The sequence below is a fragment of the Nuphar pumila genome, chromosome 13, assembly GCF_984573655.1.
Source record: "Nuphar pumila chromosome 13, dmNupPumi1.hap1.1, whole genome shotgun sequence".
NCBI lineage: Eukaryota > Viridiplantae > Streptophyta > Magnoliopsida > Nymphaeales > Nymphaeaceae > Nuphar > Nuphar pumila.
The window spans coordinates 13862406-13918172 of NC_143261.1; the positions used below are offsets into that span (position 1 = coordinate 13862406).

Below are 55767 nucleotides of genomic sequence, written 5' to 3' on the forward strand. Positions count from 1 at the left end.
AGTTATAAAAAAATAATAACCAAATCAAAAAAAAGAAAAATCACTCTAATCAAAGTTCAAATGACTTCGATACGAACCAAACAAGGAGTCAGACTATTATAATCCTCACAGACACCCAAATGATTATTTTCTTGTTTTCAAACCAATTTTGATAGTCAAAACCAATTAATCATTACATATGTTAAACATATAAGTTATAGCCACAAATGTAAGCTTTCCAAAAAGCTATCATACGCTAATTTTTATGTAGTAAAATAAGAGTTATGCCTCGAATGATGTGCACAAAACCGAATTGTGTTTACATGATTTAACAATAAATTTAGTTTTATTCAATTTTAATCTTTGGGGTTTACTGTTTAACCTGCACACACAAACACTTCTAATTGTATTTTCTCTAATGTCACAAACTCTTTCACCTTATCCCAAACTCCGGTTAGTCTAATAGAAATCAAATCACTATTCAAGTTCTAAAGAAAACTAACTAGCATAAGATTTTTATAAGATGCAAGTTCAAAAAAATGTTATTTCCTTATCAATCAAGATATTAGATCTAATGGAAAATGAGTGTATATATTTTCAAACCGGATTTGAAGAGGGTTTGTCAAGATCCTTAAATAAGCTATGGTTCACCGCAGTAGTCACGTGCACATCTATGAGAACCTCACCCAAGTGAAAGGCGAAACAAGATGACAACAATTTGACAGGGACCTATACAGGGTTAGGACAACACATGGTATAGTACAACAACTCGATGGTGAGGTCTTTAAACAAGACTTCAAGAGAATATGGTTGGTTCTTCAACAACAATACACAATTTTTAGCACACAGTAGCACAACCACAAGTTAGCTATACACCCTATAGTATCATAAAATAATCTTACCGGACACTAGAACTGTTCAAATCCATAAGATTCACCACCTAAAAAAATTCAAAAGAAAAATAAGAAAAAATACACAATTGATTCTAATATTCGCAAAAATGGAATCGCCATAAAAGGTAATTTATGAGAAGTTAAAAAACAAAATTCTCATAAATTGAGATGTGCTAAAATGATGGATTTACCCCGAAGATCCATTTGGATCTAAATAGGTTTGAATAGACTGGGATCTTCTAGGGTATCATATCTCGGATCGGGTCTAGAGAGTTGGATTCACATCCAACTCATCTTCAATGCCCTAGTCATCTGGGTGCTTTGCATCATCCCCTCCTAGGTCGAAAGGCTTCATCCTCAGAGCATTGTACTTCTTATGCAAAACTCCATGATCCCTACAACAATTCAAAATAAAATCAACCCAGAATCTATTCCAAGAATAAGAAATGAACTATGCAATACAGACAAAATCATATATATATGATGATAATTATGTATACAATGTAATTTTACAAAAAAAATTTGATCATCAATGCATCTAAATTTTGATGAGATAATGCAAAAATAATTGGATATGCATGCAAATATTCAAATTTGTGCTTCCAAATATTTATGGTTTGATAAAAAATATACGAGTCAACATTCTTTTTAAAATATAATTCATAAAGATTTTCTTGAAGCACAAAAATTATCTAAGACATGATATTTAATAAGTTTGCCTTGAATGAATGCTCTAATGATTTCAACAAAATTTAGATCATCGACAGATAAAATGTTTCGATATATCATGTTATACAAAAGATAAAATTTGATATGTAGATCATGATAATCAATTGTGAATAATTTTTTATTAGGGGCAATGAAGCACAACAACAAATTCAACGATTCAAACCTATTATATGAATGTTCCCAAGATTCAAGCAATTCTTGATGAGCCCCCAAAAAAAATTGGGGCTTTCGCACTCAAAACGCCTAAAGTGTTCAACTTGCATTTAGGACTGTGATGATTTTCTAATGACTCAACTTTAGAAATTTTAATTCATGTTTGCTTGATGGCACATGTCTTGATAGAATTTTCATTATTAAGATTGGGCTTTCTAATTTTCAAATCTTCCTCGAAGATGGGTTCAATAACGACATGCGTGAGATTATTGTTGAAATTCCCATATCCTGATATGAATGGTTCTTCGATGTACTCATTGGATTCTTCGAAGAACAGATTATCATAGATTAGTTTATCCTCGCACATGGATAAACACTCCTTGTGATCCTGCATGAATATTAGGTTGTCAAAAATGACACGAGAAAGTTCTTCTCGTTATTCTATTTCACAAAATAAAGAAATTTGGGTCATTTCTTTGAACACCTCATTGATGATAGGTTCATCAACAATCTCTCGCATAGCAACATCCTAAGTTTCAAGTGATGGATCCTCTTTATCCTGCTTATTGACCTTGTCGAATATTGGATCTCCAATGATTTCACGAAAAGGCTCTTCTAGGAGTTCTTTCACAAAAATATCCAATGTTGGATCATCCTCTTCGCAAAGAGGCTCCTCTTCCAATGATTTCATGCCACGTATACTATGCGGAAGTGACAAAACCTAAACTAGACATAAACTATGAACACTTGATATTTTTTTTTGTTCTTTAAAAAATGAAATAAAAGAAATAACTATACGAGACCAACTAATGACCATACACATACATATACATATATGCATACACTCTGATACCAAAATGATGTGGATCCAGCAAGAGGGCATCCAAGATCCAAATGGATCTTGATGCGCATAAGTAGATTGTCAAATTTTAGTTTAGGGTTGTTTGGACTCTATTGTGCTCCAAATTGAGGGGCAATGCCAAAGAGAATTCTATACATGATAGATTATCCTTTCTAACGATTCTGAAAACAAGAAAATCTGACAACTAATGGTCAAGATACGAACCAGACACCAGATCTAGTGATCGGTGTTCACAGGTGGGTTTGTTGGACCTATCCAGTAGAGACAGTCAAGAACAAGATTGTTTCCTATAAATTCAGTCAATGACCTACACACGAAAGTTGTAGAAAATTTAGTTTTAAAATCATAAAAAATGAAATCACTCAAATCGAACATCGTATGACTCTGATACAACCCGAGCAAGATGATGAACAAATAAAGTCTTGAACAATCACTCGTGAGACTGTTTTGTCCATTCCAAGACACTTTTAACCATACTTACGATCGATTCAGTAATTTTGTCAAACATTAAAGTTGTAAAAAATTTAATTACCAAATCATAAAAGTAAAAATCACTCTAATCGGAATTCAGATGACTCTGATACAAACTATACAAAGAGTCAGACTGTTACAATCCTAACAGTCACCCAAATGACTATTTTCTTTGTTCCAAACCAATTTTGATAGTCAAAACAAAAGAATAAAAAAATATGCTAAACATATAAGCTGTAGCCACAGATGTAAGCTTTCCAACAAGCTACCATACATTATTTTTTATAAAGTATAATAAGAGTTATGCTTTAAATAGTGTGACTATGTCTGACACACAAACAATCATATAACCGAATCATGTTTACACGATTTAACAATAATTTTAGTTTTATCCAATTTTAATCTCTGGGGTTTAATATTCAACTTGCACACACAAATACTTCTAATTGTATATTCTGCAATGTAAACAACCCTTCCACCTTATTCTCAACTTTGGTTAGTCTAATAGAAATCAAATCATGATTCAAGTTCTAAAGAAAATTAACTAGCATGAGATTTTCACATGATGCAAGTTCATAAAAACACTTTTTCTTTATCAATCTAGATATTAGTTCTACTAAAAAACCAGAGTATATATTCACGGAACATTCATGTCAAATATCTAGGATCACCCTTATATTTGAGATCCAAAAGACTCAAGTGACACGTGAGTTTATATAAGCTTTAGGGCTTGTCCATGATTGGGCGAAATGAACGAACAAAACAGACATAACACACGTTCTGTCTGTTATGTAACAATTATACCAATTCCAATATTTGTTTGGACAGTACATTGTGTTCGAAAGTCCAACGTTCGTTAGATCCGTTCACGTCGAACGTTTGTTAGAAAATGTGTTCCAAACACTTTTTCATCTCGCAACTCGCAAGAGGCGGCATCAAACAAACCCTTAAAGACTAACAAGAGCTCTTATTTTATCATCGACCAGCCTTTCAAAGTATATTTTGTTCGCATGCCCAAGGCAGGATCAGGTGCAATCACATTGCACAAATGCAATGTGCCGCTCCTGATCCCATCACCGTCCACGCGGTGTATACCTCAGACCGCGTCAATCCATGTGAAAGAGATTCCTGAACGCCCAAAAATCCGCGCCCATTCTTCCCATTCAAAATCGGAGAACCCGAGAGAGAGAGAGAGAGAGAGAGAGAGAGAGAGAGAGAGAGACGAAGCTTCTCCTCCTCACACACAGACGGGCGGGTGCATTCGTTCGTTATGATGGAGTTCGTGAGCCCTCCGACGACGGTGAGACGAAATCCTCCTCGCAAGGCCAAGACTCCCGCTTCCAGACCCCCCGAAACCCTTGCTCCCTCCTCTTCTACCGCTCGACCTGCCCTTCGCGCGATCCATCCCAACCCCGAGAACCCCGCCGCTGACAAGAAGAAGCCTCTCCAGAAGAAGCCTGCTGCCGAATCTGCCGCGGAGGCTGAAACTCTCCGTGTTTTCCTCCGCATTCGGCCGCTGAAGGAGACGAAGATCAAGAAAGACGGTGCCCTGGCCAAGCCAGGAGCAAAGGTGGAGGTGGAGCGCGCGTGCTTGGTTGCCAATGATTCGAGATCGGTCACTCTCACGGCTCCGTCCTTGGTTAAGGATCCTAAGAGGATCAAGAACGAGATCTTCGACGGCTTCAGTCATGTTTTCTCATCTCAATCTTCTCAGGCATATCTCTTATGCATTTCCAGATCGATCGCTAAATTGTTTAAATGATCACTGTTTCTTTATTCGATCGTACTGGCCAGATGAAAATCTAATGTTCTTTGCTATCTTCTTTTTTAATTCCCGTATTTTCGGTTAATTGAAGGTTGAAGTCTACGAAAAGGTGATGCAACCTCTGGTTATGGACTTCCTTGGAGGAAGTAGTCGGCTTCTGGTCGCAATGGGGCCGACGGGGTCGGGCAAGACGCACACAGTCTTTGGGGATCCGGATAAGCCTGGCCTGGTTCCTCTCGCTCTTAGGGAGCTTTTTAGGCATCCGAGGTAAAGTGAATCTTGCTTCCACTTGCTTAACATTCTATCTTTCAAACTTCAGTTATGATTGAAAATTTTTAGTTTTCGAATGAAGAATTTTAGTTTCTGTCTTGGTTTGATATCTTTTGATTGAGGATTTATGTTTTAATGTTTCAACAAGTAGGGTAGTGAAAGAATTATCCTAATTCCTTTGTTGCTTCTCATAATTATATAATAGGTACCTAATTAACTAACTATTTGATGGGACGGACGGCCTTACTTTCTTTTAGCGAATAGTATATATGTATTTCGCTCTCAGTTCCCAACCAATGAATTTTACTAGATGTTTGGTTTGAGGACCTCTGGTTTAATGTTTCAGCAGTTATCACTTAGAAGTAGAACTGAACTCCATTCATGATTTCTGTTTCTTTTCACCATTTGACAATTAGTTTGCTAATATAGAAATGGTTAAGAGCGAGCAAGAATTCTCTTTGTGCGTTCAAGGATGAATGTGTATCTCTCATTTTTGCTTTGTAAATGATTGCTGACCAAGGTGGACATCAACATTGTGATATATTGCCCACATTCACTCCCATATATATATATATATAACTTTTTTTTGCATATCTAATTGTTATTTATTGCTGCATATTGATCTATTTCTTTTTTGTCCACTTCCTACAATAAAACATTCACCATTACCTTTAATATTGGCATATGTTTTGATGATCTTATCTGTAGTTTTTGGTTTGGAAAAATCATGTATTATGTGATAAATTGTAGTATCATAGGTTTGCAAGTTACAAAAATGCTCCCTATATCGTGGACAACATAGTCACTGATATTGTTGATATTCTGAAAATCTTGTGATAATATCAGTGAGTTAGGTAAGCTGAGATTATTAACAGTATTTACTATGCGATAAATTGAAGTATCATAGGTTTGCAAGTTACAAAAATACTCCATATATTGTATAAAGCATTGCCACCAATATTGTCAATATTTGAAAATAGCATGATAATATCAATGATTTAGGTAAGCTGGAATTATCAACAATATATCACAATATTTTCAAAATATGGGTAGAATTCAAAATGTCATGGTAATATCACAATATCTTTACAATATTTTTTGGAAAAATTTTACATTGTAAGACTTTTTAACTTTTTATTATTTTTTGTTTCCTTTACATTTTAAAATCTTCGAAATCTTGTTTCTTATATTTTTGCAGGAAAAACATTGAAAGACTTTTTATTTTCTTATATTTTTTTTCCAAAATGTTAAACTCTCAGGATTTTCTTCAAACGTTCTTTAGAAAAACCACTTATTGAAAAAAAAACTCTGAAAAAAACCCTTGGAGAGAAATTGCCTTGAACAGTACAGGTAACTATGGTATAGAGGGTGTATTTTACTTATCCTATAATATTGGGCATATCACAAATTACGACTCTTTTAGGGTGTTTCAAAACCAATTTTTTTGGGAAACATTTTTATTTTATCTTTGTACAAATAGACCTTTATTTTGCTTTTGATGAAATTGGTGAAAATTATCGATATTAGAAATAAAGAAACATTTTTTTTCTTGTTTGTTAACCTATGCGCTTAATAGTCACCACAATTTATTATATTTTATACTGTTGATGTTAATATTTGATGGTTGATCCTTTATTTTCTAAGATTAGTTGTAGTTTTTATGTTGTGTTGAACTTTGCTTCTCTATTCATAATGTGATTTAAGCAGTTTTTATTACAACATACACACAGATTATGTATGTGCTCATATTCATTTTGTATCATAATTTTTTCTATATGGTTATTTATTTTTATTTTTAGTCTATTATTTATATTTTTCTTCGCCGACCCCAATTGTTTGGGATGAAGGCGTTGTTGTTGTATTTATATTTTTCTTATCTATGTTTTATTTTATAAAAATAAATTCACTTTTCTTTTTTTATTTATTAATCCATATCATACTGACTTGACTCAGTAGCTATAGCTTACTGAAGAGACCAGATTTTGAGTATCTTACCAACTTACAGTATGATATGATACAACATGGTAAATCTATACATTAGATCCTTTTGATAAATTTAAAAAGTGCTTTTTACAACATTGTTGTCATTATGTATGAATATTGCAGCGTTTACTATATATCCATGTTTGAAATCTACTCCGAACTTGGAAGGGGCGAAAGGACATTTGATCTATTTCAAGATGGAATTGAATTGCCCCTCCAGCAGTCTTCTACCATCAAAGGTCTTCATGAGGTAACATTTGATCTTATGTTCTTTGTTTCTTATATTATCAATATACTGTGTGGTTTCAAAATTTCATTTTTTACTTTCTGAACAAGTGCTGGCGTGCAGGCCAAAGTGGAAAATATCACACACGCTGAGTCTCTAATAGCCCGTGGAATGTTAAGGCGCACTACTGCAATGACAAATGCAAACAACCAGTCCAGGCATGTTGCTTGAATTTGGAAAGTTCTTAAATGGCATGATAGAAAATTCTGTTTCTCGTAAGTTCGTAACATACTTCAGTTTAATCCTTACAATAGGTTCCGAACAACATTGTGAAAGGCATTCTAAAGAACCAAACATGATTCACCTTGAGGGAAAATCATAAACTTTAGAAAAACTTACATAATTAAAATAATGAAAAATGGAAATGGTTAGTAAGAAATGTTAAAAATCTAACTAATCAGATAAAGAAAAATGATAAGTTGTAGCCATAATATTTTTCTAAAAAAGATAAATTTAGTACAAACTCTCTCTCTCTCTCTCTTGCACAAACACATGTATAGCCAATTTTACATGGAGAGAGTCTTTTGGGTGACATTTTTCGGGGTCCATTTTTTAACATTGTAAGGAATCCCTTGAAGATTTTGTTATAAAACCAGACTGTTCCAAAACTTGCCCATTCTCCATTTGCATATTTTTGTGAATATTGTAAAATTCATGTTTGGCCTTGCTCCCATTATCTAAATTTGGAAACCCTGAATTTATTGCTAGTGTTCTGAAAGTCGCAGAATATTTTACAATATGTAATGATCTTTTGGCATATTGAAGGCTACGAGATATCCGCACCCTTTGACTGCTAATGGGTTTGATCTTGAACCTTTTTTTTAATCTTTTTGTATGTGTTTAAATTAATCTGGCTTAATAGTTGTTATTGTGTTATGCTAATGAATTATAGTTGGCTTTATTGTTAATATCATGGTTCATGTATTATTTATTGTATGTGCAATATAGCCAATGCTTCCATTACTTTTTTGCCTATTTGTTGTTTTTTCGTTGTCGCAATATAGTTCTTGCGTACTTTTTTCTTTGTGCCCTTGTCTGCAATTAAATACAGTATAACATGTATGATTTTTTTTTTTGCATTTTTCACCTTTTGAGTGTTGATTTAGTCTCCATCTACCTTTTTATTGTGTGAAAAAGGCAGACAATGGGGAAAAATGGACCAGTCCTTTTTCTCTTGAGATATTGGTATTTTTTATTTTCTTGCAAAATATTGAAAAAATTCTTTTTTGGCAATGAAAAATTTAAAATATTAAGAAAATAATTTTATGGTGGTAATTAACATTTTAAAGGTAAAGGAATATATATATATATATATATATATATATATATATATTTTAAAATACCGATATTTGTTGCTATGGTCATACCTTGTACCCATGTGACATATTAAAAATGAAAATAAGAAATAGAGAAGAAGTAGCTGGAGGAACTCAAAGAAAAAAAATTCCTTGACACTCCCTCAAGATGGCATGAAATGTCGGCACCATCTTGAACTTGCCTTTGATATCCTTGAGTCAAGTGCTTCCCATAGTTTTTGTGGGTATATCAATAAAACACTCTGCATAATCCTAATTTTGATCACCATCTACATGAAATTGTTGTCAGGTTTTAAACATTATATCTCAATCTGAACATATATAGTGATCCACATGAGCTTTTGTTCTAGTCTTTACTTTCTCGGGAATCCTTTTGTTAAGGACCCTCTTGGAAAAGTGATTTTGCTTGACTCATATAGTGGTAATGGAAGTTTTAAAACAATATTTGTTCTTTGATCTGAGTTAGTTATTCAATATTGTTTTGGTTTATCAAGTTATTGTATTACTATTTTATTTTACCTCAATAATTGTTTTTATACATTTATACACGTTCTTGGCACCTGTTATGAATAATGGGTTATTAACATAGCTTGGACTTGTACTACTATTAATGCTAGCCATGTTTCAAGTTTATTTATGAGATGTTCCTTTTGCATTTTGATGGTTAAGATTTTGTTTTGATTTTATTTGATTGCAGCCGGTCACAGTGTATTACTAATATTCGTAAAGGTTTAGAAATGGGTATCGAAAATGATACTACCAAAGTTGCAGTGCTAACTGTTATTGATCTAGCTGGTGCTGAAAAAGAACGAAGGACAGGAAATCAGGTTTGAATTTGCCTCCTCATTTTTGGTATCTACTTGTAGTGAAAATTGTGCTATACTTGACTTGACTCATGATATAAATAGACTCTCCTTCATGTCCACACTGAATTTGATTTCTTGATTATAAATGTATTTTGATGTTGGTACATGCATATGTATGTACATAAATACATAGATAAATATATGCATATGTACACACATAATATGGGTACATGCATACGCATTATATGTGCATGTATGTATGCACCATTATGCATATATAATATGCATATTTGCATGGTTGTGCATATGTATGGCTGGTTTAAAGGTTTTCGAGGCTGGAATTACTTCAAAATGATAGAGAGCCCATTAATTGATCAATTTAGTCATGGAGGTCCTTGTTTGTCTCTTGGCATGGATTGAGGTGCAAGTTGGTAGCCTCAACGATGTTGTTTACTTTACAAAATAAACTATTTGCATAGAGTTGCTTCGTAAATGACTGTTTGTTTCACGGATTTCACAGTTATTAGCAGCAATTCTTTAGTTAGAGGTCATGATGGCTTGATTATATTAATTGCTTATGCAATGAATCTGTGAGTAATGGGCATGAATATTTTTAAAATTTTGTAATCCTTGTTATTATCTATTATCACATTGCTGCATTGATTGTAATTTCATGTTGTGTGATACAAAACCTAATGTGCATGATTTTAAAAGGTCATTCCTGTCATTAGAAGGAATTCTCAGTATCTACTGTTACTTTATCTCCTTGTCTTCTTTCTCTATCATGCCAAACAGTTAAAATATACTTGTCATATTGTGATCGTGGCAGAAAGGGAAATGAAGGAAAGAAAGCAAAGCGAGTTTCTTCTTGACAAAGCTCAACAAGAGTTTCATTAAGAGAAGGAGGAGAAGTCCTATGAAGTAATAATCCTCTTAATTGTTTAAATTCGGGCCAGAGGCCATGTAAAAATTGGAAGAATCTTTCTTTCTCCATTTGCCGTTGCCTCATCTTCCCATTCATGTTCTAGAAGAGTAAGATCATCCCATAAATGAGACAAAGTACTATAATAGTCTCTAATACTCATGTCACCTTGCTTAGTATTTCTCATTTTTTCTTGCAAAAAATAATGTCTACCAAGGTCTCTTTGAGTATACATACCTTTCATAAAGATCCATGCTTCATTCGCTTTTCTAAACTTTGCGAGATTAACACAAATTGAGCTATACATTGCTCACGAACCATGCTAATATCTTGGCATGTCCACTCTCCCAATGTTCCATTTTGGATTGATAATCTTGAATAACTTTTGCCCTATGTCACAGGGATTCGGCTGGCAAGGTGCCGCACCCGCGTCGACGCAACGTGAGTGCGGTCAACCCGACTTTGGGTGCAATCACCACACCCAAGGTCATTTTGGTCCAATTTTCGGATTTAAAAAAAATTTTCCCAAGATTTTTTTTTTGCCCTATGTCACATGGATTCTCCAACTAGGTGCCACACCCGTGTCGCACCCGCACCCAATGCGGTCAACCTGACCTTGGGTGTAGTCAATGCACCCAGGGTTATTTATGTCCAACTTTTGGACTTTATATATATATACATATAATTTTTTATATTTTTGCCGCACCCCCGCACTCGGGTTTTTTGAAAGTGCCGCACCCCCGCACCCATGTGACATAGCTTTTGCCTTTTCTTTATCACCCAAGGCTTTTTCTAGATCCCCCTTTGAGCTTCAATTGTGGCTCGGGAACCGTGCCACATACATATTCTCAAAATTTATTTCCTTTGAGGTTGTTTTTCATATCAGCTGCCCACATTCTATAGTTGAACCCATTCAATTTGAATGAGAGATCGATCTTTGCATTGTTGGCCATGACAGAAGAAAAGAAAGAGATAGAGAAGAATAATATGTGCTATACAAGCACTCACGACACAATAAGTTGAGACCCAAGAGTATCAAACACCTAGGGGCTTTGATACCATATAATGAAACTCAAGTGCATAAGAGAAATGTTATAAAGGGCTACAATGCGCGCACAAACACACAAACAAGAAGCCAGAAAGGGCTAAGCACAACTGACACTCACAAAAGAGCAAGAACATAATAAAAATAGTATATTGAAAACACTAAGGAAGACCTTAGTTTTAAAGGGGGGCTAACAACCCCTATTTATACAATGTGGGGACCAAAAAGGAGCCCTGATAGTCGTTGGGAGCTCCCCAACCATCATATTTATGACCGTTAGGGATGCTCCCATAGCACTCGGTCAATGAATAAAAAAAAACAGAAAAAATATACAAAAAGACAAAACTGTCCCTAGTGGACAGTTCTAATTAAAAGGGTGTAAAAAGTTTAAAATGCCCCTGGTGGGCATACAAACATTAAGACAAATGAAATTCATATATACATACATATTACAAAATAGATAGGAGAGACATATACATACAATGTTGTGTGTGTGTGTGTCTCTCTCTCTCTCTCTCTATATATATATATTAACAACATATTCGACAAGGCATTGTCTATGATGCCACCTTCAATCTTGTCATTCAGAAGGCAAACTTGTGTTTTTTCTCTTCATGGATGAAGAACCTCCTGTTTTCTCATGGTGATGTGGATTATAAGATTCTCCTTTGTGGATGCATCATTCATGGATTAATGTAGGCCTTGTTTGGTTTAATAGCTTTTGCCAAGTCATCTACTATTTTGGATTCATTTTGTAGCTTGATATGTCACTTTATTTGTATGCTTGGATCGTTTGTGCTTCCTGTTTTGTTGCATGCAGATGACATGGTGAATGAATGTGCTTCCTCATGTGACATGCAGAAATTGATTAGAGCTTGGTCAAGCTAAGGATGATGAACTTTGACTTTGTTTATTTAGGTTATGAGTAAAAAACTAAGTTTGCCTTTGCTGAAACCTTAGCTAGGTTGATTTAACATTGTCTTGCCCATCATAATTTTCAATCATGTTTTAGCATTTGGATAACATGACAACCATAAGGGTTAAAAAGAAAAAGAAAAGATCCTTGTATTTCTCACAAAGATGCATGAGAATTGGTTTAAGGATGAGGCTTATATATATTGTTTAATGCAACATTTATGGGTTTAATAGATTTAAAAAATTGGTGCATTAACTTTGCTGAGCCATCTACAGGGAAAGAGATTGTTAGAAAGTGGTTTCATCAACAACACATCTATGGTTTTAGGTCAATGCTTAAGAGTATGTGAACTTTCTCTTTGCTTTTGTTTACCTTTGAATTATTTATAGTTGACTTTGCAGTCATTAAAAATTCTTTCAATTAAAGACCCTTCTTTATCCTTTTGTCTCAAGGCCCTACTTGAACATCAACACAATCGAAAAAAGCAGTTGCAAAAGCACTTCCACAGTAGCTTGGTAACTTATTTGCTTCTTTTCATTTGTATATCACATTGACTCTTAAGTTCTCCTTTTTTGCCTTAAACAAATGTTTGATAGACTTTTTTTTTTATGGTGTTTGCAGTTGACAAGATATTTGAGGGAGTATTTGGAAGCCAAGAAGCGTATGGCTTTGGTATGTTTTTCATCAGTCAAAGCATTTAAATTTGTTTCTTATTTTAATTCTCTTTGAAGTACTAGTTCCTTCCAACCAGCATTTTCTCCTAGTTTTCTTTTTTCTTCTTTGGCCACTTGTTTTGTATCCCTATGATACATACTTTGAGCATTCTTGGTTTTAGTGATCAGTGTTTTCGTTATGAACATTTTTTGGTTGATATTAGTGTCAATTTATAGTTTTTTTTTGGGAAATTGAACTTAGCACTTTAAGTTGTTTATCTTGATAATAAACTGTTTTAGTGTAAAATGACTTTCTTTGTTATCTAAGTTTAAAAACATTAGTTTAATAGTTGAAATTCAAATATATCATGAAAGAGATATAAAAAGAAAATTCTTTGTTATCGAAGTTTAAAAACAATAGTTTAGTAGTCGAGATTCAAAATTCACTATAAAAGAGAGATAAAAAAAGTGGTGGATAACATCAGAAAATTCTCAAATAATTCTAAAATTTAAAAAAGTGTTTACAAACAATAGTTTAGTAGTTGAGATTCAAAATGAGAATGATTGGATGGGTTTAGCAATTTTGGCAATAGTGGAGAAGTGTTTTTCAGTTTGGGAAGTGAAAATGGGATTAAATTGTTAAAATGACCGCTTTTGTGCTGAAAAGCCTACTCAAAAAAGGTTGGACAAGCTAAAAAGCTTTCTGAAAGCATACATTTTTTGTCGAGAGTCGACTTGTATGGTACAGGACGTATCATATGACACAGACATACACAATACAGATATGACCAGATGATCATTTGTGTGCTATTCTTATTTGGATATCGCATTCTATACTGTATAATCGTTCTATGGTCTGATATCGTATCGTACGATATGGTAAAAGTTTTTTCAACATTTGATGAAAGAGAGTGCCTTGCTCAACACCCTTAACTGCTTGAGAGGAACTCATTGCATGATTATATTTATTTGAAATGCAGTGGATGAAATCAACTCTTAAACCCATCCAATCATTCTCATTTTAAATGACATTAGTTCAAGGTAAGCTGATGGGAAATCTTACCTTGTAGACATGGTACTTTCTTTTCATGGACGGAGTGAAGGGCCTCATGCAGTTTGCATTTTTGCGTCTTAATCCAATTGAATGTAATCCTTAGGTACTTCAACCAATTTGCTAGCACCTTGAGTACAATTTGATAACCCCTCATGCAATGATATTGATTTAAAATATGATATATCTTCTGCCCTGGATTCCTAACTTGCCTTTATATCCTGCCAAATGGTCTTCAAACACTCTATAAGATCCTATTTGGTCCAAGGACTGTAATGGAATCAAAGAGCATAAAAGAATACAAAATGCCTTAAAAAGGCAAATACAAAAGAGGGTCTGAAAGTTACAAGAGCCACTAAGGGCAATTGCACATAGGCCACAAAGGGCACTCACACAAGAGCACAATGTAAAAAATATGAATATTATTAGTGTGCCAAATGCTTAAGAAAAACATATAAAATATATAGGAGATGTCCCATATATATAGGCAACAAAAGAGAGAAGGGAGGCCTAACTTCTAGTTGGGCTAGTTCCAGTGATAATCATAACATCAACATACAATACTAAAATAATTATAACTATCACTGCATTCTTCACAAAAAGTTTAGTATCCGTATAGCAAAAACAAATCCAATGCCAATCATTACCTTGCTAAAGTGATCATACCAGGTCTTGGGAGTCTGTTTAAGACCATATAATGCTTTCTTAAGTTTTAGGACTTTACTTTTCTCAATATCAAGCCCGAGAGAAGGATCCATATACACTTTATCACTAAGGTCGTTGTTAAGGAATGCATTCTTAACATCTAATTGATAAATGTGTAAAAAGACCTTGCAAACAATCAAGTTTTCAAATAACTTGATATTTCAAATGATAGCATAAAATAACATTCAAATGCTTTACACCACAAAAGAAAAGAAGTGTAGTAAATGCATTGTTTTAATAAATGTGAGGAGACAAAACTCGTTTCTCAATTACACATTACAATGGGCTCAGATAGCCCTTATTTATAAAGCTTACAATCACTTAAAGGTAAAGAGTCGTTGGGCTATTCCCAACAGCTCTTATTAGAGCTGTTGGGAATCAACCCAACGTCTCTAATTTCAGAACACAGTCAGTTATTGTTTGTGTACATAAATATTATATAAAAAGAGAACAAAAATAATAATGAAAAAATTACAAAATAAGAAAAATTAAAAATTATTATAATCATATTAAAAAACATGAATATGCATAAAATATAAAATGACTAAAATACCCCTATAACTAATACAAGAAAGAATATATATATATATATATATAATATAGAAAATACATTGTCTTATGAATTATAATTTAACACCCTCCTCAAACTTAGGGCATAATGGCTGAAAGTTTGCCAAGAAGGAAGTTGAATCGCGGAGAGCACAACGATTTGGTGAAGAAATCTGCCACTTGATATTTTGAAGTTACATATGGAAGATCTATGACCCCTTACAGATATGCTTCTCTAACATAGTGGCAGTCCATCTCGATGTGTTTGGTCCGCTCATGAAATGTGTGGTTTTTGGTAATATAAATTACACTCTTATTATCACAGCATTAGCTTAGTGGGCATTTCTACATTAATCCCCATATCTTCTAGTAGCTGATGAATCCATACAATCTCCATGGTAGTAGTCGCCATGGCTCGGTATTCAGCTTCGGTAGAGGATACCAATACCTTTTATTGTTTCTTTCATCTCTATGAGATTAGTGAGTCTCCTAAAAACACACAAAAGCTAGTGGAGTGACGGTTATTTGGATCACCTCCCCAATCAGAGTCAGTATAAGCTATTAAATTTAATTCAAAAGAAGAGGATAAAACTACTCCCTTATTCAACGATCCTTTTATATATCTGATAATTCGCAAAATTGCACTCATATGAACGAATGTTGGTGCATGTCGAAATTGACTGACAATATGAACTGCATGTGAAATATCTGGTCTAGTAATACTTAGATACATCAAGGAGCCTACAAGCTGTCTGTAAAGAGTGGAGTCTTTGAGAAAAATTCCATCATCAATTTTTATTTTGGTTTCTATTATAGCAGGAGTTTCACAAATTTTATCATCTATAATACCTGACTTGTCAAGAATCTCAGAAGTAAGTTTAGTTTGAGATAAAAAATAGCCTCTATGTGAATATGCAACTTCAATTCCTAGAAAGTAGGTCAAAAATCCTAAGTCAGACATTTTAAATTTATCTTTTAAAATAGATTTTATGCTCTTAATTCCTTTAGAATCGCTTCCAATTATTAGCATATCATCGACATATAAAAGCAATATTACTATTCCTGCATTGGATTTTCTGACAAATAAAGCGGTGTTAGTAAAACATGAGGAGAAACCATTTTTCAACATTACAGAGTTAAATCTGCCATACCAAGCCTTGGAGGCTTGTTTTAGTCCATAAAGTGTTTTCTAGAGATGAAGTACTTTTTCTTTAGGAGTCTCCATTCCTGGAGGAGCATCCATATGCACTTCTTTATTAAGATCGCCATTTAAAAAGGCATTTTTGACATCCATTTGGTAGATGTTCCATTTTTTAATAGAAGCGATGGTAATAAGGCATCTGACAATAACTATCCGTTCAATATGAGCAAATGTTTCTTCATAGTCAATCCCGTATTTTTGACTATATCTTTTGGCTACTAGACGAGCTTTATATCTTTCTAGAGATCCATCGCTCTTGGTGTTGACCTTAAACACCCATCTACACCTTATGGTTTTCTTACCCTTAGGAAGGTCTTGAAATTCCCAGGTATTCGCTTTTTTAAGGGCTCTAAGTTCATTCTCCATAGCTTCTATTCATTCAATACTTTTTTTTGGCTTCTTCAAAGTTCTTGGGTTCTACGTATGAGTGAATGACACTAAGATAAACTCTATGTTTAGGTGTTAATGAATCATAAGAAATTAACCTAGAAAGAACTTTTCTATTTCTCTCAGTTCTTTGTGGATTTTCCTCATTTGAAGAGGTAGTTCCACTAGATCCGTTATATTTTTCTATTGCACTTTTAAAATTATTTTTATCTCTATGGGAATATGTGATAGGATCTCTAGATGTTTCTTCATCAATAGGTTGATAGGTAGATGGGTATAGTAAAGAGTTATTTTCCTCAACTTCATTATCACTACATTACGTGGGAATTCATCATCACTAGCATCATCATTTCTAGATAATAACTCAAATAAAAAAGAATAATCCATATTTTCTTCATGAGGTTCACATTTTTCAAAACCACTAACATTTTCCAGAAAACTCACATTTCTGGACACATATAATTTGTCATTTTTAATATCATAACATCAAAACCCCTTTTGAGTTTCGGAGTAACCAAGAAAAGCACATGTGATAGCTTTTGGGGAAAACTTGTCATTCTTGTCCGTAAGAACAAAACATTTGCATCCAAAACTTCTTAACCTATTATAATCAGGTTCTTTTGTGTACAACATTTCAAAAGGCAAAATTTTGTTTAAATTTTTGAATGGAAGCCGATTTATGAGATAGACAGATGTGAGAGCTGTCTCGGCCCATAAATTTTTTTGGTATGTTATGTGAAATGAGAAGGGTTTGAGTAGTTTCAATGATATGTCTGTTTTCTTTCGGCTAATCCATTTTGTTGAGGTGTTTTCAGACAAGATTTTTGATGGAGAATACCATAACTCTCAAGATATCTGTTGAATTCATTTGATAGGTATTTTCCTCCAGAGTCAGTTATAAGAATTTTTAAGTCACCATTAAATTGGTTTTTGATCATCATATGATATGTTTTAAATGTCGTAAAAACCTCATGTTTGTGCTTAAGAAAAAATATCCAACAATATCTAGTGTAATCGTTAACAAAAACCACATAATATGAAACCCCCCCTTTTGATAAAACAGGTGTCGGTCCTCATACATCCGAATGGACAATTTCAAATGGTCTTGTTGTAAAGATAGATCTTTGATTAAAAGATAAACTACTCATTTTTCCAAGAGTACAATCATTAGAAGTGAAATCACTTTTATAAAGATGTTTAATAAAAGGTAAATAAGAAATTTTAATAATATTGGGGTGTCCAAGCCTTTTATGCCATACATTAATATCTTTATGTTGGCTAACATTAAAAAACATTTTTTTTGGAATTTGAAGGAAGTCGACATAGTATAGATCTCATTTCCTAAAGCCTTTCCCAATCAACCTCCCGGACTGACGATCCTGTATCCAACATCTATCAGGTGAAAATTTTATATCACATCCATGGTCTGAGAGTTGAGAGATAGAAAACAAATTTAAGTTTAATTTTGGTATAAATCTAATTCTTGGGATAAAAAAAACCTTTTTTTTCAAAATTTCCAATTCCTTTGATTTCAAGAGAAGTTTCATCCGTGGTTGAAACAAAGGATGGAGATGATTTTTTTGAATACTCGACAAAGGAACAAATACTTGGAGACATATAAAAGGAGGCACCCGAATCTAAAAGCCAAGAAGTCTTACCGGGATGAGAGAAAGTTGACATGGCGGCTTCGAAAATTGCCCCCTTGAGAAGCAGTTGAAGTGCTTCCACAATTTGATGCAAAGAAAGAGCTCTATTTAAAGAAGATTAATTTTCTTCCTTTTGGGGTTGCGATGTGGTAGCCATGGCAAGTAACTTTTTCCATTTTGTATAAACTGGTTTGATGTACCCCAGTTCTTTACAAAAGTGGTATACAACTTTGCTATAATCTTTTTTTCCGCCCTGCCCACTATTTTTCCTTGCTTCTTGATTTTGATTTTTGAAGTGGGGAGGTTTGTAGGTTCTCAAATTATTTCCCGGTCTTGAAACGATATTAAGACCTTCACCTTCTTCTTGGTTGGAAGGTGTTGCAAGAACACTTGAGTTATTTTTGCTTATACCCATACGAGTCTCTTCCCCACTTAATTTAATAATTACATCCTCAAGAGAAGGGGAAGTAAAGGCGAATAGAAGAGATAATCGTATTTGTTCAAATTCGGGTCTAAGTCCATTTAAAAAGTTGAAAAAGTGATCATCTTCTAATTGTTTATGCCTAAGCTCAATGGCTTCACCACTCCATTTGGGCTCAAGCATGGCAAACTCATCGCGAATAGAGGACAATTCCGCGAAATACACTCTAATAGTCATTTCGCCTTGTTAGAGGGTCAATGCCCTTTTTTGAAGATAGTACTTGTGAGACAAGTATCTTGAAGTGTACATTTTTTCAAGATATTGCCATGCTTGAGAGGCCTTTTTGAATTTGATAATGTTGACATTGATTTTTGTTTCAACGGATGAGAAGATCCATGATAGGATTTTAAAATTTCTCATCTCCCATTCCTCATGTTTCTTACGATAGTCTTTAAGTGCTTTGATTTTCTCTTAACCTTCAAGAATCTTTATTTCTCGTCTTTCTACCAAGGTAGTTATTGGTTCTGGTTTCGGTATTGAGCCTTGGTCATATCCCTAATGCCCTTTACCCTTGATATGGGTTTCCATATTACCGGCCCAAAAATGATAATTTGAGCCATTGGGTTTGAACCTAAGAGAGAAGTAAGAGTCTTTTTCTACCATTTTGAGAAGAAAGAAAATATAAAGTGAAGAGGATCTTACCACAAGCGAGTCTTTAGAGCTTACTTGACGTGGTATGATTTTTTCGATATATATTGCAAGGAGTCTCCAAGTCGAAGATCAAGGGAAAGGTATGTGCATGCCTTTCGAGGCACACAGTCTTCTTCAACAATCACCTTTCTTCTTCAATAATTCCCAACGGCTTTGATGTGGTATGATTCTTTCGATATATATTGCAAGGAGTCTCCAAGTCGTGGATCAAGAGAAAGGTAGGTGCACACCTTTCGAGGCACATGATCTTCTTCAATAATCACCTTTCTTCTTCAATAATTCCCAACGGCTCTGATACCATGTAAAAAGACCTTGCAAACAATAAAGTTTTCAAATAACTTTATATTTCAAACGATAGCATAAAATAACATTCAAATGCTTTACACCACTAAAGAAACGAAGTGCAGTAAATACACTGTTTTAATAAATGTGAGGAGACAAAACTCCTCTCTCAATTACACTTTACAATGGGCTCACATAGCCCTTATTTATAAGGCTTACAATCACTTAAAGATAAAGAGTTGTTGGGCTATTCCCAACAGCTCTTATAGAGCTGTCGTGAATCAACCCAACGTCTATAATTTCAGATGTGTACAACAGTCAATGACTGACTATTGTACACTGTACACAGTCAGTTACTGACTATGTACAGAAATATTATATAAAAAGAGAACAAAAAATAAAAATGAAAAAATTACAAAAATAAGAAAAATTAAAAAGGAAGAATTACAATCATATTCAAAAACATGAATATGCGTAAAATGTAGAAATGACTAAAATATCCGTACAACTAGTACAAGAAAGAAATATATAAAATATATATATAAAATATATATAGAAAATACATTGTCTTATGAATTACAATTTAACAAAATGATCTAATGTTTAATAGAGACAACAATTAAGGTCCTAGCACTAGTTATCCTTGCTATTGGGGCAAAGGTCTCTTCATAATCAATTCCGTATTTCTTTGAGTAACCTTTAACAATTAATCTGACCTTATATCTTTCTAGAACACTATCAATCCACTAAGGACGGAGGAAGGATGGTGCTACCAAATTCCTTAAGAGTCACACTCTTAAGTGAGAAAGCTTGTAGAGAGCTTAGAATGTATATAATGGAGACTCAAGGGGCCTATTTATAGGTTTCCTGCAAAAACACACCAAGATGTGCGCTAGTAGAATGTGTAAAATGGAGACCACTACACTATTTGAAGCGAAGGACAGAGGAACGAGAAAGGGTGGTGCTACTGAATTCCTATAGAGACACACTCTCAAGTGAGGAAGCTTGTAGAGAGCTTAGAATGTTTAAAATGGAGATTAAGGGGGCTATTCGATCATTCAAAATGTCAAAAATGCCCTCAAAGTGTGCCCTCCTTTTTAAACAAGTTATTTTTAAACCCAAAACAATGTTTTGGCTATAACTTCACTCCGACATTGGATCAAAGTGATCTTTGGTTTGTTGAAAAGCTAGAAACCTCTACTTTTGGCTGAAAATGGTTGAGGATGCTAGTTTTTTGGTCAAAATTCAGTAAAACGTGATTTTCTTTGAAATGACTTGAAAACACTGAAAGTCTGTTAAAAATGTTCTTTGAAATGCATTTATCAAATTGGACTTTAGAAATACCTTTTTTGAAAATATGAGTGTTCCTGAAGATGTTTGGTGCGCTTCCCTTTCCCAAATGCTCTCTGACGTTGTGGATTCCATAACGCCAATGTAGGTGACCTCTGACAGTCGGCTCCCAAACAATGTCTTATTGCAAAAAATATCTAGTGGCCTCTTTATTTACAAAATATTCTACTTTTAGTCCTTCAGTTGTGAATATGGAATTTTAATGATGTGTATTCTTCCTAGGGATGCTGCCTATGACTTGAAGCAAGTCATTTGATGAAAAGACTTATATTTTGGCCTTCATTCTTGAGCCACATTACTCAGATTATTTGCATTTGATTTCTTTTCTTGTTCTCCATTACAAGGTTGTCTGTATCATTACTTTTGAGGTTTATCGTACCCATATCGGGTGTATCGTATGATACACCCCTGTATCATGTCTTATCGTATGATACATGGTGTATTGTACGGTACACCTTCTGTGCATTTTAAAAAGGGCAACAATTTTTTTTTATTTTGGGTTTTAAATACCTTTTGAGGGGCAACTTCTCCATTTGTCTAGAGGCCATTAGAAATGCATTTTCACAGTTTTTTCACTTTAAAAAGTGGATTAAGACAAAAAATGCATTTTTACCATTTTTTCAGTCAAGAACATATATTAAGGTAAAAAATCTTTATCATGAGTAAAATTGCAAAGCTACTCTACAAACAAATTTAAAGATTTATATCAAGGTAGAAATCAACAAAAATTAAAGTTTTTTATCAGAAATTTGTACCTAAAGAATCAGATTCACGAAAATTAAAGATTTATATCAAAGGTAGAAATTAGGCTCCACACTCCAGCAAAGATGGCATCAGATGATTCGACATATCAATGGGATACTCAAGTAATGAACTGATTGAAAATCGAGTGCAACTATTGTCATAATAAATTTTTTATGTAGTATGAAAGTTGTAATGAAGTGGAAATACAAATATCAAGTCTAGATTACTTACAAGTCCAACAATGGACAATAAACAAAGAGAGAATACAAGTACTTTAAATGCACACACATAAATCCACAAAGGGATAATGCCAAAAGCCAAAAAAGCAAATATTATTGAGAATATGGGCGCAAGAACACCTTACAAATGAAGGGTGAACACCCCTATATATACATGAAAGAGGAGGAGGAGCCATTAGGAGCTTCCCACTCTTGGAGTCGTTGGGGAGCTCCCAACGACTCCAAATGTGGGGCCCTAATACTCAAAAGAAAACAATAAAAAAGAAAAAAAATGAAAAAAAAAAGTTGTTTCTAATAAACATCTTATTATACAAATACAAAGACCAAAATGCTCTTATTAGGCAATACAAAGGAATTACAATATATATATATATATATATATCAACACTCTCCCTCAAACTTGAAGGGAAAAGTTATATCGAAAGTTTGAAAATACAAAAATCAAAGGAAGGAATCCAAGTCTTCAAGGGAAATCTCCGTCTTAATGGCATATTAGAGATTTTTTCAAATACAAGTCTTCAAATGTCTTTATTGATGATCATCCCCAAGCACCTTCATTGGCTATCTCCGTGATGTATTGAAGGTATTCCTTTCTCAATCCATCACATTTTTAAGAACCTGTAGAGAAAGAACAAACCAAAAGGTTCCAAGTACACAAGAAAAATATCCTAACTCAATAGTTATAAAGTTTTAAAACCAATATATATTTAAAACAAGAATAAAATTTTTCAAACAAAATAGTAATAATTTTAGAAACATTAGATAATCATTAAAAAAGACAAGAGGAGTATTCCTAAAAGATGTTTTTTTATGAAATCATAATCATAAAATCAACTTATTTTTCAAGAAAACATAACATTGATCATAAGAAAATTTGATCATTAGAGAACTTATGATTCATCAAGAAGAGATAAACAATTATGCATAAATAATATTCTAAGCATTTCAATCATGCATATAATAAAAAGAAGAAGAGCCAATTAAATTCATGCATACAATTATGTGAACCAAGCTAATACACACATATATGCATCATGCAATTAAAGCATATTTAATGCACATGAAACAACAATAAAAAGATAACTATTTTTATTAATAAAATGCACATAACATGCATGAATTTAATATAAAGAATCAAGTACCTTCAATTATGAACCAACTGTGAAAATCTCTATAAAAAAGGATTTTGTGTATAAACACAATACTAGAAACACAAAGTGTGCACAAAGGCATAAAAGGAGAACTCTCACAAGTGCACAAAGGCACAGATACAAATGCACAAACGTAAAAAAATATCAACTTCAATATGTTGGGTCCCAAAAGAGGGCTTTACAAAAGTGTAAGTTACAAGGGGGTAACACCCCATATTTATAATACAAGGGAGAGAGGGAATGAGGGAGTGTTGGGCTCCCAACGGCTCTAAATAGAGCTGTTGGGAGTCCAACAGCTCTCTCTACTTTATGCTTTTTGATTTTGGTCAAAAAAGCATAAAGCCAAATAAGTCCAAAAACTAAACTAAAAAAGAAAAAGAAACCTAACCTAGTTAAATAAACTAACCTAATCCTAACTAAACTTAAAAGTAAACTAAAACTATGAGATTACATATTGAATTATGTTACATTATTTAACACCCCCCCTCAAACTTAGGGTGACATAACCGAAATTTTGCCAAGAAGGAAGTTAAATCTTGGAGAGCACAACGCTTTGGTGAAGAAGTCTGCTAGCTGGTATTCTGATGTAACATATGGAAGGTCTATAGTTCTTCTTAAGTATTCTTCACGAACATAGTGGCAGTCCATCTCAATGTGCTTCGTGCGCTCATGAAATGTGTGATTTTTGGCAATATAAACTGCACTTTTATTATCACAACATAGTTTTGTGGGCCCTTGAACTTGAATATTCATATCTTCCAACAAGTTGCGAATCCAAACAATCTCCATGGTAGTAGATGCCATGGCTCTATATTCGGCTTCTGTGGATGAAAGTGAGACCTTATGTTGTTTCTTGCATCTCCAAGAAATTAAAGATTCTCCTAAAAAAATACAAAAACCAGTGGTGGAGTGACGGTTATTTGGGTCACCTCCCCAATCAGAGTCAGTATAAGCAATTAAATTCAATTCAGAAGAAGAAGATAGAAATACCCCATTGTTTACTGTACCCTTTATGTATCTGATGATGCGGAGAATGACACTCATATGAACTGAAGTAGGTGCATGTTGAAACTGACTAGCAACATGTACAACATGAGAAATATCAGGCCTCATAATGCTGAGATACGTTAAAGATCCAACCAGTTGCCGGTAAGGTGTGGGATTTTTTAGGAGAATCCCATCATCAATCTTCATCTTTGAACCTACTATTTCAGGAGTTTCACAGACCTTGTCATCTGTGATTCCTGATCTGTCAAGAATCTCACAAGCAAGTTTAGATTGAGACAAAAAATAGCCTCTGTGAGAATAAGCAACCTCAATTCCCAAAAAATATGTCAGAAATCCTAAGTCTGACATTTCAAATCTTGAAGTCAGGATAGATTTAATGCTCTTGATTCCTTTGACATCATCACCTGTTATTAACATATCATCAACATATAACAGTAATATAACAATCCCTGCATCAGATTTCTTAACAAACAATGCAGTGTCAGTATAGCATGAAGTAAAACCATTTTCAGTCATTACATTGTTAAACCTATCGTGCCAAGCCTTGGGAGCTTGTTTCAAGCCATAAAGAGCTTTACGAAAACGAAGAACTTTATTTTTAGGAATTTCCATACCAGGTGGAGCATCCTTGTAGACTTCTTCATTAAGATCACCATTTAGAAATGCATTTTTGACATCCATTTGGTAAATATTCCATTTTCTAATGGAAGCAATGGTGACAAGACATCTAACAATAACCATACGAGCTACTGGAGCAAATGTCTCTTCATAGTCAATCCCGTATTCTTGACTATACCCTTTAGCTACAAGACGAGCTTTATACCTCTCAAGAGAACCATCACTCTTTGTTTTGACTTTGAACACCCATCGGCATCCTATAGTTTTCTTTCCACTGGGAAGCGTTTGAAATTCCCAAGTGTTGGCTTTCCTAAGCGCTTTGAGTTCATTCTCCATGGCTTCTCTCCATTCAATACATCGTTTGGCATCTTCAAAATTTTTTGGTTCAAAATATGAGTGAATGGCACTTAAGCAAGCCCGATATTTAGGAGAGAAAGAATCAAAAGATACGAATCTAGATGGAGTTCTTCTAGTTCTCTCGGTTCTTCTAGGGTTTGAATCATGTGAGGGGATAGATTCGCTAGGTTCACTATATTGCTCAATAGCACTTCTAAAGGGGAGTCTATCTCTATGAGTATAGGTGATAGGGTCTCTAGTTATATTTTCTTCTTGAGAGGTAGTCGGGTTAGAGTTATTGTTGATTTCAACCACTTCATTGTCACTGTTATATGTTGATTCATTATCACTAGAGATATCATCATCTTTAGATAAAAGATCAAAGAGAAAGGAATAGTCAGCAATTTCTAAATGAGATTCATTCTTTTCAAAACCACTATCATTTTCTAAAAATGTTACATTCCTTGAGACATATAACTTATCATTTTTAGTATCATAACATCGAAACCCTTTTTGGGTTTCGGAGTAGCCAAGAAAAGCACAAGGAATGGCTTTAGGTGAGAGTTTATCATTCTTATCTGTAAGGACAAAGCACTTACAACCAAAAACTCTCAATCTATTATAATCGGGTTCTTTTTCATATAGAGTTTCGAAAGGAGAGATTTTATCTAAATTTTTGGATGGAAGACGATTAATAAGATAAACTGAAGCAAGAGCCGCTTCAGCCCAAAATTTTTTTGGAATACTTTGGGAAATAAGAAGGGTTCTAGTGATTTCAATGATATGCCTATGCTTCCTTTCGGCTAACCCATTTTGTTGTGGGGTCTTAGGACACGATCTTTGATGGACAATACCATAGTCTTTAAGATATTTCTTAAATTCATTGGAAAGATATTCGCCTCCGGAATCGGTCATAAAAATCTTTAAATTACTATTAAATTGATTCTTAATTATCATATGATATGATTTAAAACATGAAAACACTTCGTGCTTATGTTTAAGGAAATATATCCAACAATATCGAGAAAAATCATCTACAAAAATCACATAATAGGCAAAGCCTCCCTTGGATATGACGGGTGCCGGTCCCCAAACATCCGAATGAACAATTTCAAAAGGTTTTGTGGTAAACATAGATCTTTGTTCAAAAGGCATACTTCTCATTTTTCCAAGAATACAATCATTACAAGAGAAAGTATTTTTACAAAGTTTTTTAATAAAATGCAAATAGGATAACTTGGTGATGTTGGGATGACCAAGTCTTTTGTGCCAAACATTTATGTCTTTATGTTGGGCCACATTACAAAAAGGGGTTTTAGGGATTTGGAGAGAATCCACATAGTACAAGTCTCCCTTCCTAGAGCCTTCCCCAATCAACTTCTCGGACCGGTGATCCTGTATTAAACACTTATTAGATGAAAATTGAATGTCACATCCAAGGTCCGAGAGTTGAGAGACGGAAAGTAAGTTCAAATTCAATTTAGGTATAAATCTAATTTTGGGAATAAAAAAATTTTGAGTTTCAAAGTTTCCAATCCCCTTAATTTCAAGAGAAGTGCCATCCGCAGTTGAAACAAAAGATGGTGATAAACTTTTAGAATATTCAGAAAGAGAAGAGATGTTTGGAGACATATGAAAAGATGCACCCGAATCTAAAAGCCAAGAAGTTTTACCTGGAGGAGAAGGAGTGGATACGGCGGCACCGGAAATAGCTCCCTTAAGAAGAGGTTGAAGAACTTCCATAATTTGATTTAGAGAGAGAGCTCCACTTGTAGATTCCTCTTTTTGTGATTGAGATGTGGTTTCCATTGCAAGTAGTTTCTTCCATTTAGGACAAACCGGTTTGATGTGACCGGGTTCCTTGCAAAAGTGGCACACAATTTTGCTATTGTCCCTTCTTCCGCCTTGACCACCATTGTATCCTTGATTTTGGTTTTTAAAGTGAGGAGGTTTATATGTCCTCAAGTTGTTGCCAGGCCTAGACACGGCATTAACTCCATCACATTCATCTTGATTTGTGGGCATTGCAAGAACACTTGGATTTTGCTTGCTAATGCCCATACGAGTTTCCTCTCCACTTAACTTGGTAATAACATCTTCAATGGAAGGAGATGTGAAAGAAGATAGAAGAGAGGACCGAATTTGTTCAAATTCGGGTCGAAGACTATTTAGGAAGTTAAAGAAGTGATCTTCCTCTAATTGCTTGTATCTAAGTTCAATAGCTTCGCCACTCCACTTGGGCTCAAGCATGGCAAGCTCATCCCAAATAGAGGATAATTCAGCAAAGTACTCACGAATAGACATCTCATTTTGTTGTAGGGTCAAGGCCCTCTTTTGAAGATAGTACTTGTGAGATAAGTCTCGTGAAATATACATCTTTTCAAGATAATGCCAAGCTTCGGAGGCTTTCTTGAATTTGATGATATTGGCATTGATCTTGGTTTCAACGGATGAGAAGATCCAAGATAGGATCTTGAAGTTTCTCATTTCCCATTCCTCATGTTTCTTTGAATATTCTTCAAGAGCTTTTTGTCTTTCTTCTCCTTCAAGAATTTTGATTTCTCCTCTTTCAACCATCGTAATTTTTGGTTCGGGTTCCGTTATGGAACCTTGAACATATCCCCAAAGCCCCTTTCCTTTAATATGAGCTTCCATATTTCCGGCCCATACATGATAATTGGAACCATTGAGCTTAAAGCCAAGAGAGAAATGAGAGTCTTTTTCACCCATTAGAGAGATAAGATGAAGGAGAAAAATACGTACCACAAAGAGATTTTAACTCTTACTTGTTGTAGTAATCTTCCAAAATATTTGATGAAGAGAAGTCTTCACGCCAATCTCGAAAAAATTGAAGGCACGCTTTTCGAGGCACTCAATATTGTGAAGAATCACAAGACTTTCCTTCTCAAGCAACCTTGCTTTGATACCATGTGAAAATCTCTATAAAAAAGGATTTTGTGTATAAACACAATACTAGAAACACAAAGTGTGCACAAAGGCATAAAAGGAGAACTCTCACAAGTGCACAAAGGCACGGATACAAATGCACAAAGGCATAAAAGGAGAACTCTCACAAGTGCACAAAGGCACGGATACAAATGCACAAACGTAAAAAAATATCAACTTCAATATGTTGGGTCCCAAAAGAGGGCTTTACAAAAGTGTAAGTTACAAGGGGGTAACACCCCATATTTATAATACAAGGGAGAGAGGGAATGAGGGAGTGTTGGGCTCCCAACGGCTCTAAATAGAGCTGTTGGGAGTCCAACAGCTCTCTCTACTTTATGCTTTTTGACTTTGGTCAAAAAAGCATAAAGCCAAATAAGTCCAAAAACTAAACTAAAAAAGAAAAAGAAACCTAACCTAGTTAAATAAACTAACCTAATCCTAACTAAACTTAAAAGTAAACTAAAACTATGAGATTACATATTGAATTATGTTACATTATTTAACACCAACACCCCCATCATAATAGTACACAAGTGTTTATTTAAGGGACACACAAAATCCACAAATGGGCACACAAGAAGGTTCACAATATAAAGAATAAGATTATCATGAGTATGCAAAAATGCTTGGAGTTTTTATCTATAAACATCTTTTATAAAAACAAGTAGTAAAAGTTTAGAAATTTCTAAAAGAGATTTTAAAAATCTCATATAACAAAGAGAATAATATTTGCTAATCAACAACAATTTGCGAAAACTAAACCTTAAAAATCAAGTGTATCGGCGATTAAAACAAGAGCATAGACACAATCCCACTAAAGGGCCAAAGACACACACGAATGTATGTATAAACTTCTCTTGTCTACGTATAATGACACTTAAAAACAAGTGTATTAACGACTAGAACAAGAGCATAATGCCAACGAAGGGCAAAAATCACACATGAAGGTGAGAATAAACCTCTCTTGTCTACATATAATGACACTCTAAAAACAAGTGTATCATCGGCTAGATCAAGAGTATAATGCCAACAATGGGCTAAAAACCAAGGTTACCGATAACACCCTTAGTAGTGGGGAAGCACGCTTCTTCGAAGTGCGTTTTAGAAGCACGAAATGTCATGCTTTCGAAACGTGCTGGGAAGCTCACCCAAAAAATGGGAAGCTCGGTTTCCCGTTTTTTTCATTTTTTTTATTTTTTATTTTGTATTTTTATTTTTTTCTCTTTTTTTGCTTCTCCCTTGCTTCCACTTTGCTTCCTAGGTCGGTTTCGAGACGACTCTTGGTTCACTTCTAAGTCGTCCCACGCTTCCCGCTTCCTAAAATTTTGAAAGTACCTCGCTTCTTGCTTCCGCTTCCCGCTCTTGCTTCCTCGATTGTCAACTCTGCTAAGAACAAACACGAAGGTGTGAAAAAAATTTTTGTTTACATATAATGACACTTAGATGAGAGGCATAAAAAGGAGAACGCACTCGAAGTAAGAAGGCTTGTAATGAAAATACACTAATGCCATTAATAAAAATATCAATTTTAGACATATTTCGAAACACCATGGTTTTAAAAAATAGATAGCCTTCACAGGTATACATAATTATAAGCATCCGTAATAAAGACACTGGCCAAAAACAAATGAGTGAATCAACACACTCATAATCAGAGATCACATAACTGTCAGTTAGAGCCAAACTATAAGATGTCAATCTAAAATTTTGTGATTGACACAACAAATGCCATATGAAGACAATAAATACTCACGAAAATCATTTTCCAAACAAGTGAGTTCAAATATAAGTACTGATTTGAAAAAAAAATGTTTAAAATCAAATCCAATAATGGTAAATGAAAAACTTGGACTGAATATAGTGCAATCATATGCATATGCAATCATAAGCATCGTTAATATGAGCAAGCTATATAGAGAGATAGCTCAATCTAGATTGCAAGTCTGCTATGAGACAATCAATTCCATTAAAGAGGATCAAAACATATATAGAAATTCTCAAAGAACCATAAAAAAAACCAAGTGCATACATTCTCACAAAGAGATCAAAAGAACTCATGTATATGCAATAATCTAAGTAACATAAAACCACACATCTCATACAAAAAACATGCATATGAACAAATTTAAGCATATATGCAAGTGATAGATTTAAAGCACTACGGGCACAATATAAAAATTTATATTTTATAAATAACAAGTATACAATGAGTCAAGAGTCTTTGATCATGAATGCACATGTCCACCAATGATCTAAGTGGACAAACACGTCCATCAATAATACACAAGTACTAAAATGAATCATGAGAGAAACACATATAGCTCCCACAAAAAGGATTTTCTCTTGATTCTTAATTTAGTATTCTATTAAAAACCAAGTATGCAACACAATATTTAAATCATATGCAAAGCATGTAAAATAATTCTATGAGATTAATAACATAATCATAAGTTCCACAAAAAAGGATCAACAATATAAACATCTTATATCATAACTATTATCCCAAAAAAGACCCATAAGGGACATTTATTAAAGTGAATGACTTCCCATAAGAAATTATGCTCAATACCTTATGCACAAACAAACAATCTTATCCATCATGTAAGACAATTATAAGTGCATAAGGATAAAAAATTAAGAAAAAATATTTTATAAGCTAGATCATAATTTGTAACACTTCATATGTTACTTTTAATATATCAAGAATAAAGAGAAATATTAAACACAAGTTCAAGCAAAATTTCATAAAATTATACTTGTGAAATACACACAATATCATTATTTTGAAATATCAAATTATTTTAAAATATGTAACAATTTATAAAAAAAATAAAACCATGTTCAACAATACGAACATGATTTGACATTTATAATCATGACTTGTTCAAATAAAACATCTAAATGCCAACAATACATGCTCAAACATGCATGATTATATATATACATATATCAGAGCAAGTTTTGAAAAAATTTAAGATTCAAACATGATTTCAAAACATACATATATCTAATTTGCTTAAAAATAAACAAATAAGTTTTATAAGATATTTAATAAAAAAATCCAATGATGATTAAAAAATCATTTAAAAAAATATATATATATATATATATATATAACGATAAAGAAAATAAGTGTTTTTTCATGCATAATGCATGAAATAAATAACAACAACAACAACTACGCCTTCATCCCAAAACAATTGGGGTCGGCGATATGAACCAAAAAAGAAAATCATTTTGGGTCTTCCACATGAATCCTTCTCCTCCAATCATTTCTATCCAATGCCATGTCCTCGGTGAGGTTCAAAGCATTCATATCCTTTCCTATCACCTCCATCCATGTCTTCCTAGGCCTACCCCGACCTCTTTTAACTAATATATTTTCCCATTTCTCCATCCTTCTAACTGGAGCATCATTAGGCCTTCGCCGAATATGTCCAAACCACCGTAAACGATTATCTCTCATCAGAAATACTCAAAAATATAAAATACATACCGGGTAAATATTTTCCTTGAATCCAAGCCACACAACGGTCATGAATCCTTCACGAAGCATGAACTCGATGAAATGAAATGGGGATCTTCAAAACACGAGCTTAGATTAACAAGAGCAAGTGTCAAGAATGACACTAAAGCATAACCCTTAAAAAGGGTATAACTGGAAACAAAATAAAAATAAAAATGTATTCTTTATTGATATGAAAAACCAATTGCTTAAGAAGCATTGGAGTAAAATACAAGAGGGGCTGCACCCCTTTATATACACAGCTGAAAGAGGACTCAATAGAGCTGTTGGGCACAGTCCAACAGCTCTATTGCTAGTCAAGTCTGGACAAGACTTGACTAGCAACAGTCATTTTAGTTCAAACTGAACTAGATGACAAAAAGACAAAAAATAAAAATAAAGGAAAAAAATTACAGAAAAGAAAGAAATGAAAAATGTATTTATATATATATATATATAATATAATATTATTATATATACATATATGTACAGTTTTACATTTTAACACTCCCCCTCAAACTTACGGTACAATGAGCGAAAGTTTGTCTAAGAGAAAGTGAAATCGGGGAGCAGCGAGAGGCTTTGTAAAGAAGTCTGCTAACTGATATTCTGAAGTGACATATGACAGATCAATTATCCCGTGTAGATATTCCTCTCTGACGTAGTGACAATCCATTTCGATGTGTTTGGTGCGTTCGTGGAATGTTCTGTTACTGGCAATGTAGATCGCACTTTTGTTGTCACAACACATTTGTGAAGCCTTTGTTGCTTCAACTCCCATGTCAGCAAGCAGTCGTCGGAGCCAAACTACTTCCATGGTCGTGGTTGCCATGGCTCTGTATTCAGCTTCGGTGGATGAGAGAGATACCTTCTACTGCTTTTTACACCTCCACGAGATTAATGATTCCCCTAAAAAGACACAAAAGCCAGTGGTTGAGTGTCTGTTATTGGGATCACCTCCCCAATCAGCATCAGTATATGCAATTAAATCAAGAGAAGAGGAGGAAGCTAAGAAAAGTCCTCGTGAAAGAGAGGACTTGATGTATCTGATAATACGCATGACTGCTCCCATATGAACAGAAGTAGGAGCATGTTGAAATTGACTTGCTGTATGAACAGCATGTGCTATATCTGGTCTGGTAATGAATAGATAGGAAAGTGCCCCGACAAGCTGTCTGTAAGGAGTAGGGTCTGCAAGAAGTTCTCCATCATCAATCTTCATTTTAACATTAACAACTTCTAGAGTGTCGACTTTCTTATCATCAGTAATACCAGACCTGAAAACAATATCAAAAGCAAATTTAGTCTGAGATAATAAATATCCTCTAGGAGAATAAGCAACTTCAATGCCTAAAAAATATCTCAACAAGCCCAAACCAGTCATTTCAAAATGAGATTTAAGAAGTGTTTTGATTGTTTCAACTCCCTGTTTATCGCTTCCGGTGATGATCATATCATCCACATAGAGAAGAAGCACAATGATCCCTGCATCAGAATTCTTAATAAACAAAGCAGTGTCAGTTAAACAGAATTGATAACCAATATCAATCATAACACGACTAAACCTATCATACCAAGCTTTTGGTGCTTGTTTAAGTCCATAAAGAGCTTCTTCTAAGCGAAGGACTTTACCCTTAGGAATACTTAGACCAGAAGGGGGTTCCATATATACTTCTTCAACTAGCTTTCTATTTAAAAAAGCATTTTTGGCATTCATTTGAAAAATAGACCATTTTTTGATAGAAGCTAAGGCAATTAAGGTTCGGAGAGTAGTCATACGAGCCACCGGAGCAAAGGTTTCTTCATAATCAATCCCATATTCTTGGGCATAACCTTTGGCTACTAAACGGGCTTTATATCTTTCAAGAGTACCATCACTCTTGGTTTTAATTTTATAAACCCATCGACATCCTATAGTTTTCTTCCCTGGAGGAAGATCTTGAATATTCCATGTAGAAGCCTTTTCAAGTGCATCTAATTCAGCTTTCATGGCTTCTATCCATTTGATATCATTTTTTGCTTGAAAATATGTGGATGGTTCTTCATATGAGTGAATTAATGCAATAACTGCCCTATATGTGGGTGAGAAAGACTCGTATGATACAAACTTTCCTGGAGGCCTCGAGATTCGGGTTGATTGTCTAGTTGGAATGTTAGAATATTTCTCAAGTGCACATGGAGGATTAGACTCTTGTCGCCTGGAATATTGAATACTAGTATCTCTATGAACTTCTTCATTTTCAACATTAAGATCAATAATTCTTTGATCATCATCAAAGTTACAGTCAAGGTCATATTCATCAGATGTTGATGTTAGATCTAGCAAAAAGGAGTACTCAGTGACGTCTTTTAATTTTCTAAAATCAAAGAAGCTCTCATTTTCAAGAAAGGAAACATTTCTAGACACATATAGTTTATTATTTTTGAAGTCAAAACATCTATAACCTTTCTGGTTTTCAGCATATCCTAAAAAGGCACAGGGAATCGCACGAGGGGAAAGTTTATCATTTTTGTCAGTAAATATGAAACATTTGCACCCAAATATTCTTAGTCTAGAGTAGTCTGGAGAAATGTTCATAAGTTTTTCAATGGGAGTGATATTTTGTAACGAAGAAGATGGCATCCTATTAATGAGATAGGTGGCAGTTAAGGCAGCTTCTGCCCAAAAGTCTTTCGGGACTTGATTTGCTATTAATAAAGTCCTAGTGGTTTCTATAATATGACGATGTTTTTGTTCTGCCAGTCCATTTTGTTGAGGTGTATAAGGACAAGATCTTTGATGTGTGATGCCATGCAATTTAAGATAATTTTGAAAATCTGTGGATAAAAACTCTCCCCCTGAATCTGTGCGAAAAATAGTAATATCATTTTGAAACTTGTTTTTAACCATATTATGAAAAGTTTGAAAGTATGAAAATACTTCAGACTTATGTTTGAGAAAGTACATCCACGTATGTCGGGAGAAATCATCGACAAAAATAACATAGTAAACAAATTCTCCTTTAGAAATTACTGGTGCAGGACCCCAAACATCCGAGTGTATTAATTCAAGTGGTCTTGAAGAGAAAAAGGTTCTGTTCTGAAATGGTAATCTTTTCATTTTGCCGAGAATACAATCTTTACAATCAAATGATTCAGAGTTACAAAATTTCCCTAGATTTGGAAAATGTTGGATTTTGGCTATATGTGGGTGACCAAGTCTCTTATGCCACAGTTCCAACTCTATTTTTTGAATATTATAACAAAAAAGCTTTCTTCGGCATTTCCAAAAAATTCATGTAATAGAGTCCTCCTTCTCTATGGCCTTCCCCAATCAGCTTGCCTGACTGGCGATCCTGTACCCAACAACCATGAGAAGAAAAAGAAATATTACACCCATAATCAGAAATTTGAGATACAGATAAAAGATTTAAATTTAATTTGGGAACATGTCTAATTTCTGGAATAATTTTTTTTTTGTTTTAAAATTTTTTTCAAAATTTCCTATTCCTTCTATTTCAAGAGAAGTCCCATCAGCAGTAAAGACCTTTGACACACTTGTTTTATTTTTAACACATTTGGATAGACTTTGATTATTTGGGCTCATATGAAAAGATGCACCAGAGTCAAGAAGCCAAGAAATTTTACCTAGATCAGAAAAAGATGAGGCTGCTGCGCCGGTTGAAGCTTCAGATGAGGAAGAGGCACCTTTGACGAGAGGCTGGAGAATCTCCATTAGTTGGGCCAGGGAAACTGGTGCATCCTGATCTTTAGGCTCCGATCCAACAATTGCAGCTCTTTTTTCTCTCAGCTCCTTAAGTTTGGGACATTGTGACCTGTAGTGTCCCAGTTCATGACAGTGATGACAAATAACTTTCTTCTTATCATAGTCACCATTTTGTCGGTTAAAGTGAGGAGGCCTATATGATCGAACATGATTCCCTGGTCTAGACACGGCTAAAACGGAATCATTTTCAATTTTTAAAGAACCTTTCCGGAGACGATTTTCTTCCATTGTTAACTCTTCAATAGTTTCAACAATAAAAGGAATTTTTCCCCGGTGAAGTAGGGCCGATTTAGTGGTTTCAAATTCCGGCCTTAATCCAGTGATAAACTGGTAAAAATGTTCAGCATCGAGTTGTTTCTGACGAAGCTCGATGTCTTCGGCACAATGCCACTTTGGTTCTAAAAGGGAAAGTTCTTCCCAAAGTTCGGACAAACCATTGTAATATTCACGAATAGTTTTGTCTCCTTGTGTCATCATTCGAACTTTTTCTTGGAGGTTGCACACGTGTGCAATATCTTTAAGGGAATACATATTCTTAAGGTATTCCCATGCCTTATCGGCATGATCAAATTTGGCAAGACTTGAGCATTTTTTAATGTCAACGCTATTGATAAGCCATGACATTATCTTCGCATGAGATATTCTCCATTCTTTCCATTTCTTCTCGTATGAGGCAATAGCCTTGATTTTCTCTTCTTCCGATAGAGGGACCTCTTTATCTCCCTCATTTTTAGTAAGAGATAGCTTAGGTTCCGAATCAGAACCATCCACAATCCCCCATAAGCCTTTTCCCCATATATGGTGCTTCATGATTGAAGTCCATGTTACATAGTTCGTATCGCTTAGTTTCATAGGCATGATGGTGACTTTATCATTGTCATCCATCGATTACAAGGAGAGAAAGAATAGGGATAGAAGAGAAACAAGAAGGAAAATGAAAAAAAAAAACAATACAACAAGATGTGAAATCTTCTCCAATGAAGTGATAAAACACTTCTCTTCAAGTGGCGAACACTTTTGCAAACGGGCACGGAAACCGATGCAGCTTTTCCTCAAGATTTAGTACTTCCGTGACTCTGATACCATGAAATGAAATGGGGATCTTCAAAACACGAGCTTAGATTAACAAGAGCAAGTGTCAAGAATGACACTAAAGCATAACCCTTAAAAAGGGTATAACTGGAAACAAAATAAAAATAAAAATGTATTCTCTATTGATATGAAAAACCAATTGCTTAAGAAACATTGGAGTAAAATACAAGAGGGGCTGCACCCCTTTATATACACAACTGAAAGAGGACTCAATAGAGTTGTTGGGCACAGTCCAACAACTCTATTTAGAGCTGTTGGAATGTGTCAGTCCAACAACTCTATTAAGAGCTGTTGGACTCTGTCAGTCCAACAGCTCTATTGCTAGTCAAGTCTGGACAAGACTTGACTAGCAACAATCATTCTAGTTCAAACTGAACTAGATGACAAAAAGACAAAAAATAAAAATAAAGGAAAAAAATTACAGAAAAGAAAGAAATGAAAAATGTATTTATATATATAATAATATAATATTATTATATATACATATATGTACAGTTTTACATTTTAACACTCGAACCAAAGAATCCCAAGACCCAAAAGAGGCAAAATGCCAAGAACAATTTCTTGGCTCTGATACCATGTAATGAAGTAAACAAAAATACAAATATTAAGTGTAGAACACTTACAAGTCCAACAATGGACACTAAACAAAGAGATACTACAAGCACATTAAGTGTACACACATAAATCCACAAAGGGATAATGCCAAAAGCCAAAAAGGCAAATATTATTGAGAATATGGGTGCAAAAACACCTTACAAATGAAGAGGGAACACCCCTATATATATACATGAAAGAGGAGGAGGAGTCATTGGGAGCTCCCCACTCTTGGAGTCGTTGGGGAGCTCCCAACGGTCATATTTATGACCATTGGGGCCCCAACGACTCCAAATGTGGGGCCCCAACACTCAAAAGAAAAGAACAAAAAAGAATAAAAAGAAAAAAATAAGTTGTTTCTAATAAACAACTTTTTATACAAGTAAAAAGACCAAAATGCCCCTATCGAGCAATACAAAGGAATTACAGATTTTATATATATATATATATATATATATATATATAGATATATATGTATATATACATATGTATATATATATTTTTAACAAAAGTATGAGTCTTGTGGCATGTTCTTAATTGCATGATATTTAATATTTTGCTTTGTTCTTGTGAGATAATTGATGTTTGATGATGTCTTATGCAGCTCATAGAGGCATAAATGCTTCATATGTGATTTTATGGTTATATTTTGTGCAATTCATCATTATTTTATGTGATATGATTTTTTTAGAATTTTTATTATTTTGGATATTTTAAAAAAATTACGATATGATGCAATACAATATGATACAATATGGTGTTACTATTGGCCTGACCGATACGGGTAACAATACGCTACTTACAACCTTGCTCCATTCCTTTATGTTCCTCCTTCAAGTTATGTTGAATTACGAGTTATGTGTATTCAGCTTATGCTAATTGTTTGTTACCTAGTGGCATTATCCAATAATATGATTGAGTATGCCTGCCTATTGTTATACATCTATTTAATTGCGATCTGTCATATACTGCATGTTGTTTGTTGTAGTCATATTGCCGGTGTACTTAGTTTTGTCTAATATTACACATTTTTTGATTTATGCTTTCCTTTGGTTTTGTTCTTTTGAAGTATTATTTTGAGGTTCTCTAGTCTTTATCTCTGGGGATTGTTGGTGGATTATTTTTTTGTAATGATAGGGAAACCGGTGCTAAATGAGTCTCTTTTTCCACAATATATAGATTTTGACAGCTGGCCCTAGTGAAGATGATTACAGTGATACATCCTTTTTGCTTAGACAAGCTTCACCTTATATGAGAATCAGGTAACTCCATTGAACCAACATTCTCTAATTAACAATTAATATCTGCCTTTGTCTTTTATTTGTATATCTGAAAGTTTTACATGAAATCATATGTTCTCTTGGGACTTTTTATCCTCCATATTTGGATGCAAATAATGCAACTAAAACCTTGCACTCATTGTCCTCAATATCAATGATCTTTTAAAAATGTTATATTTTTAAGGTTTTTATAGAAAATAAAGGAAAATATCAAGGTATTGTCATAGTCACAAATATTGGCAATATTTTCAAAATAACTGGATATTAACACCGTAAAATAAGAAATGGTTTTGCAGGCAAAATCTTGCCATATCTTGAAAATATCAGGAATTTCAATTTATCGTGATAATATCGGGATAATCTCAGGAATTTATATTTATTTTTATACAACAAACAACAACAACAACTACGCCTTCATCCCAAAACAATTGGGGTCAGCGATATGAACCAAAAAAGAAATTCATTTCGGGTCTTCCACATGAATCCTTTTCCTCCAATCATTTCTATCCAATGCCATGTCCTCGGTGAGGTTCAAAGCATTCATATCCTTTCCTATCATCTCCATCCAAGTCTTCCTAGGCCTACCCCGACCTCTTTTAACTAATATATTTTCCCATTTCTCCAACCTTCTAACTGGAGCATCATTAGGCCTTCGCCGAATATGTCCAAACCACCGTAAACGATTCTCTCGCATCTTATTTTCAATGGGTGCAACACCTACCTTCTTACGTATCTCCTCGTTCTGAATCTTATCTTTTATTGTATTTCCACACATCCATCTAAGCATCCGCATCTCAGCTACACTCATTTTTTGAATATGATATCTTTTGGCAGCCCAACATTCCGTAACATATAGTAAAGCAGGTCTATTTTTTTGAATATGATATCTTTTATTGTATTATATTTATTTTTATATTCATATTTTTTTGCTTCTTTGCGTGGCGTATATTTTTTCATATTTATATTTATATTCATTTTTGTTGCTTCTTTGCTTAATATGCTTTTTTCTTATTTTTCCAACTTTTTTTTATTTTTTGAGTTTTTCTCAAGATTTTCCCGCTATTTATCAAGAAACAATAATATCCTGAGATTTTTCGTTTGCCGAGGTGTAGCCCAGACTGATATTTGTTACTATGGATATTATAAAAAACACAAATTGAAAATATCATGACTTTTTTTAGTAATATTGAACATTTGTATCATAGCCATAATGCTGCTAATATTTTGAAAATATTGTGATATTTACAACAAAAAAGCTTCAGCCAATGTTAATGGCAAACTATCATGATATTTTCACAATATTGGTTAAAACAAAGCTTATTTTATGTATTTTAAGTATATTTTTTCTTATTTTTCTTTATTTTACTTTTTTAATTTTCTAACTATTCTATATGTTTGCATAAGAAATGCTGCCGAAACCTATTATTTCTTATGTTTTTTAATTTTTGTTGACATTTCTAAACTTTTCAATACATTTGCATTCTTTCCCAGAAAGCTTGTGAGAAATTCCAAGGAAAACCTCACCAGAAATTGCTGAAAATAAGGTTTTTAGCTATGAATTGTTTTCCTCATAAACGTTTTCTTCTTCTTTTAAGGGCATTGCTTGAAGCATGCTTCATTGTGCCAATTGTTAGCTTCATGTATTTGAGCTTATATGGTTTCTTGCTCTAGGTTCTATGACCCGGTTAGTTATGCTTGGTTTGTATTCTAAAAATCCCTTCTGTTTCTGTTTTTTGCTCATGTCTAGGTTTGACAATGTGGAAGAACCAAGAAACACTTCTAAGAAGAGGCCAATTGGTACATTGAATAAGAGTGACCTATCTAAGAGAAGGAAATGCAATGATTTTGGCTTAACTATGGTATAAGATACATGCTCCAATGCTTATGTTTAAGTGATGTTATTCTTTTCTTTCATCATTTAATTCAATTATCTTTTCAGGTTATTGTTTGACACAATAATTGCGTCAATGTACACTGATCAGTTCATCGTTATAATTGGTTATCCTTTTAAGCATTTTCGCTTAATGTTGCAAGTATGGGCATAATTGACTTTAAACCGACAAGAAAATTATTACATTGCAACTGTGCTAGGAGTGACTACCACCCATGGCTTGTAGACGTCACAAATTATGTTTGAGCTGGGCCGTTTAGCAGCCTTTAGTCATGCGTAAAATATTTATGACAAGTATTGGATGTATATCACCTCCAGACTTTGAACTATAAAGTTTTCATATGCTTGAAATAGAGGGACAATTATTGGTTGTATATCACCTCCAGACTTTGAACTATAAGGTTTTCATATGCTTGAAATAGAGGGACAATTATTGGTTGTATATCACCTCCAAACTTTGAACTATAAAGTTTTCATATGCTTGAAGGTTGATTTTAAAGGAACTAGAGACTTCTAAGATATGTATCATGCTTGGGTGGGAACACTAATATCTTGAGGAACTTCATTAGAAGTAACATATCAATGCACCATTGAGCAACAAATGCAAATTTTGCTCTTTAAGTGTGGTGGGAGTTCACATGTTCTTGGCTTGGTTATTGAACTTATTTCCTTCTATTGAGGCCTAGGATTTGCACTGGGCATGTAACAACCCCAAACTGATCCTCGAAAAATGCATAATTTTTTTTAAAACATTGCAGATAACATCCCAGGGATCCATGGTACATTACAGATTTAATTAACACAACTCAACAATAACTTTAAACATAACATCAATCAAATCATGAACTTAAATTGAATTTATTTAAATCAAATAGTTCCTATTAAGGGTTCACAAAGTTCCCCAAAACAAAAAACAGACTATCTCGTATACGTCAGAACCCGGGCCACAAGATCGTAGCCCTCGTGCCCTCCACCCAGCTAATTTTTCCATCATAGTGCCTCAATACCTGAAAATGATTTTTTAAAAACCAGTTTAGAACCGAAGTTCTCGTACGAGACCCTATCGAAATCCAATAGTAAAGAATTTAATATAGATTAAATCAAACACAAGTTTAAGAGGGCTCTACAAACAACACTCATACAAAACAACTTACAATTTAAGCAGTTAATAAAACAATCAACACTTTCATGCTATATTAAACATTTAGGGATCCATGAAATTGATGCTAAACATTTAGGGATGCATGAATCAATGCAACATGCATGAATAACTTTTTAAGTTAAATTATCAAAATTGCTTTTGCATGCATGTTAATATTTAATGCAGACAAATTTATTTTTTACTTTATTACAAACTCACAAATACTAAAAAACGGGCAAAGTTCCCAAGGTTTAAGGCAGTTCCCAGTGGTATCTTAACACACAAATTGCATTTTAATTACTGGGTTATACACTTGTTTTTCAACCGATATCAGAAATCATCACCATCAATCGGAACATTAGAAATCATTACCTAATGCCGAGATATCAAGGAAATCAACAACCGTTGACACCACTTTCTTTGTATACCAATAACTATAGCTGAGACATCAACACTACTTACAGGCAAAGTGACTGAAGTTCCCTACAATCGTCGTCAGGAACATGAACCACACATCGGGTTCTTGGGGACAATAAATGCACACGGTGTTTAGTATCCTCACGGTCCCCCATGACCGCCATCAAAGGTTTTCACCTTTTCAGAGGAACACCAACGAAGAAAATTATTACACAGTTTGGTATCTTTTACCATTCTGAATTAAATTTGGTTATGCAAATCATAATGCAATAACATATTCAGGCCCTTGCCCAGTCACATCAACAATGTAATTATTTCGAAAACCAAATTTTCAATAAATCGTTTTGCATTGCAAATTACAATTTAACATTTCATAGGCAACACGTGCTCATGGCTTCAAAAGGCCCAACAGTGGTTCATACATTACCACAATAAGATAACATTGCAAAAATTTCAATGAACATGAATCACACATAAATATTCAATTTTTATGTTCACAATACAACTCATGGTACAATCACATAAATTTGATGGATGCATATTGAACCACCATTTTGAATATCATCTCACATGCAGAAAAAATATATGCTTGTATTAAATCCAACCAGAAATTCAAATTTCCAAAATTGGTTCTACAAAAGAAACACAAATTTTTTCTTAACCCCAAACACAGATTTAAGTTTATAAATCCACTGTGTTCTTGGTTTAAGAACACAGACACACACACACACACACACACACACACACACACACACACACACATATATATATATATATTTGCTGTGAACTCTTGTTCAAGAACAGAAAATTACAGACATATATATTCAAGAACGCAGAGAATCACATTCATTTATATATGCTCAATAACACAGAAAAGCACATGCATGTATTGTTCAAGAATGCAAAAAAATCGCAGGCTTAAGCATGTTCAAGAATGCAGAAAATAACAGACATATGCATGTTCAAGAATGCATAAAATTGCAAACTTATGCATGTTCAGGAACGTAGAAAATATCACAGGAGTATGCATGTTGAAGAATGCAGAAAATAGTAGACATATGCATGCAGAAAATCGCAGACTTATGTATGTTCAAGAATGCAGAAAATCACAGTCCTATATATCTGTTCAAGAACACAAAACATAACATTCATATATTTCACAGAAAATCACAGTCATTTTAAGAACACAGAAAATCACAGTCATATATTTTTGTTCAATAACACAAAAAATCGCAGACACATGCATGTTTATGAATACAGAAAATTGCAGTCATATATTTCTATTCTAGAACACAGAAAATCGCAGACATAGGCATGGTTATGAACACAGAAAATCACAGTCATGTATTTCTGTTCAAGAATATAAAAAATCGTAGTCATATATATATATATATATCCCTACTGTGATCCCTGTTGAAGTACAGAAATTGCAGATTTAGGTATATATATTCATGCTGTGAACCCTGTTAAAAAGCAGAAATCACAGATATATATATATATATATATATATATATATATATATATATATCCCTCGATTTTCTGAAGTACCAACGACCTACCTATGCAGTCCCAACAAAACATCATGTAGTTACAGATTTAATAGCAATAAACCCAACGTGAAACCGGTCCAAAAACACACAGGTTTCACTGTTTTAGGCCCAGCAAACCAAAATAGGGAATTGATATCAATCAAGGTTTGATAAATCCAAAATCTGTGTATAAAAACACATATTTGTCTTTCTTTTTCTTCTCAAACCCATGCTGGATTCATTCTAGGCTAAACCCTTTACTAAATCAGATCAATGGAGAGAGAATTTCGTACCTTCGCTTGTGGATTCACAAAAGGAGGAGGAGACGTTTCTCTCTTTCAGCTCGGCCCTCTCTCTCTTTTAGCTCAGCCCTTTTTCTCTCTGTTTTTCTCCTAGTCGCATTTGAGAGAGTGGGGCTCAGCCCCATTTTATAAAGCAAGAGGGACTCCTCTAGGAGGTGACACCCCTCTTAATTGGGATAAAGTTCTATGGAAATAGAACTCTTCCCTGTTCTATCTTCTTTAAATATATATTTATATATAGATATATACCTTCTTTATTATAAAGTTTTAAGTTATTATTTATTTTAAAGACTAAATTATCATATTATGGATGGGTTGTGGGTCTTGGCTGATGGACCCATGACCTATGCTCAAATCCATATAGATGTCAACCCCTATATATATATATATATATATTCAATGGATCCTGGACGATCCATTTGAAGACATCCCCTATATACATATTATATATATATATATTAATCTAAACAATGAAAAACATATTTATTTGATAAAAATTATATTTATTAAATAAAAATTTAGGCACAATTCTACGAGATATAACAGGGCAGCTCTTGCTTGGCCCCTATCGATTTGCAACAGTATGCATTGGAGGTTCTCCTTTGAAAGTGGTGGTTATTTTCTGCATGCTTGTTTGCATGGTTAGATGGAAACAATCAGATATTTGAGGAGTAGCTTACAAATCTGATAGTCATGATTATTAAGTTCTTTATGTTATTATATTATACTGTGCTTATAAAAAAAATCATGTTTTAAAATTTCTTGGGAGCTAGAATATTTGGTTGGCTTGTTGAAATCCACTATGCACACATTCATTAAGAAAGCTCGTCTTTCTTTCTTTTTTTGTCCCTTATAGCTTGGTGAAGAAAGAAATTTGAGTATTAAACTTTGATGTTTTTATGTTCAAATTGAAAACATGGTTAGCGTTTTTAACTTTCTTGGTGGTTGGGATGCATAATTTTCTTTCCTTTTTCTTTTTATGAAATGGCGTGTTGCTTTGCCTGCTTGTTAACTGTAAGTTTTCCTTTTTTGGTTTGTGTGTGGGGGGTGGGGGGTGGATGATGCTTTTAGATGGAGCAGGTATGTGGTGGGGGTGATGCTTCTGGTACAGGTACTGTTCTTTTATGAACACTTCATTTTTTTACCTTTTTCTGGTTGATGTTTCCATTTTTTCATGAATTTGCATGTGATTGCAATCATGGTTGTTTATTCTGCAACATTCTGTAGTTTGGGGATGTGGTAATCTTAGGACTGCAATGTTTCTGCAACATTTTCAGATGAGTGCCAAAAAACAGTAGAACCAGTTGAAACATCTTCGGTCCTTATTCCTGATAAATCAAAAGCTCACGGCAAGCCATGGATCAATTCTTTGTGCAACTTTGAATTGAAAAGAAGGGCGAGGATGGAGCATGTATTGCAGAAGTTCTGTAAGGCTTTATGGACTGTGCTGAAGGAATACAAAGAAAAACTGATGGTAATGTTGTACTCTTAGTGAATCTTTGGTGTAAGATTTTAAAATGTTGAGCGGAAAATTTGCAATTTATAATATAGCATCAATATAATTGGAAGCTATTGGTAGTTCATTTTCTCCCCTTTTGTTGAGCGGCTTTCAATCTATATCGTTCATTTCCCTTGGGCTAATCTTTATTTTAAATACCATGTTTATTAAGAGATGTATGCATTTAAATGCTGCTTGTGTGGTCTTGAATTCTGAAACTTTAAAGTGAAAGCATGTAGTTTTTGTATGTCCCACTAGTGCTTTGGATCTGCTTGGCAAAACCCTACAGTAGCTTCTCGTTATGAAGGGGCATGATATTTGAGGCTTCTGATGTGATGTTTTATTAGAAACTTCAGAGTGTTGCTGGTGTTTATTCTTGATATATCATGGCAGGTGTTGCTTGAATTTATTCCTGGTACTTACATCTTGACAGGTGTCAGAGAATGAACTACAGAACCTTAAAGAAAGCTTTGAAAGGGAGAAAAACCGCACCCTAGAAATGGAAAGAGAATTGCTGGATTTGAAAGCTTCTTTCTCGTGTGTGAAAGCTTCAATGAGTATACCTAATCAACTTGAAGCTGATAACGACTTTTGTCATACTGGTCCTTCGAATGCACTGGAAATTTTGTCTGATAATGTTAATGTTACTTGCGCTTTGTCTGCTGGAGAAAAAATGAATAATTATGCATTGAAGGTGGGTATCATCTTCTATATGAACTGCAACAGTGATAGTTTCTCTGCCTTAATAATGAAAGATCTTAGAAGACATTACACTTAGATTGGTGCAGGTAATTGATATGCCACTTTCCTGTTCACCTTGTCTCCGTACTGCTGACTGTAACTTCCATGACATGAACTCCGACACTTCTATTTGCCAGACCAGCCGGATATCCTTTGTGGTAGGTGGTTTTTTAGGTGTATTATTTATTTATTTTCATCAAATATCTTGTGTATTGCCATGAGATATGGGGCCCTGTTTAGGTTCCTTGTATAGTTTCCATATATTGTGTTGGTTTCAAGCTTGCATTGCTTATTATTTTATCAGGTGGGATCTGTGGAAGCATCTATTGCTTTTGAAGATGCGGTAGATGAAAGAATTTCAGGTTCTGCTGCTCAGGTAATAATTGTTAGAAGCTAATTTGTAAACTTCATAATTCTGAATTCTTGAAACATGAGTTCTTTTATGTTTTCGTATGTGACATGCAGCTTAATGGAGTTTCAAGTACACAACTCGAGTCAACAAGTCTGAATGATAGCAAGTTGCTCCAGCAGCAACATATGGCAGATGATATGGATCATGGTAACCATAGATCGGTTGATGCACTTGTAAATGCACATCCTTCAGGTTTGATTGCTTGAACCTCTCTTTCCTAATTATTCTTTGGACTGGGAAAAGTTGTCTGATGGATACAAATACGAAAGTTAGCACAATATAAATACGAGACACCAATCCAATAATTTTGTAATAATTAGGGCACAAGGGCACTTATATATAAACCTTACTAGAAAACAAAAGATGTCACTTTCATAATATATATGTCTTAGAGAGTGTAGATCTATTCTTGAAAACGGCCGCTGAGGTGACATTTTGGTAATAAATTTTGTTCAGAAATTTATGTGCAAAATTGAATTTTTGAAATGATAATGATAGTAGAGAATTTAATTTTGAAATAATATATTTTCTTTTCTAATGCCGAACATGACTTTTACAAATTTATTTTTATTATGTTTTCTTGCAACAGTAAAATATTTATGATTAAAGGACGTTGTAATTTAAATCCTTGTACTTTTGTTCTTTAGTACTTTCAAGGGGAGTTTGATTTGCGAACAACACTGGACAAGGACAGCATGTTCTGTCCAGTCCAGTACAATTATAAGGTGTCCTTGTTTAGCGTTTCCGTCGACCATGTTAGAACACTACTGTCCATGTGTCTCATGTTTGATTCATTATCGTGGACAACTTGAACACAAATGTTTAAAATATGTGTATTTTGATAAAAAAATTATATTAATCATAAAAAAGAAATTTGGATTTAGCATGCATTCATTTGATAAATTACAAAAAAGGCATTAAAATACACTCAATAATCATAAAAAAATGTACCGTGGTGTATGTTGTTTGCTGATGATATTGTTTTGATTGATGAGTCTAGAGCTGGGGTTAATGCTAAGTTAGAATTATGGAGACAGACATTGGAAGCTAGAGGTTTTAAGTTGAGTAAGAGTAAGACTGAATATATGGAATGTCGGTTTAGTAAGCAACGAAGTAGTGATGGGAGTGTAGTGAAGCTTGGTGAGCAAGATATACCGGTGAATGATTATTTCAAATATTTGGGATCCATCATTCAAAAGTATGGAGAAATTGATGGAGATGTAAATCATAGGATAAAGGTTGGGTGGATGAAATGGAAAAGTGCTACTGGAGTGCTGTGCGATCGTAGAATGCCATTGCGGTTGAAGGGAAAGTTTTATAGGACGACTATTAGACCCGCTTTACTTTATGGTACGGAATGTTGGGCTGCCAAGAGACATCATATTCAAAAAATGAGTGTAGCTGAGATGCGGATGCTTAGATGGATGTGTGGAAATACAATAAAAGATAAGATTCGGAACGAAGAGATACGTAAGAAGGTAGGTGTTGCACCCATTGAAAATAAGATGTGAGAGAATCGTTTACGGTGGTTTGGACATATTCGGCGAAGGCCTAATGATGCTCCAGTTAGAAGGTTGGAGAAATGGGAAAATATATTAGTTAAAAGAGGTCGGGGTAGGCCTAGGAAGACTTGGATGGAGATGATAGGAAAGGATATGAATGCTTTGAACCTCACCGAGGACATGGCGTTGGATAGAAATGATTGGAGGAAAAGGATTCATGTGGAAGACCCAAAATGAATTTCTTTTTTGGTTCATATCGCTGACTCCAATTGTTTTGGGATGAAGGCGTAGTTGTTGTTGTTGTTGTTGTTGTCGGGATTAAAATACAAAACTCCTAAAATCTAAGCATATCAAAAAAATCCGGAATCAACATACATTCACTTAATAAATTGCAAAAATAGGTATTAAATACAAACCCCTAAAATCTAAAGCATACTCGAAAAGAAAAAAAATTCAGATTTAGCATCATTCACAATAAATTGCAAAAGTAGGGATTTTTTTTATATTTACGTGGAGAAACTGCCCCCAAGATCAGAGACCTAGCCACACTGTCTCTGCTTGCTGTACTTACGATCACTGTCCTAGCAGCGTTAAACTCATCCTTAAAATCTAAAGCATAACAGGGAAGAAATGGGATTTAGCATCATTCACTCGATAAATTGCAAAAATAAGGGTTAAAATGAAATCTAAAGCGTACTTGTTAAAGTTTGGATTGAGTATCATCACTCAATAAATTGCAAAAAAATAGAGTAAAATACAAAACCCCTAAAATCTAAAGCATTTTCGAAAAAATTTGGATTTAGCGTCATTCACTCAATAAATTGCAAAAATAAAAACAAAAAATCGGATGGGCATTGTTGAGCCAACAACACTAGTGGCCGTGGAGAGGAGGGAGGTGAGGAGGCTTCTGAGGAACATTGTTGCTGCAGAACTCTTAGGGTTAGGGTTTTTTGTTTTAGAGAGAGAGAGAGAGAGAGAGAGAGAGAGAGAGAGAGAGAGAGAGAGAGAGAGAGAGAGATGGCTCCATCAGTTGTCATTGGGAGTGGGAGGAAAAAAGTCAGGGGTGGGGGGTCCCCCCATTTTTTTTGTTTGAACAAAGGGGAGTGCAGCCGTTCAGACATCCCTGTTCTTCGGGGGGGGGGGGGGGGGCTTGGAACAGAACTGGACAAGCCCATGCTGGACGTGCGGGGCAACGGTGTCCCACACGTCCAGCATTTGCGTGGATGCTTGAGCCCCACGCCTTGTGGGAAGGCAGACCGGGCTGTCCCCGCAATCAAACGCCCCTCAAGTTTCAACTCATTGTAGTTGACTCTCTCTCCCACACAACAAATTTAATACAGTACCTTTGTACATTTTGTGTAATTTTTGGCAAGAACAAGAGGAGCCTGTGACATAGGGGAAAATAAATTCCTTGTGTGCACAGTTTTTTTTTATAATTCATGCTAATCATTTTCTGTTAGACATGTCTTGTTTGCAGAAACAAATTCTTGGAGTGATGCAGTGCCAATTGTATGTCAACCTTTCCTACTCTCGAGTGTCAGCAGCGTTATTCCTCTTTCATACAAGGATGTAGCAGATTCAATGGTTAGCTTTTATTTACAGTTCATGTTTTATTGTCTCAAAAAGCTTACTATCCATTCCAGTATTTGAACGAAATTCCCTCTCTTTTGTTAATTTTATAACTTGAAAACCTTTATCATTTTCCTTTCCTGCACATGTTGAAAAAATAATTGAACAAGAACAAGTTCCATGAATGGCATCTAATCTGTATCACATAGGTGTGGATATGGTTGTGTATTATGACACGTGTGTGTGTGTGTGTGTGTGTGTGTGTGTGTGTGTGTGTGTGTGTGTGTGTGTGTCACGAGACCGGAGATGGTCAACAATAATTTTGTCTAAAAGTTGGACAGATCTGCTCAGTGCTGACTTCACTTGACGAATCTTAGATGACCCAGACATTAGAACAACATTGTCTGAAGTCAACATTGATTGAAATAAAAGGACAAAGATAGTCCAGTCCATGTTGGCAGAATCCAAAAACTGGACAAATTTGGAGCTTTGTTTGTTGACAATACCCAGCTGCACCCATAACCATACCTGTATTTGTACACATCATTGTGAAATTGTCTACGAAGAGACAATACATAAACAAGCATAAAAACCTTATAAAAGAAGTGCACGAAAGCACTCTCACAACACTTGAACAAAATACGCAAAAAGCGTATAAATAATAAACATGCAATAATGCATGTATTTCAATATATAAAAGCAAATGCTTGAGACTCTCAAGCTTATCCTTCAACAAGGGGGAACTCCCCTATTTATACAAGAAAGAAGAGGGCAAGAGGGGGCTCCCCAACGACTCTATTGGGGAGACCCCCAATGCCCCTTTTTGAATGTGCAAAAAGGCAAAAAATAAAAGAAAAAAAGAATTACAAAAATAAAAAGAAAAAGGAAAAAAGTACAGGGATATGCGCAAAATGTGAAAAGACAAAAATACCCTTATCGGGTAAAAAGAGAAAAATGTATAAATATATATACTTATATATAGAGATACGTATACATATAATATATGTATACGTATCTCTATGTATATAAGTATATATATTTATACTTACAATAATGCTTTTGAGTATACATTTTAACACCCCCCCTCAAACTTACGGTGTGATAACCGCAAGTTTGTCAAGGAGGAAATGAAATCTAGGCGAACAAAGAGCTTTTGTGAAGAAGTCCGCAAGTTGATATTCAGACGTCACGTATGGTAAATCAATGACCTTTTTCAAGTATTCTTCCCTGACATAATGGCAGTCCATCTCAATATGCTTTGTTCGCTCGTGAAATGTGTGGTTTTTGGCAATATAGATTGCACTTTTATTGTCGCAGCACAACTTAGTTGGTTCTCTGATAGGCACTCCCATATCTTCCAAAAGGTGTCGAATCCATACAATTTCCATGGTAGTGGATGCCATGGCTCTGTATTCGGCTTCAGTGGATGATAAGGATACCTTCTGTTGCTTCTTACATCGCCACGAGATCAACGATTCTCCTAAGAAAATATAAAAACCAGTGGTGGAGTGACGGTTACTAGGGTCACCTCCCCAATCTGAGTCAGTATAAGCAAGCAATTTTAATTCAGAAGAAGAAGATAGGAATACTCCCTTATTCACCATTCCCTTTAAATATCTGATGATGCGAAGCACAACACTCATATGAACGGTTGTAGGAGCATGCTGAAATTGGCTGGCGATGTGTATAGCATGTGACAAATCGGGTCGAGTAATGCTAAGATACATTAAAGAACCTACCAAATGCCTGTAAGGAGTAGGATCCGTTAGAGGAACACCGTCGTCAATCTTCATTTTTGCTCCCACAACTTCAGGAGTTTCGCATACTTTGTCATCAGAAATCCCTGATCTGTCAATAATCTCACAAGCAAGCTTAGACTGAGATAGAAAATAACCACGTTGCGAATAAGCAACCTCAATTCCAAGAAAATATGTCAGAAAACCCAAGTCTGACATCTCAAATTTTGAAGTCAAGACGGACTTAATACCCTTGACTCCTTGAACATCATCACCTGTAATTAACATGTCATCAACATATAGTAACAATATTACAATCCCTGCCTTAGATTTTCTAGTAAATAGAGCAGTGTCAGTATAACAGGAGGAGAAACCATTTTCCAGCATTACACTGGTAAATCTGTCATACCAAGCTTTGGGGGCCTGTTTCAAACCATAAAGGGCCTTTCGAAGATGAAGAACTTTATCTTTAGGGATCTCCATGCCTGGTGGAGCATCCATATATACTTCTTCGTTAAGATCACCATTTAAAAAAACATTTTTTACATCCATTTGAAAAATATTCCAATTTTTAATAGATGCAATAGTGATAAGACATTTAACTGTAACCATTCGGGCTACAGGAGCAAAAGTTTCTTCATAATCAATTCCATACTCTTGCCCATATCCTTTTGCAACTAAGCGAGCTTTATACCTTTCAAGGGATCCGTCACTCTTAGTTTTAACCTTAAAAACCCATCGACAACCTATAGTTTTCTTTCCTATGGGTAGAGTTTCGAAATCCCAAGTTTCAGCCCTTTTAAGAGCATTAAGTTCATTTTGCATAGCTTCTTGCCATTCTATACATTTTTTAGCTTCTTCAAAATTTCTAGGTTCAAAATAAGAATGAATGGCACTAAGACAAGCCCTATATCGGGGTGAAAAGGAATCAAAGGAGACAAAATGAGTTGGAGGTCTCCTATTCCTCTCAGATCTACGGTGATCGAGAACAGGAACAAGTTCATTATATTGATCAATAGCACTTCTAAAGGTGTCTTGGTTTCTACGTGAGTATGTTATTGGATCACTTGAAATCCTGCCTTCTTGTTGGTTATGCTCTTCGACATTACCCTCAATGTCCTCATCATGGTTTGATGATACATCATCATCACTAGATATATCATCATTACTAGACAATAAGTCAAAAAGAAAGGAATAATCAAAATTTTCTTGTTGCGAAACATTTTTTTCAAATCCACTTTCATTTTCCAAAAAAGTTACATTTCTAGAGACATAACTTATCTTCTCGAAGATCATAACACCGAAATCCCTTTTGAGTTTCAGAATAGCCAAGAAAAGCGCAGGGGATAGCCTTGGGAGAGAGTTTGTCATTCTTATCCGTAAGTATGAAACACTTACACCCGAAGACTCGTAACCTATTATAATCTGGTTCAAGTTTATATAAAATCTCAAAAGGGGATATTTTTCCTAATAATCTAGAAGGCAAACGATTTATCAGATAAACAGAAGCAAGAGCAGCTTCAGCCCAAAAAATTTTTGGTATGTTTTGGGAAATAAGAAGGGTTCTAGTGGTCTCAATAATATGTCTATGTTTTCTTTCGGCCAACCCATTCTGTTGGGGGGTTTTAGGACAAGATCTTTGGTGAATGATTCCTTGATCTTCAAGATATATTTTAAATTGGTTGGAGAGATATTCTCCTCCAGAATCACTTCTAAAAATCTTTATGTTACTATTAAATTGATTCTTGATCATCGAATGGAAAGTTCTAAAGCATGAAAAGACTTCATGTTTGAATTTAAGAAAAAAGATCCATGAATATCTAGAGAAATCATCCACAAAAATAACATAATAAGAAAAACCTCCTTTTGAGACAACAGGTGCCGGTCCCCAAACATCGGAATGAACAATTTCAAAGGATTTTGATGAGAACATAGTTCTTTGCTCAAAAGGTAAGCTTTTCATTTTTCTGAGAATACAGTCATTACAAGAAAATGAACTTTTACATAGGTCTTTGTTAGAAAGTGACTTGAAATACATTGGGTTCAATAATGAACCCATACTTATGCACGTGAAGTGCAAATATACCCATTAAAGGGAAACAACATAAGCACATAATGTGCTAACACATAAAACCCATAAAAAGGGAAAAATATGACATAAAGTCATAAGTTGCATATCATTGAAGAATAATGGAGAAGGGGTAAAAAACCCCATTACAATGGAGCATAAGCTCCCTCAAGAAGTAAGAAATACAAAGGGGGAGACCCCTATTTATAACACAAGAAAGGAGCCACCTAGGGGGCTCCCAAAGGAGTCGTTGGGAGCCCCCAACGGTCACATTTGTGACCGTTGGGGGCTCCCCAACGACTCTTTGGGGAGCCACCCTAGGTTGTGCAAACCACGAAAAAGGAAAAAATAAAAAATAAATTTAAAAGTAAAATTACAAACATATTCCAATATAATATGCGTAAAATAGTGAAATGTCTAAACTACCCCTATGCCTATAAATAGAAAAATATATATTTTATATATATAATTAGGATAATACATATGCATATATACCATATATGAATATGTATTATGCTTTATATATATAAAATATATATATATATATTACAAATGTTGAATGATACATTTTAACACCCCCCCTCAAGCTTTGCGTGGGGGAACAAAAAGATTGAAGACGGCAAGAAGGAGAATCTCAAAGCTTCAAAAGCCTTCAGTACGAATGCCATTGAAAATGTCTTCCTCCAATGTCTTTATCGATGAGCACCTTCTATCCAAGGTACTTCTTTTCCTCTTATCTTCAGGATCCTGAGAAAAAACAACAAAAGAACAAGTAAACAATATCTTTGCACTTTACTCAAAAAGGAACATTCCTAACAAGGTGCAAAAATTTATGCATAATAAGATGGTTACTTTAGCATGAACCGAAGAAATTTAGAAAACCAAAAGTTTCTAAATCATACATCATGTTAAAACAAAATGAGCGGAAGCAAAAAATATGTAAAAATAAATTGCAAGAATGCATAATGCATTCATAAGGTCCAACATTGGACAAATATAACCCCATAATGGGGAATAACAAAAAGATCCACGAAGGGATAACACAAGAAGCCTACGAAGAGGCATTAAATACATATGCTTTCAAAAATGGCCATAAAGATCATATGCATATACTTATAATTAAATGAATTAATACTCAAAGAACTCATTAATGATCATGCTTCAAACATGTAATGAAGTGCAAAACAAGAGAAACGAAGTCTCCAAGCATACTTTAGGTAAAATAAACCCAAGAGTTCACAAGGTTTTAAAATCATTTATGAAAGTCACACTTAATTGACAAAAAACATATTTTACATATAAGGGTGGCAAAAAACCATAAGCACTTAATATATAGATTAAATGCTAAGAAATCAACTTGATATGCATATCAAAAATATGATTTGCTTGAAAAACACAAGTCATGAATTAAATTTTGCAAATTTCAACAATAGTTTATCCATTACACACATCTTCCTCATTAGTCCTCCAAAACCCATAAATCAAGTGTATAAGCTACTAGATCAAGAATATAAAACCATTAAAGGCCAAAGACACACACAAAGGTGTGTAAAAGAACCTCTTGTCTACATATAATAATACTTGAAATAAGTGCATCTACGACAAGAACAAGAGAATACATGCCAACATGGACTAAAAAATATCTTTTGTCTACGTAAAAAAAATACACTTAAAACCAAGTATGTTCAGCTACTAGAACAAGAGTAATAAGCCAACAATGGGCTAAAACATAATACATCTCTTGTCTACATATGATAGCACTTGAAATGAGTGAAATAAGCCAACCATGGGTATACATCTTAAGCGACTAGAACAAGGACACAAACGCCAACATAGGCTAAAAATCACACACCATGGTGTGAATCAACGTGCCTTGTCTACATATAAAAACACTCAAGATAAGTGTGTTCAGCTACTAGACCAAGAGAGCAAAAGCCAACAAAGGGCTAAAAACACACGAAGGTGTAATAAGATTCTTGTCTACATATGATGACACTTAGATAATGGGCATAAAAGGAAAAAACTTTTGAGGCAACAAACTTGTAATGAAAATAAACCTCGAATAAAACAATACTCCTTTTGAAATGAATTCTCATGCATGTAAAAAATATCTTCAACAAGATACTATAAAATAAAATTCTTGAGAACAAATGTGTGAACATACACACACCAAGAACACTTAGAATACTTGTGAAAAAACACAAGAACACAAAAACATAAATTTATTGCCATGTAAAAGTATCTCCAACAAGATACTACGATCAAGACCTTAATATTCTTGATAATAAACCCACCACGAATGCATAATAAGAATGCTTTAGAAC

General features: G+C 34.4%; 1 protein-coding gene across 1 annotated transcript; it reads left to right on the top strand.

Moving 5' to 3' along the window:
- Positions 1 to 4350: 4350 nt before the first annotated feature.
- On the top strand, positions 4351 to 46774 carry LOC149817836 (kinesin-like protein KIN-6). Its single transcript, XM_089986097.1, has 16 exons — positions 4351 to 4801; positions 4944 to 5119; positions 7229 to 7355; positions 7455 to 7549; positions 9405 to 9534; positions 12672 to 12737; positions 12849 to 12911; positions 13018 to 13068; positions 38537 to 38619; positions 40385 to 40496; positions 44989 to 45028; positions 45195 to 45391; positions 45849 to 46109; positions 46204 to 46314; positions 46461 to 46532; positions 46622 to 46774. The coding sequence occupies exons 1-16, from the start codon at positions 4358 to 4360 to the stop codon at positions 46772 to 46774; spliced, it is 2181 nt and encodes a 726-aa protein (XP_089842223.1). The 5' UTR covers positions 4351 to 4357.
- Positions 46775 to 55767: the final 8993 nt, after the last annotated feature.

What these genes read in the sequence shown, in the direction of transcription:
- LOC149817836 (XM_089986097.1), top strand. Translation starts at nt 4,358, where the DNA reads ATGATGGAGTTCGTGAGCCCTCCGACGACGGTGAGACGAAATCCTCCT. An exon ending in AGCACTTCCACAGTAGCTTG is followed by an intron (nt 12,912 to 13,017) that starts GTAACTTATTTG and finishes TGGTGTTTGCAG; the next exon opens with TTGACAAGATATTTGAGGGA. An exon ending in AATACAAAGAAAAACTGATG is followed by an intron (nt 45,392 to 45,848) that starts GTAATGTTGTAC and finishes ACATCTTGACAG; the next exon opens with GTGTCAGAGAATGAACTACA.